Source organism: Cyprinodon tularosa, unplaced genomic scaffold, assembly GCF_016077235.1.
Source record: "Cyprinodon tularosa strain WSP-4 unplaced genomic scaffold, ASM1607723v1 ctg38, whole genome shotgun sequence".
Lineage (NCBI taxonomy): Eukaryota > Metazoa > Chordata > Actinopteri > Cyprinodontiformes > Cyprinodontidae > Cyprinodon > Cyprinodon tularosa.
Window position 1 is genome coordinate 595,991 of NW_024039096.1, and position 72,089 is coordinate 668,079.

General features: G+C 38.9%; 1 protein-coding gene across 2 annotated transcripts; it reads right to left on the reverse strand.

The window, feature by feature from the left end:
• Positions 1 to 1,242: 1,242 nt before the first annotated feature.
• On the reverse strand, positions 1,243 to 54,163 carry etv4 (ETS variant transcription factor 4). Of its 2 annotated transcripts, none has more exons than XM_038296895.1 (12): positions 54,036 to 54,163; positions 52,877 to 52,967; positions 52,679 to 52,726; positions 37,984 to 38,037; positions 18,135 to 18,264; positions 17,021 to 17,200; positions 16,528 to 16,922; positions 8,465 to 8,533; positions 7,811 to 7,858; positions 6,253 to 6,425; positions 1,981 to 2,082; positions 1,243 to 1,755 (listed from the first exon to the last, which is right to left on the reverse strand). In XM_038296895.1, exons 2-12 carry the CDS (start codon positions 52,929 to 52,931, stop codon positions 1,528 to 1,530), a joined length of 1,482 nt encoding a protein of 493 aa, XP_038152823.1. In that variant the 5' UTR covers positions 52,932 to 52,967; positions 54,036 to 54,163; the 3' UTR covers positions 1,243 to 1,527. The 2 variants fall into 2 exon arrangements, with proteins under 2 accessions (XP_038152823.1, XP_038152822.1); XM_038296894.1 differs by lacking the exon at positions 54,036 to 54,163 and adding an exon at positions 53,457 to 53,513.
• Positions 54,164 to 72,089: the final 17,926 nt, after the last annotated feature.

Here is a 72,089-nt window from a genome sequence, read left to right on the forward strand (position 1 = left end):
GAAAACACTGCAGATGGCCTCTGGAAGGTTTGGCCTTTTCCGTTTCTGTCATGGAGGAAGGCGGACATGATGATGTACACAAGAGGTTTGTCATTGAGAGTGCTGTTGATCTTCCAGAGGAAAAAAAAATATTAAAATTTTTTTTTTATCTGTTAGGAAAATAACCCACAGAAATTTGTGAAATGTAAACGGCGCCATTAAAAGTTTTTCCTTCCACTAAACATTGTAGTAATAAGCTTTAACCCTGTAATGCCAAATGTATCATATTTGATACATACGGTTTCTGAAATGTTTTGCGTCTGACACCTTTTGCATAATTCAATGGTAAAAACTTTGCTTAAAATCCTATTGTACACAATCAGATATACCTGATAACAGAGGGCAGAAGACTTTACAAAAAATAATCTTGACTTATCGCATAGTAATAAATTATCAAAAATGTATTTCTGTTTTCTCTTTTTACATATTTTGTTAAAAGGCCAAATAAGGACTTCAAACCAAAAAAAAAGTAATTTTCTGTTTTGTTTTATTCTTGGATCGGGCTTTAAAGGGTTAAGGAGCACTCACTTGGATCATTTCAAATCACTACATTCAATTAATAGATTTTTATTATTTTTTTTATCCAAGGCACAAAATGAATTGGCTTCTTATTTTTATTTTAGATCAGCCTGTATAAGGCACAGAGCTCATTTTAATATTTATTTTAAGATGGACTGCTGTACCTACAGTGACCAGCAGGTGGTGGTATTTACATCTCCAAAGTTCTTAAACTCACTTTGAGGCCCTAATCTGCCATTAATTATGACTTTAAGTTAAAAATAATGCACTGGACTTTGTTTCCAAGTTTGAAGACGTTCCGCTTCCCATCCAGGAAGCTTTTTCCAATTCAAAAAAGCTTCCTGGATTGGAAGCAAAAACATCTTCAAACTTAGAAACAAAGTCCAGTGGATTATTTTTTTTAAAACTTTTTTTGGAATGACTGACTGAATGACTAAGAATCTTCACCAGCACCAGGTTTGTATATTGCACCAGCAATAGCCATTGTTAAATGACTCTCCCACCTTTTATTTAGAAGAATTGTAGAAAATGTTTCATCAAATGAAAACCAGGTGTGCTCACCACATGCATTACTAAAAAATAAAAAATGACTCCACATCAACATATTTGGTTCCACGTCAATGCAAATAAAAAAGCCATCCACGTGCTTTTCATTAGAAAAAAACAAAACAGTCTGGACTCTAGTTGTGGGGTATTATTGTAGGTATTTATTATTAAGCAATCTCTTGAACCACATTAATGTTTAGGTATTTGAATAGGCCTCGGAAGTGGGAGCAATACAGCTTTTAAAAACAAAACAAAAAATCTCTAATGAGATTAATTTAAACAAAAAACACCATAGCCTTATATACAAGTGGATGGGTGGGCATGTGCAAGAGGTGCATGGCAGGGTTTTAGGGTGATGATGATGATGTTGGTACGACAGGAGTTCTGAAGGCGGGTGTAGAAGAAAACGCGGGTGGGCTGGCTTTAGTACATGTAGCCTTTGGAGTAGGGCTGGTGGGTCATGTTTTGGGGGGCTTGTTCTGGGGTGTAGGGCACTCCCTCGTCCAGGTGCGACAACGGCACCGTGTCCTCCTCGTTGACGTAGCGCTCGAACTCGGCCTTTAGGCTCGGCCGCTGATTGTCGGGGAAGGCCAGGGAGATGAGTGCTTCAGGCTCGCACACAAACTTGTAAACATAACGCTCCCCTGCCACCTAGAAAGAGAAAAACTTCAAATAAGATCGCCATCTCACAGCTTTCAATGACTCCATAATTGTTCAGGTGATAAAATGGGAATTTTCCATATGTATCCTTATGCACCAACAATTATACTCGTTGTTGGTCTGACACAAACTCCACTGAAGTCTGTAGTTATAATGTGACATGTAGTTAAAATTAGACATGCATTTAATGCTACCCCATGGTGTGTTTTTACCAACCTTTTGCATAATTCCCTTCTCGTAGTAATAGCGCAGAGAACGACTGAGCTTGTCATAATTCATGGCTGGACGGTTCTTTTGCATCCCCCACAGTCTGGCAACCTGAAGAAAAGAAAAGTTAGAGTCTTCCACATGATAGCAGCAGTGAGGGGGGTAGACACTAGTTACTTAGACAACTTTTATTTTCATTTTGTATACACAGTGTATACAAAACACGTCAGAAAGTAAATGAAGATTTCTATTCCATAGTGTGAAACACTGATCAGATGTAAACGGTATGGGAGGAATAACATGATGCAAAAAAAATGCATTGATATGGAAGTTCAGAGCATTAATATATAAGGTGCAAATATGCAGTATTTTTGGTTTGGTGTTATTACTGTGATGCAGAGTCTGTGGCATTAATAAAAAAAAAATAAATTCTTTTTTTCAACAGTTCAGCAGTCTGATGGCGAAGAAACTGTTACAGAATCTGCTGGTCCTGCATCGAATGCTGCGAAGCCTCTGCCCACAAGGCAACAGGAAGTTACATTTACTCAGTTACATTTACTTTAGTCACTTCTTGGAAAAAATGTACTTTAAGAGTAGATTTACAGCATTCCATTTTTAATGTTTAAATAATTAGTAATAAATAAATAAAAGATAAATCATCACGACTCAAGTAAACTTTCTGGTTGTTTATGGTTAACTTCAATGGAAGCTTGTTTTAAACAATATGCACCATTGTGAGAGATAATTTCTTCTTATTATTAATCTTATTTTTTCTACCATGTTATTTGGAGCTTGAGTGAAAAAACAGTAAACTGCATACAGTAAATTAACCTACTCTACATACTGTAAATATTTATACCTCGATTTATTTTAAGTGTTCATTTTACCTAAATGTTTTGTAAATTACTGTATGTTAAATTTTTATTTTTATCCTATTTTTGAGAAGAAAAAAACAAACAGAATTTTCATAATGCTTTTACATAATTTAATAAAAATAATCATGGGTAGTAAGTAGATCAGAAGCCTTTTACCAAATACTTTTTTTACTCTTGAGTATTTTCTTTAAAAGCTACTTTTTACTTTGCTGCAGGTTTCTTCCTGTTAAAAGGGAGTTTTTCCTCTCTACTGTCGCTACAAGCATGCTTAGTGTGAGGGATTGTCTTCGAGTCAATGAGTCGATGAAATCAGCTGGTTTTCATTAGATAGAAAACTTTGAATCAATTTGACTGGATGATCTGGTTGAACTGTAAAAAGCCTTGAGATGACTTGTGTTGTTAATTGCGCTATATAAATAAACTGGATTGAATTACTTGAGTAAAAATATGATGAAGTAGTGCTACTCTTAATGAAGTACAACCTCATTGCACACCAGCTCTTGTCAGCAGTGTTTTTTCCTCTTACATTTATAAATCTAAGGTGTAATTCAGCTTTATGACTACTAGGGGCCCTCAGCAGCAAACTAAACTCCCATCTGTTCTTAAGTTCAACTGTGTCAACAAGCAAAGACCGGGGCGAGTCCCCACATGTGGATTCACTTCCTTTTTTATGAAACCCATTACCACTTGAATGCAACCAGAATCCCGCAGTTTTGCAATGAAAAAGGGGAGCAATGGCCGTCAATGAACAGCTGTAAAATCCAGCTGCACTCTTAAATTAAACCCTCATCTGAGCTGGTAGCACCTCATACAGGAGAGGAGGATGCAAACACCTCTGGGGGGAATCAGAGGGGAGGGAGGGGGAGAGGAAGATTAGTGACTAAAGACGAGGAGTTTCACTCCCCCCCTCAGCTGCCCCGTTTGATCTCTGAGTACGCTCTCAGGCCAAATAGCTCCAATAAAACTCTGAGCTCATTCATTTTTAATTTACAGTAAAGAGATAATGGAAAACACAATACGGACCCAACTGGCTCAAAAAAAAAAAAAAACCCAAATGAACAAATGAAAACTGCAGACTCTGTCTAAACGTGTCTCAGGTGAGAGGGATGGGAGATAGGGGAGTGTTTGGGTTTATATGCGCCAGAATGATCAATTATGCTTTTTTTTATGCTGAATAATGAATAATAAATCGGGTTGTAAGGGAGAGGTGGACAGATGCTATTCTGAACTGTTGGTTAAGAAGTAAAGAAAATGAAATCTTAAAAATAAATTCTGCTCAGATAAACGTTCATCAGTCATGAATTCCATCAACTCGATCTGTGAAACAAGTGCTCTACAGTAATGGGCCTGAAACTAGGTTTTAATTATTCATGACGACAACCTACAGACATAACAGAATCTATATCCAAGTATTCAGCAGTTTTAAGCAGCAGCGGTATTCATTTCTTAAATACGTCAAGCCCTGAGAAAACTTGGGCAGACCTTCAGAAAGTGCAAAGAACTATTGATTAATATCAACCAGGGATACGAGAGTCTGGCGGCTTGAAAGCGGAGTAAAAGAAAAGAGGAATAAGTCAGGACTTCGGCACAGAGCTGTATGAATGTCGTGCAGTGAGCTGGCATCAACGGCTGCATCGTTTCTGCTGACTGGCAGAAAACAATTAGACATCATGTACTTCCACTGCTTTTTCCATAATTGCATAACTTGACTGACTTGGTCAGACTCATGAAGCTGTTTGAGGTGCTAAATTACTGCCAATTCTGAACCTGGATGCTTCTGCAACAGTTCCACTAAGCTGCATGCTCATTCTGTCTGACTGCATTAAAATGAGAGTTTATGCATTAAAGAAAATTCTATAAAATCTATGTAAATTTCTGCATAAACTAGATGGAATAAAATGATGGATGTTAAATGAATCTCCCCTTCAAAGTAGATCTATCTGCAGTTTTTTTGGTATAAAACAAACACTGGAAAAAAAATCAAAATCTAAATAAGTCATTTTTTCTTTAAGTAAGTGCATTTTTTTTTCTTAAATTGAGGAACTAAGGGAAACACTTTGCCAATGTGACAAGACAATTTACACTTAAAATAAGAAAAATACTATTTAATTGTCTTATTTCAAGTGTATATTATCTAATTACCTTATTTTAAGAGTAGAGATCCTCATTACATTGGCAAACTATCTCATTTACCTACTCAAATTAAGGCTAAATACACTTAATTTAAGACATTTTTACTTATTTCTAAATCGTTTTTGCAGTGAATGATCCAAACCTTGTTTAAAATCTTGCCAACTTTTATAAACACAAAATGCAAACCTTGTGATTGCAAAATGTCCGAGTTAGTTAGTTAATGTAAAACACATATATGCTTCAGCAGATTGTACAAATAAATAAAATAAAAACAATGTAAGGATATTCATGCATGATAGTAAACAAAATAAATTTACTTTAGCAAAACAGGAGGAAGTGATCCTGTCTGCATGTATTTAACAGTCTTCCCCCTAAATTCTTTGCAGATAAAATAATTTACCAGAGCAATAGAAATGTTAAATATGTAAGAGGCTGTGGTGAATATAAAGTAGTTTATGAAGTATTTGAATGCTACTGGACCGACTCTTCCTCCCAGAATTGTTTTGATGAGCATCTTCTTAAGCTCATGTCATGGCATCAAATCTGAGTCTGGAATTTAACTGGCTCACTCCAAAACCTTCATCTTGTTGCTTGAGTTATTTCTTTTCTTTAGCTTTAAACCAAGGCTGCTTTAGGTTTAGGTCACAAACAGCTCAAGAAAATCATGGTTCCATCAATTCATCCAGGAATTTAAGCAGCAACGCAGCTTCTGATCATCACACTACCACCACCGTGTTTCACTGGTAGTGTCATGCCAGATATAGTGGGACACACCTTCCTAACATTTCATTTTTGTCTAATTAGTCCACTGAATATTCTACCAATAATCTCGGGGATTATCAGAGATATTTTTCCACAGATGTGAGATGGGCCTTTATTTAAAATGGATAAAAGTGAAGCAAGTAAGTTATGCAGAACTTTGGATCTTTTTCTGGGTTATTCCGAAAGAGTTGTCCGCGTGTTCTTTGAGAAACTCTGGTAGACCCGCTCCTCCTAGGAAGGTCCAGCACTGATCTATGCTTTATTCATGTGGAGATAAATGTTCTACTGCAGTCCATGGAGGCCCAAAGATTTAAAAGCGTAATGCACCTTCCCAAACTCAGGTTTCAATAATTCAATTTCTCATTTGTAGTTGAATTTCTCACAATCAAGGAATGATGCATTGACTTTAGTTCATATTGCCAGAAGTTGTGAATAATTCCTAAAGTCGATAAAACTGTTCCCAACTTCTCCAGCTCTTCTGTTCAGAGGTGATTTCAGAATTCAGACCCACCTCTTCTGGTTCAATGAGTTTGAACTCCATGCCGCGGCCAGTCCAGGCGATAAAATGGGAATTTCCTGGATCGTCCAGAAGGGCCACCAGGAACTGCCAGAGCTGCAAAGAGCCACGTCGCTGGTAAGGTGTCCCCTCTCGGAAGACGCCGCCCCCTTCCTGCTTTACTTCACCTGAACACAGAGAAATACTTCATTTTTAGAAGCTTTAGCCAGACAGGATTAGCTGCAGTCATTCAGAGGTGCACTTCCTTCTGTCTCAATGCTTAACGCTTGAAGAGCGAATGGTCATAAAGAAATCGACAAAGACAAATGTATATAACGGAGTTACATGGAATGATATGAATATACTTTATCTTACAGTATAATCAAAAATGAAAATATCCATATTAATCTATTGTTTTATAATTTAATGAGAAAGCAGATTTTCCGTTTAAGTGCATGGTTTGAATTTGCCTTCAGCTGAGCAATCCACAGCGTCTTACAATGAAATAGCCTAAAACCTCTTTGTTTGGATACGAAAAGACAACAGCTTAACGGAAAACTTATGTTTTATACAATTTCTGTTTTTATTTTTCCTTTTTCTGTTGATCTTTTTCATGATTTCATTTACCGTAGTTGTTTTTTAAATTTTCAAAGACATTTTTTTGTATTACTTTTGTACATTTATTTTTCACGTATTTCATTTACTAACTGCCTTTTCAGTTTTTTTTTATTTTCAATCATAAGATGTAATTCATTTAATAAGCTTGTTAGTTCAGTGAAGAACACAGGAGGTGCACCTCTGCAGCAAGTCACCCTGATAAAGACCAATGGTTTTAAAGAACATGATGATCTGTCTTGACTTTATGTGAACGAACAGGTAAAATGTGGTTTGTTAATTGTTTTCTAAAGCCATCTGCTTCATTCACATGAGGATCCTTTTTACAAGCAGCTGAATCCGTAGAAATAAACTCCAAAAGTTACAGAGATCAAATGCAACTTTATGGTTCAGAAGCATCAAATAAAATTTAATCTGTCTTCCTTAACGAATTACAAACAGAGAATTAAAGTTTTCTATTTGTAACATAGAAAAAGGAATTACTTGAACCATAAAGCTAAAGGCTGAACGCTTGTAAGTAGGTTAACGTTTGTATGTCTGGGATTGGTTCTAAGTTGTTTACCTGTAACTGGATATGTTGAACACATCTGTAGGAATGTGAGAACTGTGGCTAAGTTACTGCCGTCTTCTCTCATAGTACATGTACGCTTCACTGGTTCTACCACCTCTGACACCTCAGGCTTTTCACTCAATCACTTTTAGCGTCAACAAACAGCCACACCATGGGAATCTACTCATCTGTGTGACAGTGGAGCCCCGTACGATGAAACCAAATCCACTTAGTAAACTTTGGAGAGCAGAAACCTGTTTACATCTCAGCGAGGGGGATTCAGGTGTCTTTACAATGCAGACGTAGTGATTGGAGTGACCTCATCTATGATACCTGCTGCCCTAAGCAGCTCGTCTGTTGGGACTGAGGCGTGTAAATGTGTGGGAATGAAGGGTTGTGCTCGCTCACCTTCGAACTTCTCTGGAACAACACGGGAGTCGTTCTCGAACAGATAGCCTGCGAGACAAGAAGGGAGCTGTGTTGGTTTCCAGCAGCCTTGATCTGAGAACAACAGCTGTGCTTTGCATTCAGGATCTGCGCCAAACTTTAAATACCGTCGCACCAAAACACAAGCAGCTATATTCACGCTAGAATAACAGTGAGGGAATAAGTGTACATTCTTAGTGATGAAAAGGGAAGCAACGTTTCATAAGTAAAGCATCTAAAAGTGTTTCAGGGCATTTAGAAAAGCTTTGACACGCTAAATTTGACCAAAAATGGTCCAACAAACGGCGGGAGAGAGGGGAGGGTTTGTTTTCCTTTTTGCAGGAGAACTATTCTGCTTTTTTTTTTTTTTTCCAGGAGTTGTTTATTCAAGGATTCATGAGGCAGGGGTGAGCTTTGAGTCCATGCCAATGGAAACACGAACACACCACTGGTTGGCCTATGGAAACATGAACACACCACTGCTTGGCCAATGACCACAGAGCCTATAGAAGATAAAGCTTTTTTAGACAGAGAAGATTGGCTGCATGAAACTAACTTTTAGGTTTTAAAAACGGAAAAGGACTTTAATGAAAAAATGTAAAAAGAGGTTGCCGTAAAAGGTGAGGAAATGGTTACCTTCATTGCTGTGCTGGGGGTTTGGATAGCCCTCATTGTGGTGGTACATGGAGGGACAACCAGGCACATCTGGGACAGAAAGAAGAGCTACAGGTCAGTAATAGTAGCAGAATCTAATTTTAACCCCCCCTTCCAATTCTTAAAAAGACATTTTCTCCATTCAAGCCAGATACTCTAACGTCTAGTTTTAGGTATTTCAAAGAAAACAGATTTGGTATCAATAAGAATGATGCCAACCAAGGGTTGTTACTGATGTAGAGGCGGCCTAAAGTTAGGATTTAAAAGAATATCCCACCAGCTTTTATGGCTCCATGTTTAAGTTATCATCTGAGAACGGGCTGCAGAGATCCATAACAACATGGCTTCATTGTACACTAAACCAGTAAAGCTTTTTAAAAGGCTGTCTTTTTAAGGTTGTTAGTGATTTGCCAAAACTCAGAAAATACAGCAAACATATGGGCGAACCTGGTCTGGTTGGATAAGACCTAAATTTATCTTTTTGTTTTCAACTGAAACTCTGCTCTGCAAAAACAATCTAGAAAGAAGTCAACATTTCTTAGATTAGGGGTATTTAGCCTTAATTTGAGCACGTAAATAAGATACTTTGCCAATGGAATGAGTATTTTTACGCTTAAAATAAGATAAATTAGATAATATGCCCTGAAAATAAGACAAAGCAATTCTTTTTTCCTATTTTAAATGTAAATTGTCTTGTTCCACTGGCAAAGTGTCTCACTTACCTCCTCAATCCAAGAAAAAAATAACTTATTTTAATAAAATGTGACTTATCTAGATTTCCATTTTTTCTAGTGTGCAGAGGAAAACTAACACCTAACATGACCTTGACCTATGGTCAGCAATAGGACAGAAGGTGGTAGGATTGTTCCTAGCGCCAGGAAAGGCGGTAAATTGGTGGTTTAGATCAAAGAATATCTGTAAGGATGTCCAAGTCCAGATGTAAATCCATTGAGAATCTGTGGCAATACTTTATATCATGGGGGAGTGTTAGCCTAGTGGGTTAGAACAATCATCTTCTGCTCTGAGAAGGTTGCAAGTACGAGATTTGATCCCCACAGCCTGCACTCTGGGTCTCTGAGCAAGACCCTTAAACACACATTGCTCCCCGGGTGTCGCACAGTGGCAGCCCACTGCTCCCCCAGGGGATGGTTCAAATGCAGAGGTACATTTCTCCAGTGTGAGATAAAAAAAGTTCAATTTTTATCACTATTATTTTATTATTTAATTTTCACTTTTCATTAGCAAAAAAAAAAAAACTTAATAATTATTAGAAACATAAGATATGATGGCGCTCAAGCTCCAAAGTCATACTGAGGAGATTCAGCCTGAAAGACGGAGCTCTAGAGTTGGAACAATAATTTAAAAACACAAACAAATTTAACAAAACCTCAGATTTACTGTTTTTTCCCATCCCTTTAAGAAGAAAATGTACAGTTTAGTATACATACATGATATGAACACTACAAGGACAAGCATTTATCATATAACTCCTCTGGGTATATTTAGACTCACATCAGGCATCTTCCCAAGTATTGGGGACAAAAAGCTGCATTTGCCAATAAAAGGCCATTGTGCATCACATCCTTCAGCTAAGCTGCTCACCTTTGTGCATATGCTTCCTTTTTTCTTTACCTTTCTGTGCACTCACAAAGAGGATGAGTCAGTTGGCTTTTCTACGTGTGTTGACTGGTATTCTTTTATTTTGGCTACCTGTCAACTGCATCACAGAGAAAAGCAAGTGGATAACAACTGAAATGCAAAGCCCTTTGACTGTGGCTCTCGCTGTAGTGACTCACTTCTGGGGAATGCAGCTGCAGCACTGTGGTTGCGATAAGATGCCACTGGGGAACATCAAACCCTCCATTTTGGGGCAGCAGCTTTCGATCATACTGTAAATAATATGTCTGATACCAACGGGGAGCGATGGGTAGATTTGGGTGTGAGAGCACCGGGGTTATTTGTGCACTTAGTGGAAAGGCCGTTTGTGTTCAAGTGTCACGACAGCACGCACAAAGTTTTAGCCTCCATGTTTTTAACATGGATTATTGCAGAGTGGCGTGCAACTTCGTTAAAACTTTCTAACCATGATTTTCAATTAACCTAAAAAATACTGTCTGTACTTTACTGAGACCTTTACTTTTATTTTGTTACATTAGAGACATAAAAAAATTACTTTTACTTATTCACTTAAAAATCTAAGACACTGTTACTACAAATAAAAAAAAGATAACCAGAACTTATTAGGAAACGATTTATTTATGTGGATTTAGCATGTGAACAAGAGAAGAATCGGTTCTTACTTCTTACTGGTCGATGGATATAAAGCACAACTTTATTTTTGCCAAATTTGCCAAAAGTGTTTTTGGAGTAATTATAAAAAAAAAAAAAAAAGGAAGTTGTAATTTCTTTTATTTCTCTAGAGAGGGGCGAGTGTTATTTATTAAGCTACATTTCATTCTAAATAAGGTCCTAAAAGTTGATAAAATCAAGTTTCTGCTGTATAACTTTTACATAAATGGTGGTAAAGTGTAGTGACACTTATTTTGTTTTGCTTGTTGGTTAGTTTGACACCATGCACAGACAGAGCAAATAAATATTATCGTATTCTCACAGAAAGCCCTTTTTATCAGGTATAGATGGGGATGCATCTAATTCTACACTGTGGCTTTTGTGTAATTCTAAGTCTGAGATTTTGGCCCCGTCCACACGAAGTCAAAACGAACACGAAACGCTGATATTTTCCAAAACGTTTGCCGTAAAGACGGAGACGTAAAATAAATGTGAGCGTCCACACGAATGCATGAAAACGCTGCAAAATGTATGCCAGGCCTGTAAGTGGCGCTGTGGTGCCAAAGCAAAAATAAGCGACGAAATGTTGGGCATGGCACTAATATTTATACATGGTTGCCCTGCGGGTCCATTTTCGTGGTTAAGTCAAATTCAGGTGCTGAACTATGTCGTCGATATTGCTCTGTTCTTCCTGGAGATATTCCAGAAGAAGAAGATTCTGTTGCAAGCCCGACAGCAGGGTGAGTAGCATTAGCAGCAACGGCGCCATTGTTGTTGTGATGTGTCGCGCATGTGTGTTTAGAGGCGACGCTATGACGCATGCGTGTAAAAAAAAATATGCGGTTAGAGCGTAAAGATGGAAACGCGAAAACGGCGTTTCCAAATCTTCCCACTCTGAAGGCTGAATAAAAAAAAGATCGTTTACAGACCCCTGAAACGCCGGCTTCGTGTGGATGAGAGGCTGGTTTGGTGAAAAATTTGTGCGTTTAGGCCAGGGTTCGTCTTCGTGTGGACGGGGCCTTTATCTCTATTGCTTTTACTGAAGTTAAGGGACAAAAAAACAAAACAAAAAATAAATATGTTTTTTATGCTTCTTTTTATGTGCAAAATATTTTGTACCGGTAGTTTTACTTTCCAAATGATGGCCAACAAGTTTTACTACTTTTCTTAGTAGTAACTTCCACTTTTATCAAAGTTTTTTTTTGTTAAGAAGTATTTACTTTTACTTAGTTATTTCTTTTGAGTACTTTAGACTAGCACTGAAACAATTAATCGGATCAACCACGATTAATCCATTATTGAAATAATTTAGAAATCGTTTAATCGTTAACTGGAGTATATAGACTCTAAAACGTATATACTCTGGAGTATATAGACTCTAACCTACCTTGAACAGCTATTATACCAAAATTGTAAAACAAAATATATATATATATATATATATATATATATATATATATATGCAAACCTTTTGTATTTAAGACAAAAAAACGTTTTTGTCTGTCAATATGCTCTATCCAGAACTCCTCAAGTGGAATTTTTTTTGTTTCGCCTAGTTTATTTTAGTAAAAAGTTTTCTTTAAGGAAACTTTTGCTATTTGATTATTCAAGAGATTAATTGATTTGCAAAATAATTATTAGTTGCATGCCTATTTTACACACAGCTGCCATTTTCCATTTATGTATTAAAACATCGATGCTTTAGGACACATCTTTCCCTCACGGCATGTTAACTGCTGACACCAACAGCAACACATGAAGCCCATGAAGGTGCGTCAGTCTGAAGCATTGAGTGCTTATTGTTAAGAGAAGCTGTTCCCACAGTTTCTTTTTTACAATGTCATGAATGTTGGCTAATTAAAAGAAACATGTTCCACGAGTCTAGATTTAAAGAAAAAAATGAAGGGGATTTTGTGGAACATCAAGTCCTGTCATGTCTTTGCAGGATGTTGAATGTCATGATAGAGGCTGAGAAATCCATACCGTTCACCTCTGTCAGAAAGGGATACATTACCTTTGCAGCCTTTGCTTTTAGTTTTTTTTTAATTTTTTTTAGAATCGGCTCCCAGAATGAGTTGATTCATAATTAACCAGAAAAAATACAGTAATGCTGTCAAGATTCACAACCTTCAAGCAGAATACAGAAACAGAGGTCAGTGAATCTTCATTGGTGCAGAGAGCTGCTGTAGCATTAGTGATTCTCTTACTGTGTCATTTCTCTGATATTTGAGTCGGAGTTGTATTTGTTCTGCAGCTATGGTGGAAGAAGGAAAAAAACCTGATAGTTCACATAGTTCCATCATCACATGAGCAATTCTACAGCACCAAAATGTCAGTGGGTGACGGCAAAATAAGTTTCTTTCTACACCAAAAAGAAAAAGAGATTAGCACCATAAGAAATCTGGGATATTAAAGTTTCAGTTTAAATTATAATTTTTTTTTTTTCAAACTATATAATATATTGGCAGAAAAAATTGGTCTATTCTCATCGGGTGCTATTTCTATCCCTATTTAGGGCAGTTGATCATTTCCGATACGATACCGATATTGCGGCGTATCGACCCGATACGATAATAGCACGAATCACGCCGGCTCTTAGTTATTTTATACTGTAGAATGTTAGAAAAGGCTTGATCAAGTCATTTTACTTAAACAGGGAACTAAAGTCAACAACAAAAGGTATAAAAAAACAGTCCCATGTGAACTAACCAATGAGCTAAAGAAACTTTTTCTCAAACAGAGTGTTTCTATCAGCATGAAAATATTGCAGAATTTAGATGTTGGCAAATAAAACACGATATCCGTTCTTCGTAGTCAAGACCACACCAATCAAGACCAAGGGGGCGCCGAGACCGAGCCAATGCCAAGACCTTTACTGTAGACCTACACCTCTAAAGGTCTTGGCCCAGTTTCGGTACTCCTGTCTCAGCTGGTGTAGTCTTGACAACACTATTTTTTTCTCTAAAATCGGACTCATATTAATATTGTATCGGGACTTTTCTACTTTTAATCACACTTTCCTGCTGAAATAATCCTAAATAATGTGACTTTTGTGAAATCCGAGGCACTTTTAACCCTTTAAAACCTAAACCATGAAAAAAGTTATCAGAACATTTACATTTTTTTAAGCGTTGGCTGTCATTGTAATTTCCAACATATGAAAAAAAAAAAACAACATATTTTGTGCAAGTTTATATAGATACTTTATTTGTATCACTTCTGAGACATTAGGCCTTTTTCTTTAATGTATTTGTCTGTCCACGACATGTCTTATTTTATAAGTCAGTGTTTTCCGGAACCAAAAATATCACACTGACGATCTCCAAGTCTCACGTATCAAATATGATACACTTTGTTTAAAAAGAAGAGGAAACCACCAAATTCAAGTTTTTATTTCACATTTTCTACTTTTTTTGTCTCACAATGGTGGATATCTAGCCCACCACTAGACTGAAATGTCCAGAGCTAGCTCAGGAGCATCTTTAATGCAGTGGAATGAGAGGAGAAAGTGCGCCTGGTGTTTGGATTTCTTACATAGAAGCAAGCAGATGAGCTCCCTGCACATAAAGCTTGTTTGTTAAAGCACCTAAGCTGACTACCGCACGCGGTCAACCGCCTGCCCTACCTTCAGTTTTACCCCCCCACCCTCTCCTGCAGCCAAGCCAGTGAGAGGATTGAGTTACCACCGCCACACTCATTTTTCCATTATGAGTTCATCTGCCTGCAGAAAAAGGAAGCCGCTGCTGCAACCTGAAACCCTGGAGCACTCCGTGAGGGACTCTAGTCTTTCCAGTGCCCTCCATTTTCTCAATGAAATTCCTCTGCCTCTATACACAGAGGGCGGAGTGAAGCTGCAGCAGAGTCAAGTAGAAACTAAACTTTTTTTTTTTTTCCTCTCTTTTTGCTGCAGAGTATCAGAGAGTTGAAAGGAGGAGTCTTTAAGGCAGTCGGCATTCAGGGTGGAAAGTTTGTTTTCCCCTTGTACATTTTGTTCTCCGGGGTTAGCCACGCTCACCAGAGCCCTCTCCTCTCAACGCAAAAGTAAACTGTCAACAAAATGGTCTAAATGCAGAACATTCTTATCTTCATCACTTTGGATCTGAATGATACAGCTTACCTTTTCTTCCTGTTTCAGTCAGTTAGTAGTTCTTTTTCATTCAGGTTGGAAACATATTTAAGAATTATTTTAAATATTTTCTTGAAACTCCACGTTTTTTTTTTTAAATGTTGATTTAGTTAATGAAGTGCTGCAGCTCAATGGATAAATTAATGTCCCACTCAGAAGGCTGACCAATTGGGTGAATGTGGGCATAGTCTATAGCACCTTTAGCGGTCAGTAAGACTAGACAAACACTTCATAAATTCGCTTAATTTACCATTTAACACTGGAGTAGCAGCAGAAGTTAATGGCTAAAGTTGAAAACCTGCTGAAATCGCGGGTGATTCTGAGTCATGCAGGTCATAGTCATTCCAAAAAAAGAAAATTAAAAACAATCCACAGGACTTTGGCTATGTCCACACCGCAACCTGAAGTGACCCAAATCTGACTTTTTTTGCCCACATGCGATCTGGATCTGATGTTTTCCTGACAGTCTGAACAACACAGATCTGATTTTTTTCAATCCGACCCAGGTCACTTTGCTATGTGGTCCTAGCCTCGTGAGACCATCCTGATCTCGTGAGCTTTCAAGGTTTCACTCGCAGATCAGTCTGGCTACTCTCCGTTAAAGAAAATTTGGAGCAGTTCACCAAACGAACGTCCAATCAGCGTTGGCTTTGAGGTGAGTTGAGGTGTGACGCAACGAGAAGCGCGACAGTTCAGTCTAAAGAACATGGCGGCTTCAGCCGATGAAACTAGCGTTAGCGTGGCTATCGAGCAAGTTTTTCAAGGAGTATTTCTTCACTGAAAGAAGAGCAAAACACTGCTCTGGTGGCTTTTCTCAGAGGAAAAGATGTTTTTGCTTCTTCCAACTGGTTTCGGCAAGAGTTTGATCTATCGCCTGGCTTGTGGTTGTGTTTTCGTCGTCGCTCTGTTAGTACATCATATGCTTCGTTGTTCTGATTGGTTTATTTGGCCCGTCTATCAACAACATAGGACAATCAGCTAACCAGTATTTTCGCCCCTTCCCAAAATTACTTCTACGCAAGGTTTCCAGATGGATATGCGGAGCAAATCCATCTGGCTGAGTCAGGTTAATGTGGTCCTGCATCCGATACGAATCTGATCTTTTTAAATGCGACCTGCGTCTGAACACCCAGGTCGCATTCATCCGACCTGAACGCCATTAGTAACAGACAAAGGTCACTATTCAGCTTCTTGCTACGCAGAAGTGGCAAGAACAGCATGGCGGCCGATAATGCAGAGAGCATCATTTTTTTTAACCATCTTGAAAGTATTGAGGGTTTAAGGGTTTGGAAAGATCACTAGATGCGCTACAGCACTACATCCATGTTTACTTCCGTAAACACGAAACACGCAGGGAAACCTATTAGATGTCTTATCACAATCAGCTCAGGGATAGAGTTTTAGCAAAGCCTGTCAAAGGAGGGCAGGATAAATACAAAATGTATGTATATGGTCGACATGTAGGATATGATGTGTAGAGGCCAGATGTTCTCCAGCATCATAGTGTGGGAGCACCGTTATTCAGTGAGGAGAGGGCAGAATGCCTTTTTCTGGTGATAATATCTAACCAAGGCAGGATCATCTTAAACCCAGACAGTTACATGGGAATACATCAGTCTGCATAACTCACCAGGCTCATAGGTGTAGTCTGTGGGCTCCTGTTTAACCATCATGTGGGCTGGTGGAAACCTGTGTGGATGTTGTTGTGGATGAGAGTGTGGATGTGGGTGGGGTCCGTGGCCGTGCGCATGGCCCTGTCCTGCCATATGAGCCGCTCGTTCATACAGAGGGTCCAGGTATTCTTGCTTAAAGCTTTGCTGCAGGTAGGGCACGCAGGGGTCAGAGTGCTGCCGATGATACGCAACCCCGCCGCCGCCACCTCCGCCCCCTGGACCCCCACCCCCTCCTGCGCCACATCCAGCAGAACTATGCCCAGCTGGGGCAGATGGCATGCGCTGAAAGGCCTGTGCTGGTGGGGGGAACTGGGGACACATTGGGTCTGCTGAAGTGCCCTGAAACCTGGAACTGGAAGATATAAACACAACATTCACATTTTCACACCTTTAATACTAAAAGTTAAGCAACATTTTTTATGTCTAGATTTGAAATGTGTGCTGTATGACCTGTTGTTAATGTGGTAGCTGTTGCTGGGAAGAGGCTGAGAGGTGGAAGCTGGGTTCAGGTAGCCGGCGTCGGGCCGTCCAGCTGCTGCAGGCTTTGGGGAGTAATGCTGCTGCATTGGAGACATGGGAGTACCCGGACAGGAGCTTTTAGCTCCTGCAGCCCTTTTCTGCTCATAGGCACTGTCAGGAAAATAACAAAAATGAAGGTTTGAATTCAGGACCCAAAGGCTGGGGGAATGCTGCAGTCAACACAACCGACAGAGCTAAAGGAGAAGAACCTGTCCGTAATTTGTGGTTTTAGCTCTGCTGATGTTTGCTCACCATTACCAGGTTATTGCTAAAAAAAAAAAAAAAAAAAAAAACTGCACTGCAGGAAAAAGGCCTCCTGCTTCATTTATTTATTTATTTTCAGATGCAATTAATCATCTGTCTTTTATTGTCTTTAATGCTGTACTTCTTTTTTAATGTTAGAGTTAGAAATGAGGCAGTCTTTGCTCTGCAGCAATGCATTCATCAACTCAAATTAAACTATGGGCTTTGAATGGCACATTGCAGCAGCTTAAGCCTTTCCCTTTTTCATCATTCTGATTTATTTGTGTTTCTTTACCATTTTTTGGGCCTAGCTTTAGCTATAAAACCGTGGACACACTTGTCAAACACTCTGGTATAAAGAGATCTGAGATTAGAGTCAAGATTCTTCCCTAAATATTAAACTTTCTGTAATTTTTTCTGCTAAACTGCACCACAAATTTGCAGAAATATGAACTCCTGAGCGAAACAGAAGTTGTATGAAATGTTTTCTGCTCTGGTTCTAACTGAACAGTTGTAGACTATGAATTCTTTGGAAACAGCTTTCAAATCTGAGTTTAATGGGCAGCAATATTTGCTTTTGTAAGTTAATGCCTGATGTATTTCCACCATTGCTTAGTGATAACTCTAGAGCGCCTGAGGTGTTCATACTGAGGATAATCACTTGATAGAGTGATGGAAAATATGGCTTAGATTCAACCCACTTCTATTTGCCCTTCAAAACTCTGTTTTCCACCTTTCCAAAGACTGATGGTGATTGAAACTATGTCTTTATTCTGCTAAACCAATTGAAAAATCTTTATACCTGGCGTAAAGGCACTGCTCTCCGCTGGGGTAGCTGAAGGTTTGTTTGTGGCTACAGGACTGGCTGGGGTCAGAGCCCGGGCTCTGCGGCTCCTTCTTGATGGTAACTGGAGGACTGTGAAATGCCACTGCTACAAGAGATAATAAACAGAAAGCAGACATAATGGTTAGCTCATGAACAAAAGACGCTGCTAGATTCCTTTGTGAGTCGGCCCTGCCCCGATACTACCGTCTGTAAGCTCTGAGGAATAAGGATAGTTGTCTTGCTCGGACTGGAATGTCTTTATTGTGCCAGCCCTCAAAAAAAAAAAAGTCTTAAGTGACTGTCAGTGGAAGCAGAGGACAGCAGACAGACAAATAGAAATACAGTTACATAAACACAGAAACACACATGCTTGCACACGACCGCATTCAGGCAGCCTTAAGTGTCCTTGCCCACTTTTGTTTTTCTCTTCCAGACACAACAGCAGCAAAAACTTCCTCTATAAAGTCGGACTGAAAGCTAGACCCGGTTAGGGCCAGAGAGATTACTTTCAGAGGGGCACATACAGTAAATCTGTAGCTCGGCAATCTTTTCTGTTCCTATCCAGATGTTAACCATCACTTTGTTTTCTTGCATGACAGATAATGTAACATGAACTTTTGAGGCCACATCATCACAAAAAAGTTCCCCATTTTGAAATGTCTATCAAGCCCGGCTGCTGGAGGGGACCTTTTGCCTCGATGGCCACAGAAACCACCCAAAGTGGGGCTTCAAATAGCGCAGAGGGCTCGTGTTTATTATGCGAGGGGAGGTTTTCACCCAGAGAACTGTACAGGATGTTTTTCTGGTCCCGACAGGGTAAACAGCAGCAGCTGTGCGCTTCCAGCTGGGGAAGGGAGGTACGCATTGGTGTGTGTGTGCGTGAGCGTGCTCGCCGGCTCGTCTGCCTGCTGAACATTTGTGTGAGTGTGTGTCTGCTGTGGGCGTGGAGCTGATGGAACAGGCCACACTGAAAGCACAGCCCAGGTAATTACAAAGTAATGTCGTCCATTCACAAAAACACATCTGGCTAACCGAATGAAGTGCAAAATGGCCGTAAGGTAAAAAGTGAGAAGATTACAGTGTTACTTTTTTTTTTTTTTAATCTTAACACCAGTAAGTGTAATGGATTTTGTTTGAAATTTGCCATAACACAAAGTGGTGCGTCATTGAACGGCTAAATAAGAGAGGATACATTTTACTCAAGTTTTTTAAAAATGTATTCCAAAGTAGTATGTTTTAAGCCCTTTCTCTAGGAACCTGGCTTGGATGTGAATTTATCTAAGCATAAATCCAGCTGTTTTGTTAAGAACAATAGCAAATAGTAAGGAAGACAGATTAGAGAGAAAGTTGGGGAGAATTTAAAAGATTTATGTCAGAAGACAATGTCTCAACCTTTGAACAACCTATAGAACTCTATTCATGAAATAATCCCATATGGAAAGATTTAATAACAGCTGCAAACTACCAAGATATGGCTGTCCACCTTCAAGGACAGGCTGGGCAGATAGACCATTAATCTGAGATGGGAAAATATTTTCTCAGGACAACTAATGGTCGTATATTTGACTTTTAACGGTTAAGTAACAGAAGGAAAGCGAATGCTGAAAGAAAGACAAGAATTTTTCCCAATAATTTGGTTATTTTGAAGGACAGTATGACGAGGCAAGAGCAACAATGGATTTCTGGGCTGTATTTGACACATCACCCATGTTTCACCATTGTAAATTTTGGTAGGGGAAGCATCAGGCTGTGTGAAATATTTTTCAGCCAACGAAGGGAAGCTGGTGAGAGTTGATGGACCAACAGATGCAGCTAAATATATAGGATTCCTGGTAGAAAATCTGTTAGAGGCAGCAGAGCAGAATAAAGTCCAGATACCCTACAACCAGAGCTACAATAGAATGAGAGCCAGTGGAAGCCGAAGCCACAGACATGTTACAAAGATGAATAGACACGTTTCTTTTTGACTAGTTCAAAGCAGTTTGGGACAAACCCCAAAAGACATGCAGCTATAAATACAGCAGAATTACAGCTCCCACGGAGACTGAATAGAAAAGCATGTCCCCCCTTAGAGATGTTCAAAGTCATTTTTACAATAATGGGCTAAATAGGGCTGGTCTGTCAATAAAAAAAAAAAAAAAAAGATTGAAGTTTTTGCAGGTAATGTGACAAACTGTAAACAGGTTTAGTTGGTATAGCTTTTGTTAACTCAAATATGTTCAACTTTTTATTAGACATTATGTAAATGTAGGCGCTTATATTTCCTTCATCTCACATGGTCAATGTGCCTTTGAAAGATCAAACCTTTTTGATAAACCGACAGCCAAGTTTTGCGGCTCGTCATCATGACCTTCCTACATTTTTCACCTAAGTCACTGTAGCATGGCAGGCTGGCAGGTGAGGAAGTGTTGGCTTTAGCCAAGGATCAACAGGATTAGAGAGCATTTACCCAGATTTCCCAGACAGACACAGTGGGGATTCCAGCCTCCTCTGAATCTCCGGCACGGCGTCTGCAGGCGCTTTCACACAGAGGGTGGCACATGACTGCAGCTCTTATATTATAAACATGTTTTTCTGTTGACATTCTTCTTTTTTTTACCTCTGGCACGGTCATGCACTGCAAACAATCCTGAGAGGGAGTGCACCCAACTTGACTCACAATGCAAACTAACTCAATTGGAAAAGGGATCGCTATTATTGTTGCTGTGCTCCGTTCTGGTCTAACCTTTGCAATTTAAGGTTTGTATTAGGTTAGCTATACACTGTTGCTTTACATCACACTCCCCTTGTGTCAAATTAAAAAATAACTTAAGCAAACTTCCCAAAAATCTCCCTGAGAATGTCAGTGACCTCACCCAGTCATAAATCATTCCACAGTCTTTTTTGTGGCTGCGTTTTAATGTCTTTAAACAAAGTTTCCATAAAATTTTGTATTGAATTATTTCCTTTACCCGTTTATATTTAAGATTATCGTGCGCAGCTTGGTCGTGACATGGGACACTGGTGCAGCTGACAATAACTGCATGTCTGATTTCTTTGCATTAAAGAAAGGTGCCTGTGAACATATTTGACTATTTATCTGAGCCAAGGAGGAAATAGTTTTAGTTGAGTTTCTGTGTTTGTTTGTTTTTGTCTTTCCTTCCATCGGTCTGTGAACAGGATATCTTGAAAATGAAAATTTTAATAACGGACCTAAGATGCAAATCAATCCAAGGAACAATCTATTACATTTTTGTGATGATCCAGATCATAATCCGGATGGAGGAATTTTTTTAAAGGATTCTTTACCATTTTTGGCAGAACAAGCAGTTCCCCTCTAAACCAAAGGGTGGCAGCAGTGATTATTGACAGCTTCAGTATTGGACTCAAAAAAGCTCAAGTAATATACTAAATACCATATCACATGAAAGGTGAGCCAATGAAGCAGAACAAGCAGAACAAACACCAGAGGCTGCAGGCAGACGCTGTGCCTTATTTATACACGTATGAAAGGATTTAAAGCAAACTGTAACCAAAGGTTCACCTCATGCCAAAGAACACTTTACTAAAATGTGCAAATGATCCAGATCATGTTTGAGTCTTAGCTAGGTGGAAGTCACAATATGGGGCTAAATTTGCCGCTTGGCAGAGGTTTGTGCTCTCTGAGGGCTTTTCTAGTTTTTACAAATGCTGTTGCTTTAGTTTGTGGTACGGCGCAACAGAAACTGAAAATATTCTGAGACTACCCCGCACAAATTAGGACAGCTGGTCACCATAGTAAGTTATAAAATTACCAGTAATATATACATGTTTTGATTACCTAAAAGTCATTGTCTTGACCATTTGATTAAAAAATATTTTAGTCTCACAAAAAAACAACTTCTGATTAAACATATAGTAATGAACAAATGATAAACAGATTTTGTATATTTTTATGAAGAAACACCACCAAGAAAGACGCACCTTTCACCTTCCCTCTGCAGGTTGTTGAAGTGTTATGAGAGGAACTTTTACACTGATGTTTTCCCGTTTCATCTTAAATTAGGCAAAGAGTTCATGGCCCGTATTATGCATTCAGTGGAAATAACTTAACAGTTTAAAACTGTATGATGTCAAATGCAAAGCATACGCGTAGGATGCTTACATGCTGCTTTGCTGCTCTGTCACGCTGTAAGAAGTCTGGTATTTTTTCCCCCCTTTATTTTAAATCTTAGTCAATCCTTTTTGCTCAGTTATAAAAGAAACAGTTAAATAAACAACATATTTACAGTGAGATGTTATCTGACTGAATTACATCTGTGTTTAGCTCTCACTCAGTGGTAGGAGCCAGCAAGGCTTTGAAATTAAGTCGGGTATCGAGAACATCGATAAAAACGCCTTGAATTAGGGGGGTTCTGATACAACTTTTATTTCCGATACGATTTCGATATTGCTTCTTTGAGAACCGATACAGATATTATACCGATATGAATCATATCAGCTTTTATTACTTATTTTATATACAATAAAACAAAAATTCTGTCGTATGTGGAAGCACTGTATATACTGTATATATCCCATGCACTTTTTTCTTCTCCTTTGACAATTTGAGCTGATGTAATTAGTCCATTTCTCCCCTGTGGGATCAATAAAGTCAATCAATCAATCAATCAATGCTGTAAAATTTTAGAAAAGGGGAACAGGGAACAAAAGTCAACAAAAAAAACAGTATGAAAACAACTGACCCATGTAAAATTGACAAATGAGTTGCAGAAACGTTTAACTAAAGCAGAGTGTTTCTATCAGCATGGAAATGTTGGAGATTTTAGATGCTGGCTAATAAAATACTATATTCGTTTATTTGGCTTATATCGGACTGATATTGGATTCTAATATGGGATCGGCACAGTCCTACCTTGATTCAACCTAAAATACAGGATAAAGTACACAAGATAAAATGCAGGAATACAGCACAACTTTATCCTTAAAAGACCTTATTCCGTGGAACCTACCTAAAAACCAAACATCTATAAAAACTAAAATGATCCCATGCAAACCTTGAAGCCAGATCCATGAATAGTTCTTAGAATAATACCAGCTCTGGTCTCCAGCAGCTACTATAAACTGTCGTGCATGTTACAGTAAATATTCCTGTCCAAATGATGTCAGATTTGCAGCTGAAGTTTATAAAGCACTGGCAATCTTGTAAACAGTTCAAGGCAGAGTTATGCTCTTCAGGTTTCCTTCTATTCCTGCTTTTATTTTGGGGCAATACGACCTCTTTAATACCTTTTCTCACAGAAACCAGCCCTCCAATGAGATCCTCAGCCTTCCATATACAAGGTGAGGGGCGCTGTGTGAGCTTACGCACTCTAGGCGCAAAGACACTGAAGGGTGTTTGGAAGTGAAAAGACAGATTCCAAACACAGTGGTTGTTGCCCTCTAAACTGGACAATTTTGAGATAATGCAGACAGCACGCTGTGTCCTCAAGGTAGCAGCTTCCCATCACCTCCTACACTGATAAGGTCAGAGGTTCCTCCTCATCTCTAAGCTCATCCTATCTCCTCCTCCCTTATTTTGTGCCATTCTTTTCGCCTGTCTCTTTTGGCACCTCTCTTTATTCCATTGCATAGATGTGACCCCTCTATTGCTGCAAAAAGCAAGGTTGAGATGGACGTTTACATATGTAAATACGGGCTCGACGGGGGAGGATGCAGGGTGAAAGGTGATGGTCATGGTTGAGAGCTTTAGGAAGTAGATGGATCATTACATGGGTAGGGCTCCCATTCAAAAAGCAGCTACCCCAAACAGACTGCATGAGCAAGGATTCCCAACCCCCACTCACCACCCCCCAAAACACACACACACACACTATCCTCAACACAATGGGGCCCTCGGCTGAGTCATGCAGACATGGTGTGAAAATCTACTTAATCTGCAACATGTTGAACTGTTAAAGATGACAAAAAAAGCTGAACAAAAGCATTCCAAATTTGCAAATGTGATGTTAGCAAAAGTCTGCGTCTATTCCCGTTTGTTCGGATCCCTTCAATAAAATCCACTGCAACCGAGAATGTCCAGAGGTTAGAGCTCTGTTCAATTAATTATGAGAAACTAGCCGTGTTTCCATTCAACTAAAATTTATATTACACATAAACTTATGAAAAATAGCGAATATGGGGTGTTTCCATTTGGTTTAAAGGGAATTAACAAAGTCCTGCAAAGAGTATTTACGACCTACGACGTCGTCCATTTTAAGTAATCACGCATGGCTGTAGTAAATTAGCCTGACGTAGTCCTACTCAATTCTAGTCAGAATATGAGTCTGATGCTGCTCCATAGAGCTGTGATTATGGGGCGTGTTTCGAACGAACCAGGAAAAAAATGCCTCTGCACTCAATTGGATAGACCTACAACCAATAAGAGCAACGGAGTGCGTGACGTATGTTAAGCCACGCATAGTTGTTGTCAACAAAAATCAAAGCGTGCAGTTGCACGCCGTTTCTCTGTTCCTCTTTTAAAATTAATTTGCTGTCGATATCTTCTAGAACAGACCTAATAGCAGAATCTACACACCTCAACTCTCCAGCGGCAGCCATTGTTGTCGTCACCCATGCGCACTTTGGTGACGTGGTTGATTACGTTACTGTTGATCATCTGTCCATCATCGTATAAAGCCCACCCTGACAATTTGATTGGCCCGCCAGATATTGTGCGAGCATACTCGCTGTACTGCTGAGCAATGCCAGACCGAACTTCCCGACCTCAAACATTGTGGGCGGGACTAAATTCGGAATGGCACCCAGGCTAGTAGTTAATAGGAAGTAGAGGCTGTAATCTAGCACTGACTACTGTTCAGTTTTAATGAATGCGTTGCAATCGGGGAGGTTGTTTTAACCTTGACATGCCGGTAATGCCAATGTTGCTTCCAGCCATGTATAAGGGGAGTGTATTAGGGAAGTGGCAGCTTAGTGGTTAGGGCATAGAGCTTGGATTCCTGAGGTTCTGAGTCCAAGCCCCACTCTGGGGCCCACAGACTGCCACTCTGGCTCCCTGAGCAAGACCCTTAACCCCTGATTGCTCCCTGGGCGTCCCACAATGGCAGCCCACTGATCCCCAAGGGGATGGGTTAAATGCAGAGGTAAATTTCTCCAATATGTATTCAATAAATTAAAATTATTATTATTATTTTAAGGACATCATAGGAACATCCAGGAAGACACAGACAGCAGAAACAGCTGATCATGTGAGTAAAAGTTCACTGCATCAGACCTGATCAATCCAGATCAATCCTTTTTCTCAAAAGCCAAAAACCATCTCAAGCGACGTAAAAATATTTTGCTAATTTGAGGAGAGTTTTATCAGATATTGCCATTTGATCAAGCTTTTCTGATGAGATACTTCAAAATTTACAATATAAAACACGGATGGAAACACCTTCTGGGATTCAATTATTTGTCTAATTTAGCCAATGTCAACTCTACCACTTTAAATCTACCAAGGGAAGGTTCTCCCCACGGTTTGTGTAAAGCGCTATAAATAACATGACTAAGGTGGGGAAAAAACTGACAGGACCTGTTATAATTTTCCTTTTAATCAACAATCGCACACTTCTTGTTTTAATCTATCATATAAAATCTCAACAAAGTACACCAACTTGTGGTTTTAAGTGCCTGGTTCTGCTGGAGGTTTCTTCCTGTTAAAATGGAGTTTTTCCTCTCCACTGTCGCTACAAGCATCCTTAGTGTGAGGGATTGTATTTGAGTCAATGCAATCAACTGGTTTTCGTTAGATAGAACACTTTGAATCAATTTGACTGGATGATGTGGTGAACTGTAAAGTGCCTTGAGATGACATGTGTTGTGAATTGGCGCTATAGAAATAAACTGAATTGAATTGAAGTGACTTAAAGTGAAAAACTGATCATGTTGATATTTTTGCAAAATAATGTACATTGTAAAAAATATTAAGCAGGTGAATGAGCGTTGGGATTTCGTCCATTAGTCGAAGGGACACAGCTCTGCACTTCTCTATGTGAGTTTGGACAGATTATTTCCTCCTATTAAAGACCTTCAGTTTGCAGAAATCCAGCATGAGGACAGAGAGCGCGTCTGGAGAGTCTTACTCTGGATGTTTATATGCAGCGTGGCCAAGTATTAAGCCTCTGGAACACTACAGCACACAGCAGCCCCACTCACAATCAGTCATTGGACGTGAGCGTCATGATCCAACCAGGTGACAGGAACGTGTCCCGTTAAATCCTCCCATACACACATTCAGAAGGTCTGGTTAAACAAATAACATTCAAGTCATACTCTTTTAGGTTTTAACGGGGAGCCATCTTCAGATCTGGTTCTTATCTTAGATGATGTGCAGTTCCTCATAGCTGGAGCAACGCACATTCATCTGGTGTACTACTGATGGAGGACGAATACAGAAAAATATGGCAAAGATGGAATAAGGTTGGAAAGGATGATATGCAGTCACAACTGCTCAAATATTGTTTAGCTAAATACATAGTTGTGATGAGAGGTTTTCTCTGTAGAAAATGGGATACCTGACTGTATGAAACGCAATGTTTGGTCGACTGACAGACTGATGTCATTCATTTTAAGTTGATAAGAGCTTTTCTAATAGGAGTTGAAGCATCTTGTGAAACAGTCTCATGTTTTCTCCAGTTATTCATGATTGTTTTCATTCTTCCTCTGTGAGCAATCATATATAAACTGAAAACACCTTATTAGGTATTTAGTTTTTTATTGAGAAATATCTAATGTACTTTAAACTTCCTCCGTGCTATAGTGGTTAAAAGTGTTTGACATGGTTGGTATCTCATAGCAGGACAGTAAAACACATATGCTTCAGCAGATTGTACAAATAAATCAAATAAAAAAAACGATGTAAGGATATTCATGCATGATTACAATACTGCTCTTAACATACATTCTTAGAAGCTGGTAGAGTGTGATAATATCTTCCTATAAAAGTAAAAGCACAGTACAACACTAAGATAAGCAAAAAAATTAGCAGCTTCTCATCAAATACAAGGATTAGCTGTCTGAGGACATGACGTCTGTGCAGCATGCTCCGGCTCTGTACATTAGTGCTGATTTACACAAACTGATTGAATGGTTCGTTACTGTTCTTGTGTAAAAACTCAGTGAAGTCAAGAGTACAAGTTGTAATGACACGCTGGATACTCCCAAATAGCTCTGTTGTCTGTTTGGTTGTTCTTTTTTTAAGGGCCTCCTCTTTATCTAATCTGGTGTCCACTGGTTTCTGTATCAATAGAAGGAAGTTTGCCCCTACTTCTAACCTTAATGTGTAAAGCCAGACATACACTGTGCAATTTTTTGTCCTTTTTGGGACGGTTTTCCAAGTCGTGTGAGAATTTTTCCATCGGGCCGACATGACGCACGATGCACGAGCCTGATCGTGCGTCATGTAGTATACAGGGGGGTAACGAGGGGCGATCAGCTTTTCATGACGACCTCCCGATCAGGAATCTGAAGATCGGGAGAAAATCAAATTCTCAAAAATCAAAAATGTTTGAAATTTAGTCGGCTGTCATAAGCTCCTATCAGATTTTCTGTCATTTCACAGCATCTTAAAAAGGCTAAACATCTGAGTTTTGGATCTACATTATCTTTTCCAGTCTCTGATGGTCATCTATAGGCATATGTATGATGAAATATTGCCTTTGGTACAATAGAGTGTCCATTTATTTTAAAATATTTTTTGTTTTCTTCCAAACTGGAAGAAAGACAGCTGCCTACCCTGTGTGGGCACCGCCCATTTCATAACATCACCCTAGACCTAACATATGCTAACATATGGTATCGCACCATTTCTTAAGATTGGGCTCTTTTTTAGGAAGCCTGACCTAAGTGTGAGACCACCTGCAGTAAAAAAACTATTTAGATGCCTTGGATACTGGCAAAAAAACAGCACAGTTGTGGTCCTATTGCTGATTAGAAGGGAATAAGAATCTCTTTGCCTTAACTTTAAGAAGAAATTCATGCGCTCTGCCACACATCACAACTTGCTGGGGAGGTGCGGGAAAGACAGCTCTACGTCGATTTGTCTTGTTGTCTCATTTTTCCAAAATAAGGAGCGATTGCTGCTCAGTGAGCAAACAATATTCAGACATAAACCAGGCAAAATAACACCTTTGCTATGAATTTGATTAGTGAATATTATTATACCATGGTTATAGCTCCAAAAAGCTACATTTGTATAAAATAGCCCCTTAAAGAATTTACTAGTGCTTTTTGGTTCACTAACATGTAGCAGTGTCCACTTCTGACAACATAGCATGACGCCTCCAGACCTACACCTTAAGTAGCCTCGTGAGACCATCCTGATCTCGCGAGCTTTCAAGATTTCACTCGCTAATCAGTCTGGAGACTCTCCGTTGAAGAAAATTTGGAGCCGTTCACCAAACGAACGTCCAATCAGCGTTGGCTTTGAGGCGGGTTAGGGTGTGACGCAACGAGAAGCGCGACAGTTCAGTCTAAAGAACATGGCGGCTTCAGCCGATGTAACTAGCGTTAGCTAGCAAGTTTTATCGGAATTACAGAGTATTTCTTCAATGAAAGAAGAGCAAAACACTGCCCTGGAGGCTTTTCTCAGAGGAAAAGATGTTTTTGCTCTTCTCCCGACTGGTTTCGGCAAGAGTTTGATCTATCAACTGGCTCCTCTTTGTCGTCGCTCTGTTACGTCATATGCTTCGTTGATCTGATTGGTTTATTTGGCCCGCCTATCACCAACATAGGCCAATCAGCTAACCAGTATTTTCGCCCCTTATGATGGATATGCGGAGCAAATCCATCTGGCGGAGTCAGGTTAACACCTAAGCACCGTGCTGCACAATTTATACACCACTCTTTTGCTGGAATCATGTCCTCTGTTTTGGTATTCCAATATTCTACTTTTAGACACATTCGTCCAGAGAACATTATCCCAGATCCCATGGTGTTTTTCCACACACTTTATGGTAAATTTCTTTAAGGAATAATAGTGTCGCTATACGACAAATTCCCTTTTTAATTATGACACAGCAGAGCTACGGTATTGGTAAGATATCATAAAACTGCTATGTCAGTGAAACCAGTTTGACAAATGAGAATAACAAGGAACAGCTCAATCACAGGTATCAATAAACATACTTTTCAATAGTAAGAATTACTCATTTATACAGGGGTCATATGTTTATAGCAGGCACTAAATGATGTGTATCACCAGAAAAGGAATGGAACTGAGAAAATACAAGCTAATCCAGACCCTTTCGCCTGCAGAGGCAGACCAGCTAAGCCACTGGTGCATGGAAACATGTGCTGAACATGTGTGCGTGCTTCTCAGGTCACTGCACAATCAGAGAGACACAAGGAGGCCGGGCAGCACTAACAAGCTCATCCTCTTTGAGAGCGAGCACGCAGAGAGGAGCTTCAGTATCTATCTAGAGTGCTGGATCCATTAGTGTCCGCTCTATCTGATTTACGGATCGTCCACACCCATCTGATAATGCTTCAGTCCCCTTGAATTTTTAAAGAATGGTTGTCAGATACCTGCCAAACAAGTCTAACTAGATTGATTGAGGCCGCAGTGGTAACATCAACACAGACAACTGGCCTGCAGAGACATTTTTGGGTCATTGTTGACTGTTAAAACGCCCATGGGGCATCTATGCCTCATCAAACAGGATGTAGCCGTGAATGACAGTAATCCTGGTAAGGGAGTTGAAAGGTTAAATCTGCACACATCATCGTTTCACTTCCTTTTAATGAACTCCAAACAAAAAGCAGTACTTGTTTTAGAAGAGGTGAGAACATTTCTTCCTAGCTGATAATCCTGCTGGTTTTCTCAGATTGATTTCTGCTATTTAACCCTGAAAATGTCTCGAAACATTCTACCATTTTATGTTTTCCCTGCTGTCCAATTCACTTTCAACTGTGCAGCGTTAGCTTTTTATAAATGTCCATTGAGCAGTTATAAATCTCACTACCCTGCTGCAGTTTAGTGGACTATATACAATAGATCCGCTTCTCGGGACACACGCAAATAGAGGGACGTCTCATCAAAGACGAGGCCTGGATGTAATTAATCTACCTAAATATTGACTCTTTACTCTCAATCACTCAGCCAACCCCCAATATAACTGCCCCCCCTTCTAATGTTTAATGTAGCCATCGATTAGTCCCCATACAGTTACTGAAATAAAATAATGAGCTTTGCCCTCTGGTGTGCTACATGTAGGGAAGGGCTGTGTATGTGTAGATCTATTTGCGTTGGGTTTAATGAGGTGCAACCTACAGAGGTAATGAAATCAACAAAAGATAAGGAATCCAGGTTGGATCACCTTGCTGGGAATTATCAGCGTAAATGCCACATCCACAGCTTCTTCCTGCAGATTCCACCCTGGCAGCCCTCCAGTTTGACCCTCACTTCTCGATCGGGATCTCGGCCATAACTCTTTGTGGCACATTTCTAGCTCCTTTCCTTCCCCTCGTCTGCTTTCAGGCTGATTTATCTGGGCTTTACCTTTATCAAGCTATCTATCAACCTTCTCCATCTCCTCCTTCTGTGCTTCTGGATCAATATCCCTGTAGGATGGCTCCCATCTAACTCCGGACACCTTCTGGTCTGTTTCACAAGGTAATAATATGTTCATCCACATCAACATAGTATATGTTTAGGATTGCGATAGAAGTGTGCTTAGTTGTTGTGTTAAAATATGATATTTGTGTAATCTCAGACAAGATTGCATCCTTAATCTACATCTTTACATCTTCACAACACCCTCTATGCAGCATCCCAACATAAAACATGGTGGAAGCCCAATCATGTATTTTGTTCTTGGTTGTGTGTGATTCCTCTATGCAGTACTGTGAAATGGTAAAACAAATAAGGAAAATTAAAAACATGACTTCTTTTCATTTTTATTTTTGCAGGACCTTTTGAATTTGCTGTGAAATCATGTATTTCAGGATTTGGACTCCTCAGCCATGGTAGAACTGATCATAGCATTTCTGTTTGATAAAGATTTTCAAATGAGAATGAGATGACATCTGTTTTCCATCCATTTGGTAGATTGTGAATACATTCCCCTACTTTTACAAAGCTAAGACCAAAACAATTCAATCCTTGACAAAAAAGTGGCTGTTGAAAAGGAAATGCACAATACATAATAGTGAATGAGGGAATGGAGAAACAGGAAAATGCCAACCTAATTCTCCTATTAAAGGTCAAACCAAAATCAACAGTTATTTTGACAGATTCTCCTCCTATCTTGGTCGTTACCTATAAAACAGCATAGAAACATAAGGAGTTCTTTGTCTGTTTGAGGGATGAAACGGCATAAAAAAGGTCTCTTCTCCCTCCTTAAACTCTCCTGTAATGAAGAGCACACTGCCATCCATTCACAGAGCAGTGCTGCCAACTCGAATCCATGTGCCCCCACCCTCAGCTTTGACACCGCCACTCTGAATCAGCTCTGTAAAGCTTTTATTTCCCTCATTGAACGCTTTAAAACAAATATATGCCTCAACAAACCCTTTGAAGACCAACTCACAAAGCTACAATCTGCAGGTACTTTCTATTATTGATGAGCCTTAAAATCTAAACAGACCAAATGGAAAAAGCTGAAAATATATTTTCTTTTAAATAATAATTTAAGAAATGGATAAATCTCTGAATTCTGTCTGACAGAAAGTAAAAACAGTGCTACACTTACACAAATAGGTGCTTCTGGTAGAGAAATAACTCATGTCAGTGTCATGAATGGAGGTTCACTCCCCTTAACTCAATGTGCTTCCTCAGCCAGTCTTTCACAACCAGCCCATTCATAAAACAGCAGGGCCGGGGTTTGTGTGTGAAAAGAGGGAGAGTGCGCGTGTGTGTTTGTCCGTGCAGCGGCGGATGAGGGACTGTCAAAAGAAATCATCTGTTCACGTGAGAGAAATCAGCCATTTCACTCCCAAATAAAATAATCAAAAACAAAACACACAAAAAAAGTAATGGCACACAAATTCAGCTACCATGAAGTAAAACGACATCTGCGTGTTTTTGGCAACCACCTGAATGTTTGTGCACACGTTGCATAGCAGCTGTGTTTTGGAGAGTGGATGAAAACATATACCTTTTTTTTCTTTTCTTTTTTCTCCCCCCACGCCATTTTGCTGATCTGGTCCAAATCTGGGCTGATAGTGACAGTTCTGATGCATAAAACCCTCCAGGGAGGGTGAGTGGAAAGCAATGAAGCCTTCTGTTATTCATAATCTTCAGTAGAAAGAGATGGAAAGCAAACAAATATGCAAAAACAGAATGAATTCACTAAGTTAATCAAACAATTAATTGCCTTGTTTATTTTGAAAGGCCTTTCCAGAGCAGTGTTGGGATTGTGGTTTGACTATAGTAGCAGATAATAGTTAAATTTTTTAGTTACTGCAATGCACTTTTTATAACAATATAAAACAGATTATGCTTAGCCCTCATTTTTTACTTTTTTCAATGTTTTTGAGCTTAGGTTGGACCCCCTTTTGCCTTCAGAACTGCCTTAATTCTTCCTGGCATAGATTCAACAAGGTGCTGGAAACATTCCTCAGGGAGTTTGGTCCATATTGACATGATGGCATTACACAGTTGCTGCAGATTTGTCGGCTGCACATCCATGATGCGAATCTCCCGTTCCACCACATCCCAAAGATGCTCTATTGGATTGAGATCTGGTGACTGTGGAGGCCATTTGAGTACAGTGAACTCATTGTCATGTTCAAGAAACCAGTCTGAGATGATTCCAGCTTTATGACATGGCGCATTATCCTGCTGAAAGTAGCCATCAGAAGTTGGGTATATTGTGGTCATAAAGGGATGGACATGGTCAGCAACAATACTCAGGTCGGCTGTGGCGTTGCAACGATGCTCAATTGGTACCAAGGGGCCCAAAGAGTGCCAAGAAAATATTCCCCACACCATGACACCACCACCACCAGCCTGAACCGTTGATACAAGGCAGGATGGATCCATGCTTTCATGTTGTAGACGCCAAATTCTGACCCTACCATCCGAATGTCGCAGCAGAAATTGAGACTCATCAGACCAGGCAACGTTTTTCCAATCTTCTATTGTCCAATTTCGATGAGCTTGTGCAAATTGTAGCCTCAGTTTCCTGTTCTTAGCTGAAAGGAGTGGCACCCAGTGTGGTCTTCTGCTGCTGTAGCCCATCTGCCTCAAAGTTCGACGTACTGTGCGTTCAGAGATGCTCTTCTGCCCACCTTGGTTGTAACGAGTGGTTATTTGAGTCACTGTTGCCCTTCTATCAGCTCGAACCAGTCTGGCCATTCTCCTCTGACCTTTGGCATCAACAAGGCATTTCCGCCCACAGAACTGCCGCTGACTGGATTTTTTTTTCTTTTTCGGACCATTCTCTGTAAACCCTAGAGATGGTTGTGCGTGAAAATCCCAGTAGATCAGCAGTTTCTGAAATACTCAGACCAGCCCTTCTGGCACCAATAATAATGCCACGTTCAAAGTCACTCAAATCACCTTTCTTCCCCATACTGATGCTCGGTTTGAACTGCAGGAGATTGTCTTGACCATGTCTACATGCCTAAATGTGATTGGCTGCTTAGAAATTAAGTGTTAACGAGCAGTTGGACAGGTGTACCTAATAAAGTGGCCGGTGAGTGTATGTCAGAAGTGTGCAAGATGGGAGCAGAGGAATCCAATCTAACAGGTTAACCACATCATTGGCATCCTGGCATCCAGCTTAGCAACTCTGGCAACTAAGGGAATCCTGCAAAGTCAATGTCTAAATGCAATCAGAGGGTTTTAAATAAGAGGTCGTCTTTTGAATTGGTGCTATATTAAAAAACTGAGTCGAATTACTTTTCTCTTGAAGCCAATTGGTTTCAGAAATGCCCATCATTGATATTCCAATGATAATTTGTGTAATATGTTGTTCAGCTACAGTTCTGATGTTCAGGATTTCTTCTTTGATAGCAATCTATATTCTGTTCTATCTTGTGGACGGCTTTCACTGATAAAACACCGGGTTAGCTTCAGAAGGCTGCAATTTTCGAACAACATCGACTTTCCACTTGATCCGGATCCATGTGGACTTTGAGAAAGGATCCATTATATGATGCACAAGGGGAACTGTGATTTGGCCTTTCAAATGTAGATTTTTCAGCAGCAGATGCCCAAGCAATGGTGTAAGGGTTAGATTTGCACATTAACTTACAAATTTATGTGTATCCTCCATGTTAAAAGGCTTTTTACTGATGCAACTTTTCCTGAAGTGAAATATAGCTTTCTGCCACTGGCCATTTCATACTGATCAAGCATTAGCTACATTTTTATGCAAACTTTTACAAAGAGGAATTTCAAATTATTTTCTGTAATCTATCATAGGGGGTGGAGCTCAGAGCTCATGGCTGAAAGGTTATTGTGAACATTGTTAACTGTTATTCCAAAAATCAACTAAAATCAACGCTGGCAGGTCAGAGCACGACAACAACCCTAGGGGAGCGAATCTCCGACTTCCAGAGTCACTCAGGAACAATTCATTGTGCAATCTGGAGAGGTACTGACAGAATCCTAAAACATGAGTGGTGAAGGATTTTACTTTCAGTTCCTCTTCTCTCCTTTTTTTTATGCTGTCCTTACAAACCGTGCTCTCGGAGAAACACTGTAACGGCGTTCTATAGCCACAACTTCCTATGTAATTACTGCAAGGCACAAAGCTAAACAATCGCTCTACACAAATCCAAAAAACACAGGATTAGTTCACATCTTGGAATGCTCAAAGAGTGTGTGCGCTGAAAGAGGTAGAGGGGGGGTGTTTAAATTTGACTTAGTTTGCACAGAGACAGGAAGGGAGGGAGGGTTTTGAAGTATCCAGTTAGAGCGCAGGAGTTTTACTGTAGGGCTGTTTTTTATGAATGAAGAGTGGAGGAGAGCTCTGCAGAGAGGAGCGAGAGGGAGAAAGCAGGAGAGGAGGAGGGGTGTGGTGGGGAGACACACTTCCTTTTACGCACGCAGGGAAGAAAATTTATGAATGGGTCACATCTCTCGAGCTGCTCCAAGTGTAAACAACATACTTGGACAGGGAAGTGCAAGCTCAAGACGCAGATTAGCCTCGCCGAGTGCTCTATCTGCGACGCTTTAGTCCCTTTTTTACACAAAAAACACCCAATTATAAAACCCTTCAGGGTATTTCAATGTACTTTCCATGTCATAAACAATAGACAGCCCTGGGAGCTTTGTTCCCCCCACAGGTGGAAAAAAAAAACAGATATGCGTTTGATAGCCAGGAGACGGGCAAGGATAACCCCTGAAGCTGCTTCAAAGAAAAAAAACGAACCCTCTCTTGCGAGCACATAATTTAAATTCAATCTTTCTTTAAATACTTCCAAAGAAATCACATTAAATCAGTGGAAACAATATGAAGTGTAATTTTACCAGTAAAATGCACATGAACAAATAAATATAAAAGCATGGCTGTTTGCATAACCTTCCAGACAGGGCTGGCTTGTTAGCCTTGAATTGAAGGACCAGATGAGATGGATTTACCAGATGTTCAAGTATTGCTCAATCTCAGCTTTTACCCCCTGTCTCTTCTTTAATTTAGTGCTCTAACATGTGTTTATTTCCCTTCTTTTCCCCCTACTGACTTTTACTATCTCCCTTTGCCCCTGTTAACACCACCACACCCATGCAGGTAAAGACTTGACTCAGTAAACAAGAATGTTTAATTTTAACAAGGCACTGCTTTCAATGGAGGCTTCAATTATACTCCAGGTCACATGGGATTAAGGCTTATGCTTCAAGTGTTTTTGTGCTGGTCTGTGTATGTGTGTTTTAGACTTTCCAAAACAGGTGAGTCACCTGTTTTTAACATTTAGTCTGACGTTAAAAATGCCTTTCACTTTGGTATGGGAAAGAACAAAGTTAACAGACAACAGAAGAAGTTGTGTAACAAATCAAATGGTGAAGATATATGCAGATTAATTTTTTTATCAGAGCCCCAGTTAAAGGGGTGATACATATTGGGCAATAACTGGACATATTGTCCTCAAAGTTTATGAGTTAGAAGAGGAAACAACTAATAACTGTAGGGATTTACCCGACTGCATTACACAGTTACACAAAGTTAAAGGATTAGACTGGAAAAGTATATTTATGCACTCAGATAATGAGTGTCAGTGTAAGAAACTCCCAGAAATAGCATCAACCCATGTGAACTTCTTTTCATTGCGACCCGTTTCTGCAGCCAGAACCCTAAGCACAGCCTGCTAGGTCGCAGCACTCTATGCACCAGAGTCAGTGTGACACGGTGCACTTTTAATGCTGATTTTTAAAGAATTGAATGAAGTTCAGACACAGGTGACTTAGGTCATATTTCTATATATATGGGCTAACTATTTAAATATAACTGTACTCTTAAAGTCCCACCTTGCAGCCTACAGCTGCTAACATCTTGCTGCCAGACACCACAGCACACTCTCAGGGGTCTGTTGGAGCCCATGGCTTATTGGGCTGTTGTGGCAGGAAATGCTGGGGTAGCATAATACTAGTGGGGGTGGTCATAATGTTATGCCATAACAGTTTATGTTCATACATACTTGTCACATTAATTTCTCCATAAATCCAAGTTTGAAGGGATCAGCGTTTTGCTCTGGACAGCCATCAGCAGGGAAACTTTCACCAAAGGAACGTCTCTGCTATGGATAAGTGAGCTGCCAATCAAACTGGAGCCTCTCTGACCCTGCAAATCACACCCAGGTCAGCCGTTAGAAAGCCCTGACAGCTGATTGGGTGTGGAGGCCACTGGGTTAAGTCGACATGACCCTTGTGTGCCCAAAGGTTCATCTGCACTTCCTCCTCAACATTGTTGCCCAACAGATTGCCACAGCAGACTGAGCATGTGTCACCCAGTCTCTGATGAGTTGGGAGTAAAAAACAAACAAAACAACAACAACCAAAGAAACGCAATGTTTGAACACAAAAGCTGCATGTCTTCAATCAGAGGAAGTGACTCTCAGTGGCACCCAGCACTGCCAGTTTTCTCTTTTGAGGACGGATTACATTTGAAGTTCCCTTTACCATTTCAGCGTCCATGCTGGAGCTGGAGTGGCCAGAAAGAAAACTGTTTGTAGAGCAACACGTCTTCCCACCCAGATCCTGAATCGCCATTGTTAGGGCAAACAACAAGAAAGGGAAACTCATTCAAATAGCTGCTCAGTTGTGGGGCCCAGGAATTTGCTTTTCCATTTTGCGCCTTCCGATGTGCACAAAGGGGCCACCTTTGTACCTGCACCCTGAATAATTGTGTACTGGTTTCCTGGTCTGCGGCCTATTCACATTTTTAAAGGCATGCAAATAAACGACGGTGGAGCATATTCCTGCAATCCAGGATCTACTAGGAGTGGACGACTGGGTTATTAGGCCTTTCTCTGCATAGTTTTGCCTGCCAAAGAGGTTACCGTAACATCAGGCTGACTACATTTGCTTTTATATTACACTATTTTCCCATTGTTGGACAATAAATGTATTTTCTATTTGTCTATTGTCTATTATGCATATTTCTTCTGGTATGACATGATCAGAGACTAATGGATGAATGTGCAAAAATCAGAGCAATAATGACAAATTTTAGGCATAATTAAACCAAGGCATGCATTATTAACAGCAACATGTTCTATCATTTATACACTGGACTGCTTCACTTGATGTTCTCATCTCCCACCTACGTAACACAATGTTTTTGGTATGCAGACATAAGTCGATAGCTAAATCTTTGATTTAGATGCAAATAAAAATCCTTAACACTTCCTTTTGAACAGGCAGTGAAAGTAATGTACTCACAGTTCTCAGAATGGAAATCAGGAACAAACTGCTCATCGCTGTCAGGAACTTGAGCTGAAATAAAAACAAAAAATAACTTTAATGCATTTTACACAGACTCTCAGTCCTTTATTCATCCTTACTGTCTCTGCTCTGTGAAATCTGAGGCACGGCTTCATTTGCTTGACCTCCAATACTATAAAGGATTTTTCACAGCTTATATTGGCCTCTTAAATCTTAATTCGATTGATAAATTCAAAAGAACACAAAGCACATTTTTATCTTCACTGGTAGTTCCAAACTGGTACTAAACACGCCAGGGTTAAATGTAGGACACACCAGTACAAGGTTTTTCACATACAAATGTCACTTTCTCGTCACTGATCATATTTAGAAATAGGTTAAGCCATAGTTTATTGTGAAATATTTCCGTATTGGTTTCTATTTCACAATCATTCCTTTGTTAGCCTAAAAAACACAGAGCCAAGCATCCCACAGCTTCCATTAGCACGTTTCTTTTCTAACTTCTTTTTGTTTTGAGGGAACACAAACCGGTCACGTTTGACCTGTGGATGGTTTTTGTCTCCTTCTGAAGAAACCTAAACCTAAGACAGGGTGTTCAGGCTAAACCAGAGATGTTGGAGCTCAAAAATTCTGAGAATAGTTTAGATTTTGTTGTCCGTTTGTTTAAAAGAAACTAAAACTGGTCAAGTTAGTCAGGAGGTGAGCAATGACTGCAAAAGAAGATGCAACAATTGAAAGAGTGTCTTTCTTTTTTGTGTCTTTGTGGACACTAAAAAGGAAAATATGAAGAATAATATTAATGGAGAAAAATATCAGACCACCCTTGTTTTCTTTGTTTCTCTTGTATTGTTCTCTAAAAATATTTTTAGCGCACAGCATCGAGGGAAACTGAGTCTGCTGATTTTTCCATGGCTGTAAATATAAACAAATCATGTAACGTAAGAAATATCTTCCTGCTTAAAGTCTTAATGTAGGATGCGGGGAGTCAGATTTGGAAAATCTGTGTTAAATAAAAAAGAGTAAATAAATAAAAAACAACAAAAAAAAAATGAAAATATTGTTTTAAAAGTACAAAAATAAAAAATAAAAAATGTAACATTACAATAATTTATTAGCTTAACTTTTTGCTGGAATTTATTACTGATCCACTTCATTTAGAGTTGCAAATCAGTTAGAAACCAATATTTATCAAGGACGAATAAATATCCCAGGAAACATTATATAGCCACCTAAGACCAGTTTGTAAAAATAGATGAATCAATAGAGTGATCTAGCTTGTGTGATGCTACCCCTCTTGCAGTGGTGTAGAATTTCAGAGGCCTTGATTAGGCACTCTTGCACAATGAAACTCATCTCACTAAATACGCAGAGCTGCAGAGGCCAAGCCCAGGAGCAGCAGAGTTGGACCAGCACTATTGTAACACATTCCAATTCAAAAACTCACTTATAAATATCTTTATAGAGGTTTGAACTTTGTTTTTCATGAAATAATTTAGGAAAAGTTTAAATATTAATCTGCATGCATATCAATTTGAGACCAGAAAATAAATTGAATTTAAATGTCAGAGTTACAACTCTATAACCTGTAACCAATGTGTTCAATTAATAGAAAATAAAGCAATTGTATAAATTAGATTTTGTATATCAGTAGCATGTTGTCCCATTTATGAGTCATTGCAAAACAACTTAGCAGTGCGCATATACAGTAGAATTCTACCAAACAACAATATCATGGACTACATGAGTTTTGCCATCTCTCCTTTTTGGTATTACCGACAATTTTATGTCATATGCTGTAAGGCATTACTTTTATAAAGAGCCTCCATTGAAACACAATCAAAGATTCACATCTTCCACAAACAATTTGAGTTTTATTATTAGTATAAAAAAATAAATGCAAGCAATTGGTTCAAATGCCGGTTGACTTTTGGGTAACATCACATTTCACCAAGAAATTAAAAAAAGAAAGAATATGTACCCATAAATCCATGGTCCTAAATGATGATTGGCTGGCCTGGGGGTGAAGCTGTGCCAATAGGTTGGAGCAGAGACGCATGGTGGCGTGATTGGTGGGCAGGCCAGAGCCTTTCCGGTTTAAATTTACGCCTTGGTGTCATTTCTTTTATGAACAACACTGGAAAAAATCTAAATCTAGATAAGTCATTTTTCCTCAAAATAAGTGCATTTGTTCTTGGATTGAGGAGGTAAAAGAGACATTATGCCAATGGAACAAGACAGTTTACCTTTATAATAAGAAAACAAAATTGCATTGTCTTATTTCAAGTGCATCTTATCTAAATATCTTATTTTAAGAGTAAAAACATGCATTCCATTGGCAAATCACCTCATTCAAATATTCAAATTAAGGGTAAATACACTTAATTTAAGAATGTTTGTACTTATTTCTAGGTTGTTTTTCCAGTGAAGATGGAAGCTTAACTAGGCCTTGACATCAGCACAAGTTCTACGGTGAACATTGATACCAGTTTCTGTGCAACAGTAAGGTCTAAAATACATTAAAAACTGTGCTGATGAAGGTTCTCAGTCATCCAGGTCATAGTCATTCCGTAAAAATTCAAAAAATATCCACTGGACTGAAGATTTGAAGACGTTTCGCCACCTCTACAGGAAGCTTTCACATTTGAATTGAGAAAGCTTCCTGGAGAGGTGGCGAAACGTCATCAAATCTTGGAAACCAAGTCCAGTGGATATTTTTTGAGTTTTTACGGAATTAAAAACAGTGGAATCAGGCCAGTTCAAAAACACAAAGCGGTAAAGACCAACAGAGGTTGTGGTCACAGTCACTGCTCTTCATAACTCAAGTAAAATCACTCCAAGCTCCATGCAAAGTTCCAACAGGCAGCTTACTTAAAATAACATAATGCTGACTTCAGATTTACTCAATTTTCTAGAAATGCATATGAGACGAAAAGACTCTGACATCTAAGGAAAATGACTCCTCAATCTGAAGATGCTTGTTATAATGAACAGATTCACTGGAAAAAAATCGAAATCTAGATAAGAAAAAATTTTCTTAAAATAAGTGCATTTATTCTTGGATTGAGGAGGTAAAAGAGACATTTTGCCAATGGAACAAGACAATTTACACTTAAAATAAGAAAACACAATTGCATCATCTTATTTCAAGTGCATATTATCTAATTCTCTTATTTTAAGAGTAAAAATACTCATTCCATTTGCAAACTCTTATTTACCTACTCAGATTAAGGGTAAATACACATAATTTAATACATTTTGACTTATTTCTAGATCATTTTTCCAGTGTTCTAAATAATCAGAGAGGCTAAGATTGTTTTACTTTGCAGTTAAAAAGGTAATATATTCAAATATTACTGATTTGAATGTACTGAATGACTGAAGGAAGTGTTACGCTTTTAAATATAATAATAATTAAACTTTATTGATCTCACATTGGAGAAATTTACCTCTGCATTTAACCCATCCCCTTGTGGAGCAGTGGGCTGCCATCGTGCGATGCCAGGGGAGCAGTGTTGGGTCTGTGGGAGTGGGGCTTTAACTCAGAACCTCAGGATTCTACAACCGTTAGACAATTTGTATTGATGTGGTTGAGGTACTTGGTGCTGCTAGTATTTACAGTGATACGGTAGCACTAGCACACTAATGTGCGTTCCTTCAAAGACCTACATGAAAGGAATTCAGAGTTAACGGAAACTTCTGAGGAAAGAACAATGACTTTCCAAGGATCGCAGCCTCAGCCGAGAGGTAAAAATCAGACGCAGCCAAATTATCCACCTCCCCTCTTTCATTATTTGGTTTTTCCAGACAGAGATACATGATGCAGAAAAAAAAAGTCACAGACAAAGGGCAAAAAGAGGAAATAAGAAATTCAAATCCACTTGCATGTCGTCACACTCCTTCCTCTGCAGAGGAAACCGGATGACTGCGCTCTGCAGCATGTTCTGATAAATCACATTGATTTCTTATGTAACGCTGCATCCTGTGATTTACTATATTATAATGATATTATCTCCTTTTAAGGTTTTAGTCATTTGCCCTCAGGAGGGGCCTGCACGAGATAAAGCAAAGGCCAGTATTTAGTTCTGCACACCCACCAATCAATCACTTCCACTAGTTTCAACATGTCTGAAACAGAACACACTGGACCCAATAAAAAGGCAGCAAAAAACAAACGATGAGCCGCAGACATTATCACAACCTCGACCGTCTGTGTCTGCAAACTTTCCTGAGTTTGTGTGTAAATGCGGATCTGATTTGTTTCCAGGAACACCCCACCAGGAGCTTTGAGATGCAAGTCAGCACAAGAGGAGAAGTGTGTTTATGTGAGTCCAGACGCATGTTCTCTCAGATGCTTCCAGCCACCTTGAAAAACTTTTTTTTTCTCCCTTCCCCATGTTCCCAGCAGGAGATCCTGGGAGGAGTTTAAGAAGTCATATAAACCTAAAGACCAAAATGAGACAAGATGTGACAGGTTCCTGAACTCTTGCCTTTCAGAACTTCACCCTTTCCGTCTCGCTCCTGCTTCCGTTCTTCTTTGGTGAACAACAGGGAAAAAAAAAAAGAGAAAATCTCCCTCTAGCTAACCAGCTTTTACAACTGCAGTGGATCCGTCACAACTACAATCACTCATGATAGGGTCTTTAATTAATGCAACAGGAAAGGAAAGGTCTTAGCCGGGGGAAGCTGAAAACAAGCCAGTACTTAGGGTTAAATAACGCTTTGATAGGGTTAGACTTCCATCTCTCTGCTTTCTGTTGCCTTGATCAGGCTCTGAGACTCAACAATAAGCCATCACAGTATTTGTGAGTTCAAGACATTGTATCCTTTAAAAGGCTGTTTTGTCCAATGATAGGAAAGAATCACTTTTAAACTTCAGAGAGATGAAAAGGACATGTTATTACTGGATTTAAAGTGATTATTTCTTCCATGAAAGGCATTACAAAATACTTCCTTTTTTTTCTTCCTCTACTGTAAATGGCTTAAACCAAAACTGAGATATAAATATCTCAGAGTTAAGTGCTGGCAGGGATATTTGATATTTACAATAGGCAACAAAACCAACAGAATAAAACACTTTATTCAACTTTGAACTGATTAAATCTATAAAGAAATACCAGAAAGAGACGTATTGACAGCAAACATTTTCCACCAAAGCAACTGTGACTCTTATCAAAGACCAATCCATCGGTTTTACAGATAATATCTGATCATCAACAGTGCAAATCATTGTTATCTTGTTGTGCAACGGTAGTCATTTTACAGAAACAGTGGATCAACCGGCACAAAGTTTCGTTTATTTCACTAGGCAACTTCCGCTGACTTTCTTAAGATACATACTTAGTTTCATCTAGCTAAGATATTTACATTCTATAGCCATGAGTGGTGTTTTTGAACATCAGTTCATATTTATTTTGGTAACTTAATTTTTCTTTTTAGCCTTTTACCCAAGAATCATGCACCTGTGTTTTGATGATGTCTTTTGTCAATTATGTCTTTTGCATTTTAGCCCCTATATCAGCCATGTTCTGGTTTGTTGTAGGTTGACAACTATTTTAGGGATATTGTACAGCTGGCAGGATTTAAAATAAAAACAAACTGGGCTACAAGTTAATGAGACATGCTGCAACAGAAGAATTTCACCATGTTTCTCTAAGCTATGACATCATTCCACTGAAGATAAAGCACTAACTACTGATGGCTACATCAGATAAAGTATATAAAAAAAATAAAGGTCCACTACACTCATAAAGCAACATACGAAATTACATCGGATGCTGATTATTTGCATGAATGCACTGCAAAATTCTCAAAATATGCATCGTGAATCAATAAAACTGTGGTTTTTGAAGGTGTTTCAGTTGGAAAAACCTTTAAAATAGTAATACAAAACGGCAACAGTGTCTATCTAACAAAAAACATATTTTCATCAACAAAAGTAAAACTATGGTTACAAGAATGTGGTGACTTGTCTAAAGTATTTGCATTTAGAAGAATGGTTAAAAAGCAAAAACGCACTTTAAAAAGATAAAAAGAAAAGGAAAGAAATCACTGAAATGTATCTTTAGGAGGATCATTAAACTGTGGCGTCTTAGATTTGTCAGCAAGTCTCCAAAAAAAAAACCTTTATCTGAACCTCTTCGGCCTAAAGACACCTTTGAAGCGACGCCTATTGTTTAAGCTTTATTGTTTCAAGTCTTTGAGTCGGATGGTGTGAAGTGGGTTTGCAGCTTTTCAACGTGACGCGAGAAAAAGCATAAAAGCCAACATGGATGAAGCACAGTTTGCCCTCAGGATGGGTTCAATTCAAAGGGTGTCGATGATTCAACAGTGTCTGATCGCTGTCGTTAAACATTACTAATACCTTCTGCAAGCAGTGTGTGACTCATTATCAATGCATTGAAATGTTTCATATATGAGCTTTAATATTTCATTCTCTTTTGAAACAGGAAAAATGCTCTATAGGCCATTTAAATATGCTACAAATGTAAAAACAATAATAGTATAAGGACCACTTGTTCAACAGGGCAACTCTTCAAAATGTTACCTATATTACTTTAAAAGCAATTGTTTAAATCACTTTGCAAGCTGCAGCCTGCTGGCTAGACTTCAGGAGGTGGAGCTAAGTTAAACTTCTTTGTATAAAGTTGGATTTTCAGTGAAACCTGATTAATCCGTAAATTGTTTGGATGATTAATAGGAAAGAAAATAAAGGGCCACAAATCTGTTTTCGGTCTTTTATTATTCAGGAAACGTTCGATCATTTGAAAATTAAAAGGGATTAACACACCTTGTTACTATTTGATGGAGCTAATATGAATCATATCTGGCCTAATGTAAAAAGCTCAGTTAAATAACAGTGGTTGGAATTTTTTTTGGATGCGTTTAAAAGGAAGTGATTTCTATCTGATCTATTTCTAGTTATATGAAATGAAACAAAATGACAGTTTCCTCTGAGAAGCAGAGATTTGGGGTATTATTGAGGAGTTATATACAGATGTTCTGCCTTAGATATGTTAATTCTAAAAAAAAACTTCTTCTTAATATACTGTTTGGTTATAAATTCTTAAAACTAAAGCGATAATGCTCCACATGTGAGAGTAAAATCTGTTGGGTTCTTTCTGGCATTGAGACAACTCTTATTGCCACTTTGCCAGATAGGACACTATAAAAAAAAGAAAAACTAAATTAAGTCTCTATTCTGATTAGACCTCCTTTAAATATGGAAGTGTAGCAAAATGTATGTTTATGATTTTTAAGCATTGATATTAACTTAGCTCTAATTAATTAATTTGAAGAACATCTTAAGTATCAAACTTTGACACCAAATCTTTCTTGTAACCCTGAATACAAGCTAAGAAAATGGTGCCTTTGATCCTGTAGAGAAACTGGTGTCAGACTCCGGTCTAAAAGGGCTGTTGTCCTGCACCCTTTGGATTTGTCCCAAGTCTAACACACCTGAATCAGATGAATGATTTACCTCTTTATGTGCTTAACTATCCCAGTGTTTATATATAAAGTGCTAATTTACAACACGTCATCTCAAGACACTTTCAATCAAATCCATGTTCTTGGACAGACTTAAAGTAAATAGGTTCAAATTGATTCTAGTTATAAAGCAATTCAATCCAGCCATACATCCATTTTCCGTCACGCTTATCCCAAGTGGGGAAAGACATGAATACTTATTGAATTCGTAATTTTCAAAAATGTTATTTCAAAATTCCTGCATAGTAGCATGGACGACGAGATGATTGAAAATAAACACAACGGAGATCTAGTCCTATTGGCAGACATCCATTTAAAATGTAGGCAACGGCATGAAAAAAGTGGTTTCTACTTTTACTTTTATACTTTAAGTAAATTTACAAGCCTGTACTTTGTTACTTTTACTTGAGTAAAGAAGTTTAATCAGTACTTCCACTTTTACCAGAGTATTTTTTAACACAAGTATCTGTACTTTTACTCAAGTACGGAAAGTGAGTACTTTTGCCATCTCTGTTAAAGAGGGAGCAAAGAACTGGATAGCAAAATGGGGGGAAAACTCCAGCAAATATGGCTGAATGACTCTCTTGACACCCAGAGGTTTAAGTGCAAATCACTTGTCGGTCATTTCTGGAACAATGGCATCCTACCAAAGTTGCGCCTGAAGAAAAATCCAAACTGCTTGTGATGTTAAGCAGCTCCTATTAAGTTAATATCAAACAACCGTATGAAGAGGTATTTGCATAACAAAGTAAACATGGAAATACTGGTTTAAATGACCGTCCTGAATACTAATTGCACGCATACCGAAGCTGCATCGTTCTTACATGGAGTGATGTCTGCTATTCTGCATTAAATTAAGTTTTTGGATTCTCATCATTTTGCATTAAAAGGAATATTTCTTTAAGCAGAAGAAACATGCACAACTTTTCATGCATCTCGCTACTACACTTTCCTTTCTGATTGTGTATGAGGGCTGTGAAGAAAGTCCGAAAGAGCGCATTACAAGGAACACATGAAAAGACGGATACGCCCATACCTGTGGGTGCGAGCGTGTGTTTTGACAATTCGAAATATGTTAGGACTGTCTGAGTAGCAAAAAATATCCAGCCTTTTAATAAATAAGTATGTAGCACACTTTATATCAACGCTATGACATGTATTGTACTAAATTTACATGTTCTAAATGCTGGTGAAGCATCAGTTAGTCAATCAAGAATAAAAATCAGGCTTGAATTTGAAGATACTAATGACAATAATAATGAACAACAGCACTGAAACTGGCAAGGAGAAGAGCAAATATGGACAGTGCAGATTATTAGAAGATAATTTTATGCGAATCAATCTATATTGCATTAAATGAAATTGTCACATACTATAAAAGAAAGAACACCAGACAGACATGTTAGCAATTCCCATAATTTATAAGTGTCACAATGCTGCATCTCATTTTCTTCCAGCCAATAACCCTCCTTATACACAAACTGGTGCCTCATTGTTAATATGAATCAATGTATTGATCATATGAAGGATCCATAAGTTTGTACTTTGATGACAGCATTAGAAAACTCCTTTAGACAATGACAGCCACAATAAAAACATTTAAAAAATATATTCTCACCATTTGCTGCCAGTCTCCACAAGTTGATGTTAACTATTTGAATCGTATGTGCACATAAATTACAGATTATATGCACATGTAAGCAAAATGGGGGGAAAACTCCAGCAAATATGGCTGAATGACTCTCACCCAGAGGTTTAAGTGCAAATCACTTGTCGGTCATTTCTGGAACAATGGCATCCTACCAAAGTTGCGCCTGAAGAAAAGTCCAAACTGCTTGTGATGTTAAGCAGCTCCTATTAAGTTAATATCAAACAATCGTATGAAGGTTTGTTTGCATAATACACTACATATAGAACTACTGGTTTAAATGACAGTCCTGAATACTAATTACACGCATATCGAACCTACATTGCATGGTTCTTGCATGAAGTGATGTCTCTTATTCTGCATTAAATGTCGTTTTTGGATTCTCATCATTTTGAATTAAAAGGACATTTTTTAACGCAGAAGAAACATGCACAAGTTTTCACGCATCTCGCTACTACTCTTTCCTTTCTCATTGTGTATGAGGGCTGTGTTTAAAAAAAGTTAATAAATAATTTTCCAATTCTGAATAGATTCTGATTTTTATCTTTAAAGATCATTTCATAAAAAAAAAATAATGCTTTTAATACCAGCAATCCAATTTAAGATGATTCTAAATCTTGAAAATGTAATGAATTCTTGCTGATGAAGGTTCTCAGTCATCCAAGTCATAGTCATTCCGTAAAAATTCAAAAAATATCCACTGGACTTGGTTTCCAAGATTTGAAGACGTTTCGCCACCTCTCCAGGAAGCTTTCTCAATTCAAGATCCAGACATTTGAATTGAGAAAGCTTCCTGGAAAGGTGGCGAAACGTCTTCAAATCTTGGAAACCAATTCCAGAGGATATTTTTTGAATTTTTACGGAAAGTAATTAATTCTTGAAATCTGAATCAATACCCAGCCCTGTTGTATATCACCCACTGTTTCAGACACATGCTCTTTTCTCCAAATTAGTGGAAATACATTTCCACAAAAAAGCCAGACCGAAGCAGTTTCAAGACATAAGTTCCTACTATGAAAAACAAAAAAAACTTTTTTTTTTTGAGAACACAGAGCATACAGACAAAAAATATACACTCACCGGCCACTTTATTAGGTACACCTGTCCAACTGCTCGTTAACACTTAATTTCTAAGCAGCCAATCACATGGCGGCAACTCAGTGCATTTAGGCATGTAGACATGGTCAAGACAATCTCCTGCAGTTCAAAGCGAGCATCAGTATGGGGAAGAAAGGTGATTTGAGTGACTTTGAACGTGGCATGATTGTTGGTGCCAGAAGGGCTGGTCTGAGTATTTCAGAAACTGCTGATCTACTGGGATTTTCACGCACAACCATCTCTAGGGTTTACAGAGAATGGTCCGAAAAAGAAAAAACATCCAGTGAGCGGCAGTTCTGTGGGCGGAAATGCCTTGTTGATGCCAGAGGTCAGAGGAGAATGGCCAGACTGGTTCGAGCTGATAGAAGGGCAACAGTGACTCAAATAACCACCCGTTACAACCAAGGTGGGCAGAAGAGCATCTCTGAACGCACAGTACGTCGAACTTTGAGGCAGATGGGCTACAGCAGCAGAAGACCACACCGGGTGCCACTCCTTTCAGCTAAGAACAGGAAACTGAGGCTACAATTTGCACAAGCTCATCGAAATTGGACAATAGAAGATTGGAAAAACGTTGCCTGGTCTGATGAGTCTCGATTTCTGCTGCGACATTCGGATGGTAGGGTCAGAATTTGGCATCTACAACATAAAAGCATGGATCCATCCTGCCTTGTATCAACGGTTCAGGCTGGTGGTGGTGGTGTCATGGTGTGGGGAATATTTTCTTGGCACTCTTTGGGCCCCTTGGTACCAATTGAGCATCGTTGCAACGCCACAGCCTACCTGAGTATTGTTGCTGACCATGTCCATCCCTTTATGACCACAATGTACCCAACTTCTGATGGCTACTTTCAGCAGGATAATGCGCCATGTCATAAAGCTGGAATCATCTCAGACTGGTTTCTTGAACATGACAATGAGTTCACTGTACTCAAATGGCCTCCACAGTCACCAGATCTCAATCCAATAGAGCATCTTTGGGATGTGGTGGAACGGGAGATTCGCATCATGGATGTGCAGCCGACAAATCTGCGGATACTGTGTGATGCCATCATGTCAATATGGACCAAACTCCCTGAGGAATGCTTCCAGCACCTTGTTGAATCTATGCCACCAAGAATTGAGGCAGTACTGAAGGCAAATGGGGGTCCAACCCGTTACTAGCATGGGGTACCTAATAAAGTGGCCGGTGAGTGTATATAATAATGAAAACAAAAAATAACTGATTCAGGAATACTTTCTATGTGAAAGAAAGTTCTGCTAGCTACAGCTGTGTGTTATTGAGGTGTCTTGATTGACTATGCTGCAGTGTTTGCACTATGACCCCAAAGGACCTTTTCTCTGTTTATATCATGTTCAAATGTATGCCGACATAAAGGCATGGGTATGGGCAAGGGAATCACGGAAAGTGCCGTACTTTCCTGCTATGAGGTCAAAATTTTGTTGTCAGGGTGTCAAAACACTGAAAATTTAAGCTTCCAAGGTGGAAGAGAAAGCTTTCCAAACTTCAAACTGAAATAACCAACTTCCCCTCAGTTGTGGGGCCGATTTAAAAAAAACAACTTAGGCCCCGTCCACACGAAGTCAAAACGAACACGAAATGCTAATATTTTCCAGAACGTTTGTCTTGAAGACGGAGACGTAAAATAAATGTGATCGACCACATGAATGCATGAAAACGCTGCAAAATGTATGCCAGGCCTGTAAGTGGCGCTGTGGTGCCAAAGCAAAAATAGGCGAAAACAGGCAACGAAATGTTGGGCATGCGCAGTAATATTTATACAACAACCAAACCGGAAAACCGGAAAATGGCCCTGCGGGTCCATTTTCGTGGTTCAGTCAAATTCAGGAGCTGAACTATGTCGTCGATATTGCTCTGTTCTTCCTGGAGATATTCCAGAAGAAGAAGATTCTGTTGTAAGCCCGACAGCAGGGTGAGTAGCATGAGCAGCAACCATTCAACACAGTACGGCGCCATTGTTGTTGTGATACTGTGTCGCGCATGCGTGTTTAGAGGCGACGCTATGACGCATGCGTGTAAAAAAAAAAAAAAAAATGCGGTCAGAGCTTAAAGATGGAAACGCGAAAACGGCGTTTCAAAATCTTCCCACTCTGAAGGCTTTATAAAAAAAAAGATCGTTTACAGACCCCGAAACGCCGGCTTCGTACCAATGAGAGGCTGGTTTGGTGAAAAATTTGTGAATTTAGGCCAGGGTTTGACTTCGTGTGGACGGGGACTTATTTTTCACTCTGAAGAACTGTAGACGTGTCAATTGAATTTTAACAGTGTTTAAATTCAAAATGTATTTTTATAGCTTTACAGATCTAAGAAATTGGGAGTTTGCGAGCACCATAGAGTATTATCTATAAAATACTGAAATTTGACCTAAATGGAAAACTAATCAACATTTCCCCTAGATACTTGGTTCTAATTTTCATAGCTATACCTGAAACTGGACTAAAGCAAGAATTTTTAGCATAATATTTAAAGGTATAAATCTTGACCACTAGAAAGGAAATGGAGTCAAAAGGTGTTTATTGTGATCCAAGTGACTGCAGTAAAGAGGCAGCTGTGGAAACATTTTTGTTTATTTACTTCCAACCTTAAAAAATCTAAATTTCTACCATGTTTAATGGGCCTCAAATAGGCAGTTCATTTGATATAATGAATGGAAATAAACTTAAAATAATGGTTAAGTACATTAGATTAAATATAAGGAGATAATGTTGAAATGGTAAATGCAGCCTTCATGCTAAATGCATATATCAAAGGCATCAATGGAAACTAAGGTTGTGTTACAAGCACATGTTTTCAATTGAGCACACAGCACAGCGAATCAATCTCCATTGAGCACAATACTGAAAAACAGCCAAAATCATCACACTCTGCAGGTAAGAAAACATTTTTAAAAAAAGCTTTAAGAGGGAAGCTTTAAACAAGGCCCATGACCCTGATGTGGTTCACATTAGAATATAAATGTCAAAACTGAGCAGCAATCCCCCTTTAAATCTCCACATCAAAGCACATCAAAGCAACAAACACAGCAAAATTTACACCTCAGACTGCAGTCCTCTTTAACGAACATCTACAGTCCCTTCTGATCACTGCTTGGATCTACATCACCACACCAATGCTCCAAACAACCCTCATCTTGTGGCATTGTTTTACTCCCCTCTTCCATAGAGCATAATTACTGTATTAAAGCAGATGTTAGCAGTGCTCTTATTAGGTCAGCCCAGTGACAGTTGCCTCCGATTGGGCCTTATTTCATTGCTATGTGCCTGTGAGTGACACAAGCCAAACAGGCAGTTTGTTTGCATTGGCTGCAGTCTGGCACACTCTCCACATGCCAACATGGCCAAAGTAGGATGTGCTCAAAGCTAATAATGTCCTGTCTGTGCTCACTCAGGCTGCTTTTTTGTGGGGGGAGGAAAGGGGGGTTTTGTGTGTCTTTATGAGTGTGTGAGCAGCACCAGCAAGAGATTGTATCAGGAACGAAGAAAAATTGATATTTGGGGTCCCGTTTCGAGTTAAGGAAATCACCCAGCAGCCACAAATGCACCAAAAATATTTCCTTTGAATACATTTTATATATATATATATATATATATATATATATATATATATATATTTGTGTTGGAAATTTAACAACCACCAAAATTGTTTAAAGCTTTTAGCTCAATCCTTTTTTTTCACATTGCTAAATTCATAGGTTTGTTTGTGTAAAAGAGCAGAACACAGACACTCATCTAATCATATGTTTGTACAATGAAATTTTATGTATATTAGAAGTATTTTTTGAATATAAACAGCAAACAGATCTTTCACCTGTGAACAGTATATTATGTAGAAATAAACTGAAGAAAAAGGTGAAAAGTTTTGCCACATTTGTTTGAAATCTCCATGCAGAAAAGACATAGGTGTGAAAACCTCCCAGAACATGTGGAAACTTAACAGAGTGGTAAAACATGTGGATAGACCTTCCATACATGGAACATTATCCTGCAGGTATTACACATTTAGAAAATATTTCTATCGTCCAATTTGGTGAAATTCAACATAGAATATATGATCACAAGTATTTAAAACATAAAAACATTGCATGCTTTTTCTATATGGGGAATAAGTAAAGTAAAATAACACCATTAACATACAGTGGCTCAAACTATGAATATATTTCCTATAACAACTACAAATCAGTTTTAAAGAAACATATAGCCTACAATAAAATTTTTGATCAACTAAGCTCTTAGAAATTTGTGCTTCACAGACTTTTGCAGAAAATTTGAATTGAAAAAGTTTTTTCTATGGATTTCATCTGAGAAGTGGAATGTTTTTAGTTTGTTACTGCCTTAGGCTGTCCATGTGAACATGTTGCATCAGCAGGCATCATTTCTTAGCAAGATTCAGATCATAAATTCTCCATGTTGAACGTTCAATCAAAAAACAAGAAGCCTTACCTTCTGTAAGCCATGTCTCTTGCAGCTGGCTTAAATCCTGGAAGAGGTCTGAGTGGAAAGAAAAAAGAAATATAAGAGCTAATATTTACCATAGCATTAAAAACAATCAGCTTTCACTCTGACAAACTGACATCGTTTATTCAGCTTTTAATAAAGCATGAATCAAACGCAAATTCAACGACTTTCTTCTACTTTTACCTTCTGATTCCTGAGGGGGTAATTCTGTGTCCATGAATTTCCTTTTTGCTGCCATCAACAGTCTATTTAGGGGCCCATTTCCTTGCGACTTCTGCGAAAGCAATAAAGGTTAACAGAATCCAGCAGGGCTATTCGACAACATCAGTGTCAAAACAGTTCACGGCAATCCTTCACAGTTCTTTAGCTGGATAGCAGCCTTCAATGTGCAGGTCCTACCGATAAGTATCGCGAAAGTCCATAAAAACTAATATAATATGAGATGCGCATCTAAAAAGAGCTCATCATGCGTAAAAAGATAAGTCTGACAATGAGCATTTGACCAAAGTAAACATTGGAAACAAACTAAACCAACAAAATCACTCGTCAATCGTTATTAAATGCACACAACTGTAACTTTTTGAAAGGTTTTTCTTTCTTTTTTCTGTTCTGGCAGTTGGAATCAGTGCAAACAAGCACTTTTTTTTCTGCCCAAAGTCGCAGCCAAAACTCGTGCAGAAGCGACGCGGACACGAATGCGAAAACAACACAAAACACCGCCATCAAAAAAAGAAACAAACAATAAGCGTTAAGTTATACGTACATTGGCTAAAGGGTAAGGCACTTGCTGGTCTAAATATCCATCCATCTTATAATCCATCCGTTTAACCGTTTGCGGTCATTTGCGCGCAGTTGGAGTGGGATCCACGCACAGGCTGCAGAGGGGAGAGGAGGGAGCGCTGTTTGTGAATGGAGCTGCGTGGAGGCTGCATGCATAATGAGCTCCATTCACAAAAAAATGCCGAGGGGAAGTGATGGCGAGTGATTACCCAGCGGGCTGCGGCTCTCTTTACAAATCTCTTTAGTGCACGTGCGTCTGCGTGCGTTTGTGATTGCGCGCGTTGATTTCACAAGTAAATAACTACTATTTTCACACCCATTTGTCAAATTAAGCCAACTTTACTTTTTTTTTTGTTTAGAATAACGCCTATAGAGAAAAAAAAAATAAATTTCCTTTTTTCATACACTTATTATAGTGCCACGTCTCCTCTGTTTGTTTCTAGAATACAGTCCTGAAAGTGTGAAAGGAAACAGATGTTGGGTTCACACCGACACCCTCCCACTTTTTTTCCCTTCTGAATTTAGATTAGCGGGTTGAATTGATTTAAAAGTGTGGAGTGACCTGTTATTTCTTCAGCAGATCTAATTTTGGTGAGACTTCACTCTTCCAGCTTGGCTCCACTGGACTTATATGATTGGAGGGTTTCCTCTTTAGGACTCGAATTTCTCGCTTTTGTCCAGTCGAATTCACCGACTTGTGAATGAAGTCTCGGTTCCCCCCGTGAACCAATCAGAATGCTCTATCGGCGGGATCGTAGCAACGATGGGCGGGGCTGTCATCAAAGCAGCCAATCAGCTCTCTGTAGACTGTGGGCTTTTTCGACTGGATTTTCCAGTTGTTTTTCATTCACAAAAAAGAAAGAGGAGCGAGAGAGACAGAAGGGGAAAAAAATGTCCATTCATAAAAACTTGCCCTGGCATGAAGCTCCTGACATGTTGTTTTTTTGTCTTTGGCAGGGAAAACTCAAAGAGCCTCCTGTTGTTTACCTGCGTTTATGTCTCTTACTCTGTAGTGATGACAAGTCGTTATCAGACCAGAAGAAAACAAGCTATCCACCCACATCTTTAAACACAACAATGTCTGTCTGTTTCATTTTTGTTGTTCAGTGGTGTCAAAAGTACACATGTTTGTTACTTAAGTAGAAGTAAAGAGACTGCAGTTTAAAAACACTCTGGTAAAAGTTAAAGTATCAACTTGACCTCTTTACTCAAGTTAAAGTGAAAAAGTATCTGCTCCAAAAACTACTTAAAGTATAAAAATGTAGAGTAACCTTTAAAAAGCAGCCAGATGCCACTATATGAATTGAAAGCTCAATTTTTCGACTATTTCGAAAAATTCTCTGAGATAGGGCCAAGGATAAGGGAGGTCTTGTTGGTCTCCATCTCCCGATACGCTCTCGCCTGTGTCCGACCTTTCAGACATTTCAAGATCTTTTTCTGAATCCAACATTGTAGCATGGCATAGACAATTTAGGTTTACAGTTTGAAGAACACCTGCTGGCTTCTGATGATTTCCTTGAGCTAACCAATGAGTGTTTGCGTTATATGACTCATCCAATTACACTAGTTTTCACTAGATGTGGATGGAGCCAATGATCTGCATTGGGTGGCGCACATGACGTGAAATAAATATTTATAAACATTAAACTGAAGCCAAGAGTAACGAGGAACGTTTGCTTTAAAAATGTAAGTAATAGAAAGTACAGATACTTCTGTGAAAATGTAATGAGTAGAAGTCAGAAGTAGGAAGAAATATAAGTAATGGAGTAAAGTATAGATACCTAAAAAGTGTACTTAAGTACAGTAATGAAGTATTTGTACTTTGTTACTCGACACCTCTGTTGTTGTTTAATTCCACGTCAATAGCTCTCATTCGTGGCATCACAAGAGATCAGATTGGATTTGAGTTCAGCCTCAGAAGTGAGATTCAAAGATATTGCATTAAGTATATTAGGAACATTTATATCCACTCCCTCTTCTATCATCTGAATTGTACAGGTTACTTCCTGCATAATGTTATCGTGATGGCCATTTACAAGTATATAAATATTGGATAAGGTCTGGTGTTTACAACTAATGCTAATACATTTCATTATACTGTGTGGCAGGCTTAAAAAAATCGAAATCATTTTTGTTTGCAGTAGGTCTGCTCTTAAAAATGTTGTTATGCCCATAGAAGCGGATGCAGAACCCGTAAAACAATGTATTGATTACTTTCCAATTTTTTTTTTATTAGAGCCTCTAAAAAGCAGTTTTCATAGGATGATTTCATTTATGAAGGGAAAGAGCATCGAGATCAAAACAACCTGGCCCCGTATGAAAAAGTAATCACCCCACCTGTTGAATTAGAGATTGACTTAAAAACAATCTTTTCAAAGTTTTAAATTTCACTAACCATGAAATAACAATAGATGTGAACGTCAAAATATCTCAAAAAGCAATATATCATGGCCCCATTCAAAATGGCTCAAGATCACATGGGAAACAAAGTTGCTGACATCAATCAAATAAACCCTAAAGGCTTTAATATTTTGCAAATCAAAGTAAAATAAATAAAATAAGGAACTTAAGGAACAGTGGCCCACTAAAATCCCTTCAAGAGGACACCAGTGACTCATCCAAGAGGTCCTGAGGATTTATCTGCCAAAATCCTGTTCGATTAAGGAGACCAAATAGAAGTTTTTGAAAAGTGCATATTACATTGTGCTAAAACTAATGCAGCATTTAGATAAAATAGCATCATAACACAGGCTAAACAAAGTGACTTTAGGGTTGTGATTTGGTTGTTTTAGAACTGAGGGAACTCGCCATAAATAAAGGAACAATAAAGTTAGTTTTCTAGCAAAATATGTCAAAGGAAAAGTCCTGTCCATCAGTTTGTAAGTTAAGGGTTGATGCAGTACAATAAGTACAAAAAGGATCCTAACTAATTAAACATCTCTGTTAGATAATGTTTCCAACTCCATGTATGAAGTTGTTGCAGAACTGGAGAGCTCCTTCAGTGACAGACTGCTACACCTTAAATGCACCAGGAAGCGTTATCACAGATCCTTCCTCCCAGCAGCTGTAAGACTCTATAACCACCACTGTTCCCAACAAACTTGTTACAGTCATGCAGATTTTGCACAGTTTCTACCTTAGTCAGTTAAATAACATGCTGCTGTCATTTTGCACATCTCTGATGTTGCTGCTGTTTTCAAATATCAATTACTGTGAAAATATCTATACCTGTATATTGGTTATTTTTTCTCCAGGTGCACTGTTTTTTATATCGTTAAAACACTTTACAGTACACTACTTTACAGTATTGTATTGTTTATCTTTTAACTTCACTATTATATTGTTCTTATACATTTTTTAAGGTCCACATTTGTATGAATTTTTTTTGCTGTAAAAACCAGAATTTCCCCATTGTGGGACAATGAGAGATTTTCTATTCTATTAATAATCCAACGCTCATCATGAAATTTACCACTGACTGAATACAGAAAAGATATGATTTTTTTTGTGTTCTTGTATTTTTGCCTTTGTAGCCCAGTCAAAGATGGAGGTGAAATCTGTTGGAGACACTGATCTGACAATGTGGCCCAAATATCTAGTCTGGTTAGTTAGTATCTTTTCTCTTAGACAATGAAGTCCCCCCTCTTTGTGCTACAATATGAATGCATTTGAACCCAGCATTGCTGCAGGTTTATGGCAGGAGAGGTTTCCAACCTGAAATAAACTATAAATAAACGTGGATGTAAACTGGTCAACAATTTATGTTTAGACTGTGGCGAAAATATTTCCATTGATCGCGGAGTATAATGTTTGTTTGTTTTTTTTAAAAGTGCTTGCTTTTACTTAAATTCAAGTAAAATTGATAAATGAAAAAAAGGCAGTATTCTTATATGAAAGTAGTTGTCCTATGTGTTTAAGAGGAGACCATTTTATTTCCCCTGAGAAGCATTGCAAATCAATGAAGGGTTACTTTATTATATTGTTCTTTTACACGCCTTGAACTGCCTTTAATTCAAACTTTGGTTCATTTAAGAAAATCTGTGTTTTATGGTTAAAGATTAATTCCAAACATGTTACACTATCCAAGCCTTTCAAAAGGGTTTTGTCGCTTATGAGATGCAATGTACAAATACTACCTACCTGCAAAGAAAGGATTGAAATTTACTAACCTTGTGAATTTATTCCTCTATAGCTTCATCTCTTTGTTCACTAAAAAACTAGACTCAAACTAAGACAATGCAGCTGACTAAAATATAACTAAAACGTCTTCAATTCAATTGTAGTAAAGCATATGGGATGAAAACTGAATTACGATCTGAAATAAAGCTGTAAGCATTTTTTTGATGATGTTTTGGCAAAAAGCAAGAAGTAAGCAACTGCATTTAAAATATTTGTAGAGATAAATGCTGACAACATCATGCTGCTTCAAGTAACACAAGATTTACAACATATTTAGACCCTTTAGGATGAATTGTGAAAGTGAAGAGCACTGGCAGTGGCTATTGATCTATTCACATGTATTTCATTTACAGAATACACACACACATACACAAAGTGCTAGAAAGCATTGTGAAATCTATTGTAATAGTCCTCCACCTCTGAGTCTAATATAGCTTCGTCAGCAGCGAGATAAGTACTGACAGAGACAGACGGGAGACATTTTAAGACCAGTGCAGTGCTATGGAGTGGACTCAAAGTGCTTATTGATCAAAGCTGGCTGTGCTTGATGGATGGATGAAATGTTATTATAGTCATAAACGTTGTAGTTATGGAGACACACAGCGCTGAAATGGAGGGGAGATGTGGAGACATTCAGAAAGAATCAAATACTTTCAAGACAAAATGGTCAAGTGAAATGAAAAATGGATGGAAAGATGTGCACAGTAGCAAAGGGAGAAGAACATGTGGAGGAAAGAGAGACTGAAGAGGCAAAGTGTCTTTGGGGGAGGGTGTTATAAAGAGGGCTTGTAGACAACACCTCTTGGGTTCTGCTTGCTTCCTTTCTCTGAAGCTTTTACTGTAGCCTTCGTCTCTCCTCCCATTCCGTCACTGATGGTGACTGATAAAGAAAAGAAGATTCCTGATAATATGAGGACATTAAACACAGCTTTACCAGAAGCATTATGCAGGATGACTAAATTTAATGTTAGAAATGTGTCATACAGAGGTTTCCTGAATGATTTCGACCTCTTATTTTGTAAAGTTATATATTTATTACTTATCTTCTATTCCAATTTACCTTCATCGAATACCAAATGTCAATGACAAAGTGAGAGCGACTCCATCCTGATGTCACATCCCTGCGTCAGGTATTAGTTAAGCAGCCGACTCCCCCTTTTCTTACTCTTTGCCCTGTGACCTTCGGGTCTGAGAGGAGAGGCACCCCGGTCTTCAGTTAAAGCTGTGTTACATTTTTGCATGTGTTGTGTTTGTTTTTTACCTTAAAGAAGCATTTAATTCAACTGCTAATGGTTTTTATGGATGGATTGGCTAGCATTACTAGCATTAAGCTACCTCATATTTGGCCATGTGGTGGCAGTCATTTTGTGAGTTTACAACCCACTTTTCTAGCTGGCCCACCTCATAGACAGGTTTCCTGGTTCCATCTGAGCTGCATTTTAATGAATTTCTGAATCATTGTTCATTATTCACTGTTAAAAAAATATTTAAGATCTCTGTGTCAGTTATTATTCACATACCGGTAATAACTGACGCACATGGAACACCTCCCTCGGGAGTCGACCAGGAGGCATCTGAAATAGAGGCCTGTACCACCTCAGCTGGCTCCTTTCTATGTAGAGGAGCAACAACTCTTCCCTGAGCTCCTCTCCTAAATTGAGAGCTTTGTCCCCTGACTCAGCTTCACTCTTCACCACCACAGTCGGATACAGTGACCGCATCACCGCCGACGCATTGGATTGCGATGACCAATCTATTTATTGATGTCTCGCTCCATCCACCCCTCACTCGTGAACTGGACTCTGAGATACTTGATCTCGTCCACTTAAGACAAGGACTCTCCACCGACCTGAAGAGGGGAGTCCACCTTTCTCTGGTGGAGAACCACAGCCTCAGATTTGGAGGTGCTGCTCCTCATCCAGGCCGCTTAACTCTTAGCTGCAAACCACCCCAGTCAACATATTCTCATTATCAGTTCGTATGAAATCGTACGAAAAGTTATGCACAGTATTTCGTACGTTTTGACGTTTTTCCTCGAAAAAACAGATCAGTGCGCATGTGCAGCCAGACAGACGAAAAAAGCAGATCCGCGGACGGACGCAAAACTGGGAAAAACAGTGCAATAATTACTTCTCGATGTCTCTAACTAGGTTGCTTGCTGTTTTGTATCTTAGGGTTAGGGTTAGGGTCAGGGTTAGGGTAAATTGTAGGTTAAATTCTATGTTATTGAATGGTGCGTAAGATGCGCATGCGCAAGGATATCTTGTCTCGAGGCAAGTCGTAAAAATACGACGAAATACGACGGAAAAAACGTCAAAAACGTACGAAATTACTGTGAATAACTTTTCGTACGATTTCATACGAACTGATAATGAGAATACACTGCCCCAGTGTATGCTGAAGGTCCTGGATTGATGAGGCCAACAGGACAACATCATCTGCAAACTATTTTCTAGGGTTTCCAAACCAGACACCCTCTGGTCCCTGGCTGCGCCTAGAAATTCTGTCCATAAATGTAATGAACAGAACCGGTGATAAAGGGCAGCCCTGGCAGAGCCCAACATGCACTTGGAACAGGTCTGACTTACTTCCGACAATGCGAACCAGACTCCTGCTGCAGTCATACAGAGAACGGACAGCCCTCAACAGATGGCCCCTTACCCAATACTCCCGGAGCTCAATCCACAGGGCACCAAGAGGGACACGGAAGAACGTCTTTTCCAGATCCACAAAACACACACACAGACTGTTTGGGCAAACTGTCACGAAACCTCAAGCACCTGATGAAGGGTTTAGAGCTCATCCAGTGTGCCGTGACCAGGATGAAAATCGCATTCTACTATTGGCTGGATCCTCCTCTCCAGCACCCTGGAGTAGACCTTACTGGGCAAACTTCAAATAATTGAAGGAAGGATAAATGGTAAAAAAAGACTTTCCTGATAAAAATCCTGCCCATGATAAAAATCCTGCCCATGATAAAAATCCCGCCGAGAACTGTCCGAGCAGGGTAACCACAAATAACTGTTGATTGTAAATGGAACGCAACTGAACTGGACAGTTCCAGATACAATTGAAAATTCTATCTAAATCTAGTGCCAGTTCACCAGTAGGGCTCAGCACGGTTCAGTTCTTCTGGCTTTGTTCTTTGATAACAAAGACCACATAAGCAGCGCATCATGTCCTATTTACAATCAGCTGACATATTTTGCGTGTTTTCTGGCATGTCCGTCTTTGCAATTCACAACACAATCGCCTGTTCACAACACAAACTTCTTCTCAGCTTATTAACAATAAATGGCATCAAAAGAGTGTGGTGCGACCTGGGATGATGTTGAGACTGAGGCTCTCATTGAAAATTGGGCAGAGAAAGCTATCCAGGCCATAAGTTCCTTCAATTTTCTATTGAATCCAATAGAAAATCTATGGAAAGAACTAAAGATTGGAGCTAATCGATGAAGCCCATGAAACCTCAAGATTTGAAGACTGTTTGAGTGGAAGAATGGGCCAAAATCTCACCTGAGCAATGCATGCAACTTATTTCTCCATACAGGAGGCGTCTTGAAGCTATTCAAGACACTTGTTGAAGTCATTACCCACAAAGGCTTTTGTACAAAGTAATTTTGTTTGTGTAATTCCCGCCTTCAGAGCTGTAGTATCGAGGAATGCCCATAGGAGGAGAGGAACCTTGCTAGTTTGATGTGTAAATGGCTGCAAGAATCAACCTCAGTAGGGTTAACTACACAGCCAAGGAATCTCTTGATTGGTTTCAGAGAAGGAAAATAAAGCTGCTAGAAAGGCCCAGGCAATCACCTGAATTAATTTGATTCAATTTTCTATTGAATCCAATTGGAAATCTATGGAAAAAAAACTAAAGATTAGAGTAGAATAGGCCCACGAAACCTCAAGATTTGAAGAAATGAGTGGAAGAATGGGCCAAAATGTCATCTGAGCAATGCAAGCAGCTAATTTCTCCATACAGGAGGCGTCTTGAAGTTATTCAAGACATTTGTTGAAGTCAGTGCCCTCTAAGGCTTTTGTAAAAAGTATTAAATACACTTCAGTAAGTGTGTTCAGTATTTTCAGTATTTGTGTCATTCCACTTTATTACAAATGGACATCTATGGTTTGATTTTTTTTGTATGTGTGGAATGTATGGATTGTTGCCAACATCTATGCAATCCAGATGGTGGGGGGGCACTGAAATTAATATACTGTAGGTGTAACAAAAGAATTAGGGGAAAAGAAATTCCTTTTTTACACCTACAGTATTTTAATCTCAGTGCTCCCAACCATTATAACTGAAGAAGCCTATTGGATGAGAGGTAAAACGTCTGCTGGAAAACTTCACTTCCAGTTGCCTAAATTTAACTTTTCAAGCTTGACCATGATCTAGATGACTAATAATCTTCAAATATATTTTAGATATTAAAGTGTTTAAAATACAAGAAAAAATTCATAAACTCCATAAAAGAAACCCAGCCAATTGTTCTTATCATGCCAAATTAAATAAAACACAATCTTGCTTTTTAAATTAAATTTTTAAACACCTGCTATTATATGGTGGGACAAATTAAATATTTTTTTCTTATCACCAATAAACATAGTCTGCTTATTTTTACCTGTATTTTCTTTAAACACACATAACTGTCAGAAATCTGGCTTGTCTGTTTGGAATGAGTGAGGAGGAGACATCCTTTCTCCTTCCCCACCCTAACTGGAAAGTTACTCCAAATACACTTGTGTGAAACAATCATGCAGTAGTCTCACATGCCTTTGTGTGTTTCTTGTGTGCCTGTGCCCAGAAACAGGTTTTGTATACTGCTTTCCGAAGATGACCTAAAATAATAACACTTCTGCGCAAGTTCCCAACAATCTCATATCAGCTGCCAAATCTGGACCCCCAGGGCTGCCCGTGTCCTGCCTGCAGTGTGAAACACAAAGTGGCTGGTTTACATCCAGGACAGTATTTCCTAAGCGAACAATACACACCTCAAAATAACCCCAGTCAAGAAAGAGACCGCTCTGTTTACTTCGTAGTTTTTTTAGAAAAACGCTTCCTCCAAAGGTCAAGCTGGATTATTTTAACTCGAGACCTTCCTGAAAAGATTCCTCTGGTCACACTGATGAATCATTCCATATAATGTTGTTTTAAGATTTGCTCTAACAGGCTTTAATGGTTTTAAGAAATTTAAAAGTTTCACATCTTGTCCTTTTATAACCACAATCATCAATTAATTTGACTGGGACTTTATGTGAAAAGCATTCCTCAATTATGCAGTAGAAGGAAAGTGTCAGAAGATCCAATAATCTGAAAGGTTTGGCGCAGACTTGTGTTCGGTCATGCTTAAAGGACTTTTTTAATTTTTGCATCTGTAAGTCTTTAGAGTATACAAAAAACAAAACATTCAGGTGTTCCACAAGCCTTATTTCTCTGTCCTCTTTACTTTTTCATGATTCAAATGATCATCTGCTCATATAGAAACAGAACGAAGACATAAAATTATATTTATTGATAAGACCCTTAGCAGAAACATATGTAGAATGCATCCAGATTAAACACTTAATCTCTCTTAGTGTCCTGTTTCTGCCTATATTAAGGGTCAGGTCACATATGAGGTGATGATCATCCCCCTTTGTGGTACGCAATACATTTATGTAGGGCAAGTTTACAACATTTTAAGTTGTAATTGTTCTTGATTTCTCCTTTGCATGTGTTTTAGTTTCATCTTTGTGTTTGCTTTTCTATATTTTCAGTTTGCTAGTCTAATTTTTGTGTTTGCTTTGAAATCATGTATTTACTCAGCATAAACAGCTCTTGTCCACCGTAGATTCTGTTCCAACACACCCAAATCAAAATATTGAGTCTTTAGAGTGTTCTTGTAGAACTTGGCATGCTAAGGAACTAATTCTGCCCTTGAATAAACTGTTTTGGAGCAGGAACACACAGGAAACAGGTGAACACCAATCTACTCCAGGTCTGGGCTTATGTTTGGAGTTGTTGTCCTGTTTAAAGGTGAACTGCTGTCACAATCTCAAGTCTTTTGCAGCTTCAAACAGGTTTTATTCTGGCATTTAGTTCAATCTGTCCAGTTTCCCTTTCCTGTTTAACAAAACTAATCCAACAGCACCTTTTACCACGTTCAAGGAAATATATTTATCATTTTTAAAGTTATGTACATATGTTTTAGCTTTGGATACTTCATAAAACAATGCATTTAGAATGTAAGAAATTTTAGCTTTGGCCTTATCTGGCTAAAAAGCCATATTCTACATGTTTTAAAACCTATATTGCTTGTGTTCAAAAGCACAGTAATTCTCTTCTTGCTAGTCTTCCAAAAAGATTGTTTGGTTCACGAATAATAGTTACCCTGACAGCAGATTGTTCTACTTCTAAACATGGATCTATGTAGTTACCATTAACTTCTCTGATTAATGCTTTTTTTATTCTCAAGGCTGTCAGTTTTAGTGAACTGGGATCTCTTGGTAGGTTTGCAGGTGTCATTTCTTTCCATATGCAGACGGTTGACTAAACAGAGTTCTGCCATTCAAAGCTTGGATTTATGTTTTATAACTTAACCTTGCCCCAAAATTTTTTCCCTGACCCATGTGCTGTTTTTCTTAGGTTCTAATGATGCAGTTTTTTTTTCACTAATGGCCCATAATTAAACTCAGAGGCCTTCAGAGAGCCGCTGGATTTCCAACAAAATCAAATTAAACACAGGTGGACTGTTCCCCAATGCAGTGATTTCTAAGATTTTTTCTAAGATTTTTAAGAAAAAAAAACACAGTTCAATTTCCCAATCGACATCTACATTGTTTTTGGTCTATAATATAAAATCACAGTGAAATTCAGTTTCCAAAATTTGAAAACAGTTTTTTAGGTTTTGGACACTATTGCAAAGCGTGGCACATAACTAAACTACAGCAGCTACCTGTTTTTTTTTTTAGATTTGATAATAAATAAAGGATAAAGATTAAATGGAGGGGACTTTAGACTTTATTCCAGAATAAAGTGTAAAGATCCTAGTATTAGATTTTGGCCGATGAAGAAAACCCAGTGTTACTTTAATTCATGAGCCATCCTGTAAAATTCCTGGCAGTCCTGTTTACTCATTTGATGAGCTACATTCATCTTAGTCCACCTTCAGTAAGGTACTATTGTATATTTATTAAAAACCCAACAGAACAGGAGATCTTTGAGATGATAAAGCGTCTCTTCAACATTAAATGCATGCCTCTATAGATGTGTGGATTTGCACACTTGCGCTCCTTCGCCCATGCGTGTTATGTACCCCCGCCACCACTCTGCAAGGTCCCTCTCTTCATTCTCTCATCACACTGCACCGTTGCTGGGATTCCTGCCTGTGTAAAGCCATAGTCCAGAAATGTCACTGCTGGCATGTAATGAGAGCTGGTGCGCCAAACCAAGCGTGCCTCCTCGCCACCTGCGACCCAACCTCCTCTACTGCAGACACTGCTTTGCTTGTTTGTTCACCGACCATGCCTTTGCCATTCCGCTCCTAAGTCAGCCTGTCTGGCCTGCTCTGAGCCTGTGAAAGATCAATCAGGTAAACACAATAGCATTTATAGGGGTGTTTTTGACTGGTGGCTCTGTAGAAGAGTGGCTGCCATGCAGCTGCACCGGCCCAGTTAAGCTGCCAGGAAGGAAAAACACAAAGCTGACTCAAAACTCTTCCCAAAGACATACAAGCACATGTTTACAAACAATATTATGTCTAAATACTCAATTGGTTTTCTGTTTCAAAGTTTTATGCAAGTATTATTGAGCAAAGATTTGTTGCATTGAAAAAAAAACTTTAGGCAAAATAAGTTTTTGCATAATTTTTTGTAAACAAACAAACAAAAACCGAAATGTTTTCATTAACCCTCTAAGGTCTAAAAACAAAGTGGAGGTATTGAAACAAAATGGATTCGAACGAATACTTTAATGACAGTAAAATATTCTAAGCAAAGAGCCGTCAGGAACATTCACTAAATTAAGTAGGTGAGTGCTAGTAGTATTAAAACATTTTAATATTAGTTTGATTTTATTTCTTTGATTCAAAAAGTATTTCATATCTCTCAAAACAGATTGAAGCTGTTGTAGTTATGGTCAATCATTTATAAAATCAAAGATAGATGTAAAGATCCACACAACTGAGCGTGCATTCAAGTTAGACGTTGACGATATAAAGGAGTCCTCTTTTTAAGCCAGAGGAACAGCTTGGAGTCTAAAGAGTGTTGGGAGAGCTGCGGTTTGTTTCCGAAAGCTGGATGGTTGTAAAAAGACACAGAGAAGCTTTGTTGACATGTCTGTCTTTTCTCTTCACACTAACTACTCACATAGTGCCAGTTTTGAGTAAACCATCCTATTGTTGGGGCCTGCACCCTCTTAACCCACATTTCCATTTATATCCCATTTTCCACTTCATTTCCATACCAATTTCAGAGGACAAAAAAAGCCAGTGTTATGTCATTTATAGTGATGCAGCTGGTTTATCTATCCTTAAAAGGGAAAACCCAGTGAGATAGGCCTCAAGGCAAGGCCTCCCCTTCATCAAAACTGCCTCTGTTAATTCAAACGCAAGACGTGTTGATGGTTGGGCAAACTGATAACAAAGATGGCTATTATGGTTTCTCTGACTGAGCCCTGACGTTGAAGAAAAAAGGTTAACCGCTGGTTATTTTAGCCTGTTTTGGACATTTGCTGTTGAAGTATCACAGCTTTGCAAGACTATAGTGAGCTGTTATCTTCTTCTGTTTAGATGGATGTTTTCTTTCAATTACTTTAAGCCCTGTAAACTCTGTGGTGTAAACACTTTCCTCTCAACGGATTGATTCCACTACATTGTTTGAAAGACTGAATGAATGGATATTTCTATAAAACTGCTTGACATATGATGTTATGTCACTTAGCCTAACTCCACAAATCCCACTGAGGTGAATATGTTAATGTGTGACTATTACTCTTACCTTACAAATAAATTCTGGTTCATATTTTCTTGCTGATCAGGTACAACTATTAACCTGACTCCGCCAGATGGATTTGCTGGATTTGCTCCACATATCCATCTGCAAACTTTCCGTTGAAGTAATTTTGGGAAGGGGCGAAAATACTGGTTAGCTGATTGGCCTATGTTGGTGATAGACTGGCCAAATAAACCAATCAGATCAACGAAGCATATGACGTACTAACAGAGCTACGACGAAAACACAACCACAAGCCAGGCTACTCTTGCTGCTGCAGGTAAAGGCTCCTCTGAGAAAAGCCTCCAGAGCAGTGTTTTGCTCTTCTTTCAGTGAAGAAATACTCTGTAATTCCGATAAAACTTGCTCGATAGCCATGCCAACGCTAGTTTCATCGGCTGAAGCAGCCATGTTCTTTAGACTGAACTATCGCGCTTCTCGTTGCATCACACCTCAACCCGCCTCAAAGCCAACGCTGATTGGACGTTCGTTTGGTGAACTGCTCCAAATTTTCTTTAACGGGAAAGTAGTTAGACTGATCTGCGAGTGAAACCTTGAAAGCTCGCGAGATCAGGATGGTCTCACGAGGCTATATAACTATGGGTAACTAAGCAACCATAAATGTTGTAGAATTTTATTTAGGTATACTCTCAAGTTTCTAAAATTTATGTTGACGTAGGCTGATGCCATTAATCATGTGTATTCACTTTTATCCATGGTTTCTTACAAGGCTTTGTGGTCTTAAAGTGTCAAGTGATTCCTTACCACCATACTACTTTTAGTCTGGGGACTCAGAAAACCAGTCAGCATCTGGTGTGACCACCATTTGACGCAGTGCAACACATCTCCTTCAAATAGAGTTGATCAGGTTTTCAATTGTGGCCTGTGGAATGTTGGTCCACTCCTCTTCAATGGCGGTGAAAAGGTGCTGGATATTGGCAGGAACTGGTACACGCTGTCATACACGTATCCAAAACATGCTCAATGGGTGACATGTCCGGTGAGTATGCCAGCCATCCAAGAACTGGGACCTTTTCAGCTTTCAAGAATTGTGTACAGATCGTTGCAACATAGGGCCGTGCTTTATCCTTTTGCAACATGAGGTGATATTCTCGGATGTATGGGAGAACAATGGGCCTCAGGATCACGTCACGGTATCCCTGTGCATCAAAAATTCCATCAATAAAGTTCACCTGTTCACCTGTTCTTCATCCATAGCAGACTCCTGCCCATACCATAAACCTACAGCACCATGGTCCACTCGATCCACGACATTGACATAAAAAAACTACTCACCCATAGGACGCCACACGCTGTCTGCAATCTACTCTGAACAGTGTAAACCAGGATTCATCCGTGAAGAGAAAACCTCTCCAGCGTGCCAGATTTCAGCGAATGTGAGCAGTTGCCCACTCACGTCGTTTATGACGGTGAACTGGAGTTAGGTAGACAACCCAATGAGGGCGACGAGCATGCAGATCAGCTTCCCTGAGATGGTTTCTGACAGTCTGTGTGGAAATTCTTTGTTTATTTAAACCGTTTGCTTCAGCAGCTTTCTGAGTGGCTGGTCTCAAACGATCTTGGAGGTGAACGTCCTGGATGTGGAGGTCCTCGGCTGGTGTGGTTAAAGTTTTTCGATAAAATATATATATTTTTTTATTTAAAGGGGTGAAATAACAGGGTTTGCATGTGTTGTGATTCTCACAACAAAGATAAACAATAACTTTTTAGATAGATTTTTATCAAACGCTTTTTTTCAAATATTTGTTGGAAAAGTGAAACAGCTAAATCTCATTGCCTGTTTGTTTCAAACCTTTTATTTTGTTGGATTTTATTTTATTTTTTTTATATTTATAATAACTGCCAGCCACTCTAATGTATGGGTTTTGGTAATTGATGCTCTGACAAGGTTCCACTGCTGAACTAATATTACATTAATCCAAGATTTCATGAAATATTTCACATATTTTCTCCAAAATTTCTTTCTAATCTTTTGTCTCTCAACGGTCACTTTAACAGAAAAGAAAAAGAAAGATTAATGGCTCTGCGGGGCTGGATAGACTCAAGCTGACCCCAACCTAATAAACCTTTATTGTATTCTTCCTCTCACTAGATGCTTGGTCCCTGACTTGGGTTATCAGGGTGTTTGGATGTGAACTATGTCAGGCGGTCCTGTTCTAACACACTCCTCAACACTGACTGCTAAAGCAAAACATAGTAGGTCACCCTCTGCAGATAGCAGCAATATACTATATATATATATATATACAATATGGCAATATACAAGGGTCACTAGGAGTGATTGGCACCTGCTGTCCTTTGCCATCTGGAACTTTTCTAGGCCAAGAATATCAATGTCTGCCTTTGAAGCAGTTCACACTGATGATTGTTCAGGAGCAGTGATGACATGGTTATTTTTCATCACCATAAGCTTTGTCCTTGGGGTTGCTAATGCCTGTGGGTGTTTTTGTAATGTTACCTTGATGAATCCCTTGAGAGATGCATAAAGTTTGTTTGAAATACCGAACAGCATTCATGGTAAGTGGAACACTGATGGAGTATCTTAGAGCACTTTATTATTCCCACCAGGGGCAATTTGTTTGAGCAGTACAGGTACAGGTACCAGTACTAAATGAATAACTAACTAACCTACTAAGTAAATAAATTATAAAAATATATAAAATAATAAACATGTGATAACATAAAAAATGAGGTTATTGAAAAGAAAAAAGTGACAGGGAGCTTGAGGACCAATTTTAATAAGTATTCCACTCAGATGAGTAAATTTCTATAGATCCCTTTACTTTAAATTTTTATTTAAAACAAAAATATTTTTTAAGTGATACATAAATTATTAGTGACATTTCCGTGAACTCTTAATGATATTTATTTTTATCTATCTAGTCCTGCATGGAATACCCTAAGGCTCATACACATAGCCACATACACTGAAAACAATTCACTAGAGATAAATCTAAAATGTTTTTAATATTGTTAAAAATACCTAAAGTGTAATATTGTAGGATTTTTACTGTTGTAATTTTATAAATTATTACAGAAACAAAAAAGAAATTCCCCAAATCCAGGGTCTCAATTTTTTCACTTGTCAACAGAAACATTTAAAAGCAAGTATTTTAAGAAAATACATATTTAACAAAAAAGTATGAACTTTTCTCGAAACTTTGCTGAATCTCCTCTGCATGAACTATTGCATAGCGTTGGTGGACAGCCTGGGGTTCTGTTGAGGTATCAAAGAAGCTCAGGGTGCCCTGATTGAGCATCTTAATGTTGGGTCTCTCTCTATCTTCTTCCTCTTGACAATACTTGATAAATTATCAAAGGTTGAGGTTAGGCCAATTTGCTGGCCAAGCATGATAAAACCATGGTCATTAAACCAGCTTTAAGAACTTGTCACAGTGGAGATATATGCCAAATGTTCCTCGAAAAGGAAACCAGAACCACCATAAGTCCTCCCACCAAAAACATCGGGACCTTGGTATAATCCAAACTTTGTTTTCATCTGAAAAGATGACTTTGGGGAAGCAGCACATACAGCCTCAGAGGCAGTGACTCTTGCTTCAATTCACTATTGGTGAAGCTACGCTTTTTCCTAAATCCTAGTTGCTAATGCACTTTTTCTCTCCACCCAACTTTCTATGAAAATGCTTTGAAAAATACTGATATGAATACTATTGTCATAATCTTGGTGGCTGCTTGGGGCTGCTCAGTGGCACAGTGAGTAGCACTGCTGCCTTGCAGCAAGAAGGTTCTGGGGTCTTTCTGCATGGAGTTTGCATGTTCTCCCTGAGCATGTGTGGGTTCTCTCCGGGTACTCCGGCTTCCTCCCAAAGTCCAAAAACATGACTGTTAGGTTAATTGGCTTCTCTAAATTGTCCTTAGGAGTGAGTGTGTGCATGAATGGTTGTTTGTCCTGTGTGTCTCTGTGTTGCCCTGTGATGGACTGGCAACCTGTCCAGGATGTACTCCAACTTGCCCATTGACTGCAGGAGATAGGCACCAGCACCCCTTGTGACCCCACTCGGGACAAGTGTGTCAGATAATGGATGGATGGATAATCTTGGTGTTAGGTTTTGTTTTTCAGTAGTATTTATTATGTTCCCAATTTTGCTATTATCAGGATTGGTCATGAATTAAGTGTATTCTTATAAATCCCTTGTGCTTAGCTCCTTATTTATTTAGTTTCCTTTACCTTCTATTAAGGGTTGCTGTCTGTCGTTGTCCCATATTAATTCTTTCCGTTGTCCTTATGCTCTCCATTGGTCTCCATGCTTCTAGTTCTTCCAGTTACTCCTCTTTGTGCAATTTTTTTTTCAGCTTTCTCTTTTTATTAAATAAATTCAAAGCTATTATTTCTCTGCTCTGTGTCTGGGTCTTCATCACCAAATAATGACAACTGCAGCCTTTTAAAACATAAAACTTAGAAAATAAAGTAAAGATTTTCATTGTTAATAAGAAACTTGATATTTCCATGGTAAATTGGTTGAAAAATGTCTGAATGAAAACAAGACCACAAAAAGCTCTCTGCAGGGTTCCACTGGGACTCAGCTCTGCATATAGAAATAGTAGTATCCTTTATCGTTTAAATGGGGGATTTCAGGTGTACCAAAAGCAAAGGTTAAAGGCAAATGTAGTCATGCAGTTGAACTCAAAGGTAAAAGAAAAAGCCGGGGATGGTAGGTATTTACTTGGTGCATTTTGATAAAAATATTTAGCCAGATGGATGGACTCTTACCGCACTTAATACCCACAGCTGATGCTGAAGCTCTTAATTCATCAATATAAATTCTGGTATACTAAACTGATATAGGCAGTTACTTTGTTTATATGTTAAAAGCTTTGAAAGCAAATATTGATGGTAATAATTGGAGTCTTTAATAAACAGGCTGTGTGGATACAAACCAGGTTGCAGAGGATACTGCCCAGCAGTTCTGAGTAACATTCCATCTTATTCTGATCTTCTTGCTCCATGGAGTATGTAGTCTGAAATTATACTAAAAGTATTCAATAGAAAAATAACCAAACATTTGGAGAGTCGACAGCTTTCCTGCTCAACTGTTTTCGTTCTGCTCAGGTAGAGCTGCACTGATGTCAGGCCTCCCCTACCCTCACGTCAGGGTATGAAGTCAGTGGTGTTTGAGGGGATGAGATCATTTTTCCACTCACTGTGAAGTGGACCAGTGTAATGGACACCTCTTGTTGCAATCAGGGATATCTTGCTGCTCTGCCTTTTGTTTCACCAAGGACCTACAACACTACCTGCTGCTGTAATACCTATTTTACTGTTGGCCTGCTTATTATGTTGAATATGTAACCATCCAACAAAAAGTGCACACATGTAACTCCATCTGGATTTGTCCCACAATATAGCTCTTTATGTGCAAATTTTCCAACCTGAATTGGGTCATCAAAGGTTTTTCATGCCTTTTGGGTAAGAGGCAGGGCTGCAAAA

Bases quoted from the DNA above. Each gene is read 5' to 3' on its own strand.
- etv4 (XM_038296894.1), bottom strand. From the start codon at position 53,513: ATGGATTATAAGATGGATGGATATTTAGACCAGCAAGTGCCTTACCCT. The intron at 8,534-16,527 runs GTGAGTTATGCA...TTTCTGTCCCAG, and splicing joins AGACTACACCTATGAGCCTG to ATGTGCCTGGTTGTCCCTCC. The intron at 7,859-8,464 runs GTAACCATTTCC...CTTGTCTCGCAG, and splicing joins CCCCCAGCACAGCAATGAAG to GCTATCTGTTCGAGAACGAC.